We start from the raw sequence: 72,089 nt of genomic DNA, 5'->3' as shown, positions 1-72,089 counted from the left end.
GTATCTCAGATTTTCCAAAAGTGACAAAACTTTGAAGTATGTAGGAGATATCTAGATAGATGTTCCAGTGAGAGGTTAAAAAGCAGAGGAGACAATGGGCATCCCTGTCTGGTGTCTTTTTAAACTGATTCCAGCCCAGCGTATGATATAATGACATAATGACTTTTTATGACAGCGGCCGGTAAGTGGGAGGTCCCCGCTCTGTGTAATCCGCTGCCTCAGCTTGCGGCGTCTGGACGTGGTGCACCCTGTTCACCCACCCAGGATCGACCCTTCCCGGCGCCCTCCAACAATTGCCTTTTTAAAAAATATATTGTCACATTATTTGCACTCTAACATTATCAATAAAACAGAATGGGAGTTTGAAGGTGCAAAAAAATCAATTGAAATTGATTTTACAAAGTTGAAAATGTTATTAAACAAACATTGTTAAAAAGGATTTTTTTTTTTTTAAATACACAAAAGATCCAGAGCTTAAAAAGCCCTCTGGTCATAATGCAAAAGAATAGTTGCCGCTACATGTTTCACCACAATTGTGGCTTCTTCTGGAGTTTTGTAGGACCTATTATATAATATACATATTATATTGCTAAAATAAAACAATAAAATAATACATTTCCGTAAGCCATTATCAGGCCTAAAGTTATTCCATCTATTAGATGGAATAGTAATGTTAAGGTATGGCCGCCGTTCCTACTTCGAGATTCGAAATTTTTACGTCGTTTGCGTAAGTCGTCCGCGAATAGCGATTTACGTCGTTTTCGTCCACGTCGAAATCAATAGGCCCGTGCGGCGTACTTAGCCACAATGCACACTGGGAATTGTAGGCACCCAGCGCATGCGCAGTAAACAAAAAACGTCAAAAACGTAAGGTCAAGCCTTATTAACATAAAACACGCCCCCCCTACACACATTTGAATTCGGCGCCCTTACGCCCGCCCGCTTTAGGCTAGGCAGCCGTAACTTAGCAGGCAAGTACATTGTGAATCATGTACTTGCCTAGCTAACTTACGGCGGCGTAGCCTAAACACGCTAAGCTACGCCGCCGTTAGTGTAGGCACATCTACCTGAATCTACCTAAATACCTCTTCTGCTAAAACACAAAGATATACTAACCTTGCAAAAAGCATTGTTTAAGTTTATATGGCAGGGGAAACAATAAAGAATTGTATTGACAAACTTGTACCTCCCGGAGAGCGTGGATGGATTAGGTATCCCAAACATTAGAGTTTAAAAAATAACTTGTTTGAGAAGACACTCAATGGACTGGAATTCCAATACCTCTAAATACAGTGGGCCATATTCTTATACATTTAAGGCGGCGGAACGTATGTACTTTACGTTACTCCGCCGCAAGTTTAAGTGGCAAGTGCCTGATTCACAAAGCACTTACCTGTAAACTTGCGGCGGCGTCGCGTAAAGTCCACCCGCGCAAGCCATCCTAATTCAAATGATCCTGGCAGGGGGCGTGGATCATTTAAATTAGGCGCGCTCCCGCGCCGATCGTAATGCGCATGCTCCGTCGGGTAAATTACCCGACGTGCATTGCGCTAAATGACGTCTCACGGACGTCATTTGTTTTGACTGTAACGTAAATGGCGTCCAGCGCCATTCACGGACGACTTACGCAAACGGCGTTAAATTTTGAAATTTCGACGCGGGATCGAAGGCCATACTTAACATTGAGTACGCCACCTAGGGGGCATCTTTATCTTTACGCCACGTATCGCTTACGGAAACGACGTTAAAACACTACGGCGGGCAATCGTACGTTAGAGAATCGGCGTGACTAGTCATTTGCATATTCTACGCTGACCGCCACCTAGCGGTCAGCGTAAATATTGCAGCCTAAGATACAACGGCGCAAGCCGTCGTATCTTAGGCATGTTTAAGTGTATCTCAGTTTGAGAATACACTTAAACATAGGAAACGGACTTACGTAGGCGTATCTGCTGATACGCCTACGTAACTTGTTTAAGAATATGGCCCAGTATTCCAGTACTGAGTTGGAAACAGAAATCATTTTATTTGGAAAGATCATTTTAAAAACTCCAGCTCTGCTTTTAGCAGAATGGTATATATTGACGGCTTACATCAGCGGCTCCCATTTCCTGCATACTCTAGATAGTGATTGTCAGATTACCACGACTGATGTTATTTAAATTATAGGTACGTTAAAATGATATTACTCTAATCTCCTGAGTGTATTAGCTGTGATCAATAACTGAATCTTCCTCCTGTGTAAACGTTGTTACCAAGTAATGTTTCTTACTGTACTGTATGTATGGCAACGTGTCTGTTGGATAAAAGTCTTTCGGCTGCAAGATTTAACATAATAAACAAGTTTTAGCTGCTGTGCGCCTGTCTGACTTCATGTAGATAAATATTTTTAGTACATCAATTGTCATGTTTATTGGAGGAGCTTGCCTCTAGGGGTTTGTATAAACACCCCAGATGATAATATTTACAGTCATTCCTGCTGCTCATAAAATATGTATTGTGCAGGCTATAGAAGAATTAGTAACGAAATACCTGCCAAAATCAGCATTGTAGGAAAGAAACACGTCCATATTACACGGATGAGACTGGAGCTTTACTTTTCAAAAATCTTTACCTTTTAGAAAATCACATTTTAATGTAAATTTGCTCCAAACGGATTGTTAAATTCTGGATGAGTGCAACAGATTTAGGGCCAGATCCACGTACCGCAGCGCTTCTTTACGTCCGGCGTAGTGTATCTCAGATACAGGTATCCACAAAGAATTTGCGCCGTAAGTTACGGCGGCGTAGTGTAACTGTGTCGGCGTAAGGGTGCGCAATTCAAATGGATGAGATGGGGGCGTGTTTTATGTTAATACGTCTTTACCCAATGTAAATGAAGTTTTTTCTGAACGGCGCATGCGCCGTCCGTGGGGGTATCCCAGTGCGCATGCTCCAAATTAACCCGCAACAAGCCAATGCTTTCGATGTGAACGTCATTCTACGCAAAGCCCTATTCGCGAAAGTTTTACGCAAACGACGTACACGACGGAAAATTTGACGCTGGCCCGACGTCCATACTTAACATTGGCTACGCCTCATATAGCAGGGGTAAAGTTACGCCGAAAAAAGCCTTACGGAAACAACGTAAAATGCGCCGGCCAGACGTACATTTGTGGATTCGCGTATCTAGCTGATTTGCATACTCGACGCGGAAATCGACGGAAGCGCCACCTAGCGGCCAGCGTAAATATGCACCTTAGATCCGACGGCGTACTAAGACGTACGCCAGTCAGGTCTAGCCCCGCCGGAGCAACCTAGCAGTTACGCGGCGTATCAATAGATACGCCAGCGTAACTGCTTCGTGGATCTGGCCCTTAATGTTTTATTTCTGAATCTGATTGTCTAAAGCCTCATTCACACGGGCACTGAGGCCACCCTAGATCGTGAATAAGTTGCTTGTTTAAGACCAGGCTTTTTCTGGCACTTTTCAAATCCGTTTTTTTGCTAGAAATCTATTTATAAGCCCCAAAGATTATATTTTTTTTTAATCAGAGACCTTAGGGAATAAAATGGCGATCGTTGCAATTTTTTATGTCATGCGGTATTTACGCAGCAGTTTTGGAAACACAATTTTTGAGGGAAAAAATACACTTTAATTAATAAAAAAAAAACAGCAAAGTTAGCACCATTTTTTGGGGATAATGTGAAAGATGATGTTATGCCCAGTAAATAGATACCTAACATGTCAAGCTTTAAAAATGCGAACGCTCGTGGAATGGCGACAAACTTCAGTACTTAAAAATCTCCATAGGCAAAGCTTTAAACGCCTTTACAGGTTTAGAGTTACAGAGGAGGTCTAGCTCTAAAATTATTTCTCTCGTTCTAACGTTTGCACCGATAAATCACATGTGTGGTGCGAATACCGTTTACATACGCGTGCGCAACTTACATATGCTGCGTGCGAGCGCAAAAAGATGGGGGCGCTTTAAAAAAATAAAAGTTTTATTTATTTTACTTTTTTACACTGTCTCTTTCATTTATTTATTTATTTATTAATCACTTTTATTCCTATCACAAGGAATGTAAACATCCCTTGTAATATAAAAAAAAGATGACAGGTCCTCTTTATGGAAAGATCTGGGGTCAAAAAGACCCCAAATCTATTTTTTACCTTTAAAAGCAAAAGAAAAAAAAAATGTTGCTTTAAAAAAAACAGTGTTTACTTCCAGCTTGGACTGAAAGTGACTTCATGGCATTGTTTTGGTCCTCCAAGGACATAGAGGCAATCAAAGCAGATGTATTCTTTGATTACCTGTGTGGCCAGCCTGTGGCAACATTGGACTGTTTCTTGGGCAAAACCTTTAGAAACGGTAAGCCAGAGAAACACTGGAGAGCTGCAGGAGGGGGAATGTCCCCTCCTGACACTTCTGAGAGTGTTCCAGCAGCTCAAGAGCCGCTTGGAACGCTTTCATGAAAAAGCAAGCTGTAAAAAACAATACCAGGGTTTTGGTTGATATCTTCAATCTGCAACATATATATTTGTATTGCGGCTGGCAAGTGGTTAGGCCAGCAGATGCTACATGCAGGCAGCCCATGTACTGTAGGTGTATAATGGGTACAGCGTCTGCATTAAGTCAGCTTCTTGTTATAATTTGACAGGCGTGCAGCTGAGCGCCTGTGAACGCAGACAGTGGGTCCCTGTTTGAAGCAGCGGGACGGTGTTGATACATCCTTGGTGGGCTTGCTGATAGGGTTTTTTCCCCTTGTGAGCCTTAATTCATTTTGGGCTGCATTGATTGGAATTGTATGTCCCTTCCTTACCTAGATGTTTGACGCTGGGAACACATTCATTGTTTTTCATATCTAGGTGATATGCTACAACCCCTCTTTTGGGCATTTCCCTGGATATTGACTTAAGGATTGATCTATTTTTTTCTGGTGCCAACCCTGCGATCTCCATTGTTGGATGTGATGCTCCCCCTTTTATGCTTATATTACTTGATTAACAGGATTCTATTAAATTTGTTTATCACACACATGATGGCTAACATATGCCTCACAGCTCCTGAAGAAGCAATATAGCGAAACATGTTAAGCAAACATTTATATAGCCTCATATGCATAATATTGTTTTCTATTGTGTTGTGACCATTTTATATGTGTTTTTCTGTTCTTTAGAGTTAACATTGTATACTCTTTTTAATATTTAGTATGAATAAAATATTACATTTTATTTAATACATTTTCTGTGTATATTTGTGGCACCATTAAAATCCCCTTCTCCAGCCCTTTTTTATAAGTTGGAAATACTGCTTAACTGCAGAAATGTTTTACTTGGATGCTGAAACGTTAAGTCTACATTTTTGGACATATTTCATGTTAAATGCATATGTAGGGTATAACATGAAGCATAGTTGCATAAACCACTCCAAAAACCCAACACCGCCCCCCCCCCCCTTGCCGGAATGATGGGGTCTTTCTTCATTTGGCTCCACCTGCACAGCTGTATACAGACCTTAGACCAAGGGAAAAACACTGAGGCTGCAGTCACACCTGAGCATAGCGTCTGGTTTTTCCTGCATTTTTTCGCACATTTTAATGCACAATTTGGGGCATTTTTATGCATGTTTCTTACACAGCGTTTTTGAGCTTTAGCGTTTTTTCTATTAACCAATAGAGAAAACTATTATCTGTTGCATCATTTGTTGCTAGGTATTTTCAGCTTTTTTAGCTTTTCCATCAGCTTTTATTTAATTTTTATTTATTATTATTATTCACGTATTATTATTATTTTTTTGTTAGGGTAAGTGGTTAAAGTTAATAGCTTATATGCTTCCTCCTCCCCCTCTGGCGCCACATTTGGCACCTTTTAGGACGGAATGGGGGGACCTGTTTTTGACAGGTCCCCTTCCCCACTTCCGGAAACGGGCCACGGCCCGATCTCCCGCTAGTTCGGCCCCCCCCTGCTCCCTTCTCTGCCTCCGGGCCAATTATAAACAGGCACAATAGGGAACCAGGAGTGAAGCAGAAAGTCTTTACTGCCTGGTTCCCTTATAAGGAATGGCGGCGGCAGCACCCGGGAGTCGATCTGAAGATCAGCTGGGGTGCCGACATCGTAGGCTCCCTGGACAGGTAAGTGCCCTAAAACTAAAAATCAGCAACTACAGTATTTCCCGCCTCTTTAAGGTTAGGTTAAGGTTAGGATTTGGGGTTAATATTTTATTTATCTATTTGTTTTTGTTAGGGTGTTACTACTACTACTACTACTACTACTACTACTACTACTACTAATAATAATAATAATAATAATAATAATAATAAAAAATTAATAAATAAATGTAAAATAAATACACAAATAAATAAAAATATTAATAAATAAATAATAAATAAATACAATAAATGAATACTATGTAATAATAAATAAATAATCAACCTCTAACTTTAACCCTTAAAAAATAAACACCTTAACTCTAACACAAAATAAATACATAAATTATTATTACTATTTGTATTATTATTATTATTATTATTATTATTATTATTATTAATATTAATAATAATAATAATAACACGAACAATAATACTATATTATTATGATTTGTTTTTATTTGGGTTATTTATTATTATTATTGTATTATTATTATTTTGTAATATATATTTTTAAGGTTAGGGGTTAATTATCATTTATTTATTATTACATATTATTCATTTATTTTATTCATTTATTTATGAAGATTTTTTGTTATTTGTGTATAATTTTTTTTTTTACATTAACTCATTCATATATTATTACAATTTAAAAAAAAAAAAACATTTTAGCATTTGAGAAGATAATTCCACAAAAACATGCAACGAAACGCACGACAGACAGTGCACAAAAACACACAACTCTGCCCACTTTGAGCTACTAATAAAGCTCCAGAACTTTTTGACCTTCAGGCGTTTGGCTTCAGGCAACTTGGAGTGGAGATGCGAACCAACTCGATAGTGGATAATTGTTTTTTTCTCCTCCAGCAGATTTTGGAGCTTTGAGTTTCAAGCTACAGAACGCTGAGGTGTGAATGGGGCCTGAAAGAGCTTACGATGCACTGACGGTGGATGCAATGCTCTTCAGACTTCAATATAAAAAGTTTGTAAATGCACATTGATTATTGGATCAGTGTTGCCGCAGTTACTCATTTTTGCAAAAGGTGGTCTAAGCCTTGACCATAATTTGTATTTGCCACCTGGTGGTGAGCCTGTACTGCAGTTCAGCTAGCAGAGGGTGGAATGCCACTCTCTATATCACAGTATGTCTGATGCTAAGACGGCACTGGGAAAGCCAGTAATGTGCACAGAAAACAAGCAGCTGACCATGGGAGGGGAATGGGAAACACCAGTTCTATATAATAAGCATAAAAGTGTTAATGGTTTCTTAGGCAGTACTGCCTGACGAGGCAAGGGTCACTGATGTGGAAGGAAAGCATCTGCTGTTTAGAGCTATTGTACAATGGAACATCGTGCTGCTTTATGCACAATAACCATAATTACCATGTGACTGTTTCAGTTTATCAGTTGCTATGTCTGACAACAAAGATAAATCTTTTCGAGAAGGGTAATTTAATTTTCTTTGAATGAGTCAAGAAAAAAAAAGGTTTGCATGATTACATAGACAAAAATATCACAAACATGTGTTTTCAAACTTCGATGTGGTGGATGCATTTGTTTTCTTTTGGAGTTTAAATGAAACTAACCCCCTTTTGGAAGTTTAGTTCTGCTTTAAAGAATGAATTGCTCCGTGGTGCCTGCAGCTACAGAAGCCAGAATGGGTGGTTTGGGTCATCAGCATCAAAGCGTTTCCGGTTGGCTGTGAGTCACAAAGATTGGTGCAGATTTCCTGCATTTGGGGCATCCATCATTGAACCCATATGGCCCTAAACATGAGTACTGCTTGCTACAGCATCCAGCCCCCAAATATTTCAACCCATCGTAGATCTTCTCAGGCTGCTTAACATGTACCCAAAAATGCCAGGATTTGATGCTGACGGGCAAAGCCATCTGTGTGCATATTGCCGCGTACACACGGTCGTTTTTCGGCATGAAAAATGTTTTAATTTTTCAGCATGTCCAAAAAACAATTAGGTAGATTCAGGTAGGGGCGCGCTAATTTGCGGCGGCGTAGCCTAGCGTGTTTACACTACGCCGCCTTAAGTAAGAGAGGCAAGTACATGATTCTCAAAGCACTTGCCTCCTTACTTGGGGCGGCGTAGTGTAAACGTGGCGGGCGTAAGGGCGCCTAATTCAAATGGGTTGGAGGGGGGCGTGTTTAATGGTAATGAGGCTTGACCTTGACCTTGCGTTTTTGACGTTTTTTGGCTACTGCGCATGTGCCGGGCGACTACATTTCCCAGTGTGCATTGCGGTTACGTACACCGCACGGGCCTATTGATTTCGACGTGGACGTAAACAACATAAATCCCGATTCGCGGACGACTTACGCAAACAACGTTAAAATTTCGAATCTCGCGACGGGAACGGCGGCCATACTTTAACATTGTAATTCCACCTAATAGGTGGAATAACTTTAGGCCTCCTAAGGCCTTACGGAAACGGCGTAAAACGACTGCAGCGGCCGGGCGTACGTTCGTGAATCGGCGTACAAACTGATTTACATAATCTACGCCGACCGCAATGGAAGCGCCACCTAGCGGCCATCCGAAAAATTGCTACCTAAGATAGGACGGCGCAAGCCGTCTTATCTTAGATATGTTTAAGCGTATCTCTGTTTGAGCATACGCCTAAACATACGTCGGCGTAGATTCTGAGTTGGGCCGGCTTATCTACTGATAAGTCGGCCTTACTCTTACTGAATCTACCTAAATGTTTTTCCAACTTCATCATTAAAAACGACGTTGCCCACACACCATCGTTTTGATGAACAAAGCGCGGTGACGTACAACACGTACGACAGCACTCTAAAGGGGAAGTTCTATTCGCCTTTGGGCTGCTTTTAGCTGATTCCGTGTTAGTAAAAGACGATTCACACTTTTTTGTCTGCTACAGCGTGATGAATGTGCTTACTCCATTATGAATGGTAGTTTTACCAGAACGAGCGCTCCCGTCTCATAACTTGCTTCCGGGCATGCGCGGGTTTAAAACGTCATTTTAGCCCACACGCGATCATTTTGTACAACACGAAAAACAACATTTTGAAGCCGAAAAACGATGTGAAGCCCACACACGATCATTTTAAATGACGTTTTAAAAAAAAAAAATTTCATGCTGAAAAACGACTGTGTGTACGCGGCATAAGGCCCGATGGTCCCTTGTTAGTGTCTAGTAAAGAGTAAAAATGGGGGCTGTTTTCTTAGTGAGGTAGCCAACAGAAGGTTCAGTTAGTATATGTAGCGCTACCCCCGCAGGAGCCACTGGTTGTTTGTGGGAACGGCATATTGAGTTACCTTGCAGGGTGTCTAGGGGTGATACTTGTGAGTTGAGGCAATGAGCGAAGGTCCAGTCATCAATTGGATTTTCTTCAATGCTTTATTCCAAGGCCCAACATGGCCAACATCAACATAAGACAAGATAAGAAAAGGTTGATGAAGCATGAGAACAACTTTAGTATCAGGCCTTGGATATGAAAAAGAAGCAGTCCCGCTCTTAGTAATAATGAGATCAGTTCATCGCCACTCTAGCCAGAGTAGGTAAAGTGCCCCCAGACAGACTTCTGCCACAAGCCTGGCAGCCGAAATGTCACTTGCAAATCGCTGGGAGGAACAGACCTCTGCCACAGGCCACCAGTATCGTGGTGACCAGATCCCCGATGGTTCGTTCAGGCCTCCTGGATAACCTCTCTCTGGGTTCTCCCTGAGCCGATTCCCCACCGCACAGCTCTCAGCTTAGGATCCTCTTAGCAAAGGTTGGGACCCAGCAAGTCGCTGGGGCCCCTCTCATCATCAGAATGAAGCTCCGCATGGTGCGCAACTCCGGCCAGGTAGGCCATGGTGGCGGGGTCCATGGATGCGCGCACCCTGAAGGTGGATGCCGCACCTGGAACTCGGACCCCGCGAAAAAGGACTTAGAATCAATGGCGTCTGCCCCAGATATACCCTTCCCCAGCATGCCCAGCGACGGAAAACTCCTCTAATTGGCTGCAGGGGTAAAAGTGACTCTGCCAGAACCCCTCTAGTGCCAACTGCCGCCCAGAGGTGGAAACGCACTCCTGAAACGCAGACTGACCTACAAGACAGTTCTGAAAGGACAGCAGCCCTGCAATTTAACAAATTGTGAATGGGAGCAAAATAACTCTCCCATTCCCCACTAACTTTAGCGTAGTGCCCATACTGAAAGTAAGGGGGCGCTACATATATATGTGATGACACAGCACCACTGTCTGCCTACCTGGACTGTAGTCTTCTTTATTAAGTATATAGGGGGCAGGGCTCTTGTGAATTCCTATCAGGAATGCCAATATGCAGAATGTTTTACATATTCTGCATTGAAGCTTATTCCATTTAAATGGTTTGTATGGTCAAAATGAAAAATCATACTTTAAAAAATAATTATTTTTCAACATAGAAACAACACCAGCACACAGGTGAAGGCCATATATATTGGATTGTCAAAAATAACTATTGTTTGTGTTACTGTTATAATGCTGATAATATAATATATAATATAAGATATAAAATTTAGGATATGTTAAAGCGGGGGTTCACCCTATCGACGGGAAATTTTTTTTTTTTTTTATTTTACCTTAAAATCAGGCATTGTAGCGCGAGCTACAGTATGCCTGTCACAAATTTTTTACCGCCGTACTCACCTTGTAGTCGTCCATCGAAGATTCCGGGGAATGGGCGTGCCTATGGAGACGGAGGATGATTGACGGCCGGCTCTGGCGCGTCACGCTTCTCCGGAAATAGCCGAAATAGGCTCGGTCTTCACGACGCGTGCGCATAGCCTGTGCGCAGGCGCCGTGAAGAGCCGAGACCTACTCCGGCTGTCTTCGGGGAGAGTGACGTGCCAGGGCCGGCCGTCAATCATCCTCCCTCTCCATAGGCACGCCCATTCCCCGCGGGAGCCGGAATCTACGATGGACGACTACAAGGTGAGTACGGGGTTAAAAAAATCGGGACAGGCATACTGTAGCTCGCGCTACAATGCCTGTCTCGATGGTAAAATGTGTCGGGGGGGGGTGAACTACCGCTTTAAGAAAATAAGAGAAAAAACTTGGAGGGGGGATGGCATGCACCACCTGTGTGTGTGTGGGCAAAAACTGGGTGTGACCAGCAAGTGGGCGTGGTCAGCAAGTGGAGGTTTCTTCATGGCGTACAATGATGATCAGTATGTCCTGGCCTCTGTATACCAATACACAACCCTACACGTCCTTTATACAATTCTACAAATGGATAATAAGATCCAGTGCAGAACAACCAATGTATTGTAATATAGTAGTGATGGGGTCACCCTTTCTGCAAAAGGTAAGTAATGTGCAGTGACATGTGATATGGGAACCTGCACAGGAATCCAGCTGGTTTACGCATCCCATATGTGTGAACCCAGCCTAAATCTTCTACACGCAAGTTGTGGCATACAGTTGCAGAGTTTTGTCACAGAAATGCAGAAGCTACGCACCCATAAATCTATATAAGACTTACAAGGAAATAATGAGTTGATAATAGCCAAAATAGTTGCCATTACCAACAATAAAAAACTTGATTATCTTGTAGAGACCTTTGTCCAGTGACTACTTGTTTCATTTGAGTCCCAACATTTAGTTAAAAATATGTAGTTTTATGTAATTATTGGTAAGCTTATCTTGAATAACTGTATTGCTTGTACTAATGCATAAAGATAATTAGGGACAATTTAAAGCACACTGTAATGACAATGTAAATAACAACCGTTTCTCAAAGCTGTTTCTATGAACTGACCTATTTGCAGTTTTTGGAGTCATTGGGGTTGATTTACTAAAGGGAAATTGACTGTGTACTTTACAAAGTGCAGTTCTCCAGAGCATAGTAAATGAGCAGAAGCTCTGCTGACTTCCATCATACCATTCAGTGTAATGGATTTTTTTAAAAAATGTTTTAATTCCTTGCATGTAATTGGGTATTCTTTGCAAAGCAAAGACATATCGTTTGGTGTTGAGCCCAAAAAATTTAATTTTAGTCTCATCTTAAACACACCTTGAAGATTCTGAGGCCACATAGAAAAAAGTATTATGGTCAGATGAGACAAAAATGTTATTATTTGACCTCAACACCAAACGATATGTCTGGTGGAATTCCAATACAGCTCACCATCCAAATAACACCATTCCTACAGTAAAGCATGGAGGTAGTAATGGATGGGGCTAATTATCGTCAAGTTATTGAGGAAAATCTGCTGCCGTCTGCCAAAAAGTTGTCAATGGGAGGAAGGTTTACCTTCCAACCTGACAGTGATCCAAAGCACACAGCGAAAATGATCACAAAGTGGTTGAAAGAGAAAAAGGTGAATGTCCTTGAATGACCTAGTCAGAGCCCAGACTTAAACCCCATGGAAAATCTGTGGAATGACTGCAGTCCACAAACGGTCACCATCAAACTTAACTGAACTTGAGCAGTTCTGCAAAGAAGAGTGGGCAAATATTTGCAAAGACTAGTAGCTAGATTCGCAAAGAGTTAAGCCGGCGTATCAGTAGATACGCCGTCGTAACTCGGAATCTAAGCCGTCGTACATTTAAGTGTATTCTCAAATTGAGTTACACTTAAATGTAGCCAAGATACGACGGCCTGCGCCATCGTATCTTAGCTGTCTAGTTCCGCCGGCCGCTAGGGGCGTGAACGCTGATTTACGCCTAGAATGCGTAAATCAGCGAGATACGCCGATTCACGAACGTACGCTTGCCCGTCGCAGTAAAGATACGCTGTTTACGTAAGGCGTTTTCAGGCGTAACGTTAGTCGAACAAATAGTTGGCCTAGCCAATGTTAAGTATGGACGTCGTTCCCGCGTCGAATTTTGAAAATTTGACGTCGTTTGCGTAAGTCGTCCGTGAATGGGGCTGGACATAATTTACGTTCACGTCGAAACCAATACGTCCTTGCGGCGTACTTTGGAGCAATGCACACTGGGATATGTCCACGGACGACGCATGCTCCGTTCGTTAAAAACGTCAATCACGTCATGTCACAAATCATTTACATAAAACATGCCCCCCTGTTCCTCATTTGAATTAGGCGCGCTTAGGCCGGCCCATTTACGCTACGCCGCAGTAACTTAGGAGGCAAGTGCTTTGTGAATACAGCACTTGCCTCTCTGACTTACGGCGGCGTAGCGTAAATACGATACGCTACGCTGGGTCAAAATTACGCCGCCCTACCTGAATCCAGCTATAGATGTGCAAAGTTAGTAGAGACATATCCTAAGAGACTAAAGGCTGTAATTAAAGCAAAATGTGTTCAACAAAATACTGACATAAGGGGGTGATCCTTTCTCCAACTTAGTGATTCTGTTTTAGATTTTTTATCTTTAGATATATCTTGCACTAGATAAAACAAAAACTGTGTCTATCTTCATTTCAAGCTGCAAAGCAACAAAATGTGATTATTTTAAGGGGGGGGGGGGTTGATTATTTTCTATACCCATGCATGCTTGTTTGCATGGAAATGTGCACAGGCACATTTGTGTGCCCACTGACACACATTCAGTCACACCTGCCATCAAATGCCCTATATAAGGACAGTGGCTGTGGCCAGAGATTGCTGGATGATCTTCAGCTATCAGTACCCTTGCTCCTGTGTATCTTGCATTCATCGGACTTCCTGTTACTGACCCGGCTTGCCTCTGGATTATTCTGCTGCCTGACTCCTGGTTTGACCCTGGCTTGCTCTAAGGACTGTGTCTCTCCTAAGTAACCATGTATGACCCTGGCTTGCTCTAAGGACTGTGTCTCTCCTAAGTAACCATGTATGACCCTGGCTTGCTCTAAGGACTGTGCCTCTCCTAAATAACCATGTATGACCCTGGCTTGCTCTAAAGACTGTGCCTCTCCTAAATAACCATGTATGACCCTGGCTTGCTCTAAGGATGGTGCCTCTCCTGAATAACCATGTATGAGCCTGGCTTGCTCTAAGGATGGTGCCTTCCCTAAAAACCATATATGACCCTGGCTTGCTCTAAGGACTGTGCCTCTCCTGAATAACCATGTATGACCCTGGCTTGCTCTAAGGACTGTGCCTCTCTTGAATAACCATGTATGACCCTGGCTTGCTCTAAGGACTGTGCCTCTCTTGAATAACCATGTATGAGCCTGGCTTGCTCCAAGGACTGTGCCTCTCCTGAATAACCATGTATGAGCCTGGCTTGCTCTAAGGACTGTGCCTCTCCTGAATAACCATGAATGAGCCTGGCTTGCTCTAAGGACGGTGCCTCTCCTAAATAACTATGTATGAAAGTGGCTTGCTCTAAGGTCTGTGCCTCTCCTGAATAACCATGTATGACCTTGGCTTGCTCTAAGGACTGTGTCTCTCCTGAATAACCATATATGACCCTGACTTGCTCTAAGGACTGTGCCTCTCCTGAATAACCATGTATAACCCTGGCTTGCTCTAAGGACTGTGCCTCTCCTGAATAACCATGTTTAACCCTGGCTTGCTCTAAGGACTGTGCCTCTCCTGAATAACCATGTATGAGCCTGGCTTGCTCTAAGGACTAAGTCTCTCCTGAATAACCATATATAACCCTGACTTGCTCTAAGGACTGTGCCTCTCCTGAATAACCACGTATGAGCCTGGCTTGCTCTAAGGACTGTGCCTCTCCTGAATAACCACGTATGAGCCTGGCTTGCTCTAAGGGCTGTGCCTCTCCTGAATAACCATGTATGACCCTGGCTTGCTCCTCTGACTAATCTCCTGCCTGCTCCACATGTGTAGCACCAGATTTTGCACACTCCAGCTTTTGTAAATCAACCCCTATATGCAGTGGATTTCTTTTTTGTAGTGCTTTATAGAATATTGATGTTTTATGTATTTATATACAGTACAATTGCATGTATATTTCTGTGTTTTATTTTTAATATAAATGTTACATTCAGCATGATAGCATCATCGTGCTTGTGACTCCTCCCCTACATATTTTGTCATTTACTGTACCTCCTGTTTTAAATGTATTAAAAGGTTAAACAAATGGCAGGAGCAATAAGCGGGCACCATAAAAGTTCACCATCCTAGAGGAAACTAGATTATGTCATGAAAATTAGTAAACGTAAATGGAAGAAAATACATTCAGGAGCATTCACACGGGGGTGCCAATCCGTTTTTACCCGTACGGAATGCACAGCTGTTCTCTGCATCCAAAGGCAGGCAGTCCCGTTTGCTTCTATTGGGATGCAGCCGTTGCACAAAAGCTGGTCAGCATTAGACAGCTGTGCTGGTGACAGTGCATGTCCTCAAACACAATGTCTGCGTTCGGGGACATGTACCCACACAAGCCTTTCCCTACTAAAGAAAATAATTGTTATTTCTGTCTGTGCTGGCGCGAGCGGGCCGAATTCCAGCAAACATTTGCCCGCCGGGCCTTTTCCCTGTCGTGTGTAGGCGCGAGCGGGCCGAATTCCAGCAAACATTTGCCCGCCGGGCCTTTTCCCAGCAGACAAATATTCCTGGACGTGTTTTAAAACCGTCCGCTGGAATCCTGCCCGCTCGGACATGTACGGTCGTCAGTACAGACCTAACGTACATGTCCAGGCGCCCGCCGTCCCTCGCATGCGTCGAATGACTTTGACGCATGCATGGAAGCCTTTAAATGGCAGGCCCGCCCACGTCTCCGCGTCATCACCGCGTCATCGTCGCGGCGACGACGCGGACACGCCCTGCGTAGTGTTTACGCACGGACTTCTGTACGATGGTTAGTACAACCATCGTACAGAAGCCCTCTGGCAGGCATGTACGGTGAAAACGGTCCGACGGACCGGTTTCATCGTACATGTTTGCCCGTGTGTACCCGGCCTTACACTTAATGATAATTTTGATGAAATTGAGGGTTTCAGAAGTTCCTTGATTCGATCATAGTGTCCACTTCTGTGAAGAAGTGTCCTAAAGAGCAGTGTCAACCTAACAAGACCCTTCCTAACTCTATCCTAAAATAAGAAAGTTTTGGCTGGATACAATGGGCCGGATTCAGGTAGATCGGCGCATTTTTAGGCTGGCGTAAAGCAGAGAGACAAGCACCCAGTTCACAATGCAAATGCTCTCAATGTTGCACCGGCGTAATGTAAATTAGTCGACGTAAGCCCGCCTAATTCAAAGTAGGTGGAAGGTGGGCGTAATCCATTTAAATGAAGCGTGACCCCATGCAAATGATGGTCCGAACGAACGGCGCATGCGTAGAATATACTCCCTAAGATACGATGGCTCAATGCCTACGACGTGAACGTAACCTACGCCGTACGTAAACTACGTAAAATACGACGGCTGTTCCCTGGTCCATACCTTAACATGACTTACACCTGCTTTATGTGGCTTAACTTTACGCCGGACGTACGACTTACGTAAACCACTTATATTAATGCGCCGGGTGCAAGTACGTTCGTAAATCGGCATATCTTACTCATTTGCATATTTGCAATGAGGCGGCCAGTGTAAATATGCGCCCAAGATACGCCGGCGTAGGAAACTTACGTCGGTCGGAGGAAGCCTATTTTCAGGCGTATCTAGTTCTATGGGCACGGCGCATTGATACAACGGCACACATTTACACTTACGCGGCGTATCTGTAGATACGTCGGCGTAAGTGCTACGAGAATCCGGGCCAATGTATTGATAAGGGGGCTAACTATATGTAGTTAGGGCCAAATCCACAAAAGAGATACTCTGGCGTAAGCCGTCGTATCTCTGGTTCTAACTTTGGAACTGATCCTCAGAAGCAGTTTTCCTAAGTTAGGCAGAAGATCCGACATCTGTGAGGCCCCGTACACACGGCCGAGGAACTCGACGTGCCAAGCACATCGAGTTCCTCGTCGAGTTCTGGGATGAAGCCGCCGAGGAGCTCGGCGGGCCGCCTTCTCCCATAGAACAACGAGAAAATAGAGAACTTAGGGCCAGATCCTCAAAAGAGATACTCCGACTTAACTGCTGTTCAGTCTGTGTGTAACTTTGGAAACGATCCTCTAAAGGCTTTTTCCAAAGTTAGACAGAAGATCCGGCATGTGTAATTGAATTACACTGCCTAATTTTAGGATGCAGTACCGCATCCGCCGCTGGGGGCATTTCGAGTCGAAATGCCGTTGCTAGTATGCAAATTAGCACTTAAGGCGATCCACAAAGCTTTCTAGCTTCCTTTTTGCGCCGTAAGTGTTATTTTGCAAGTGTAAAATTAGGGCTCGTTCTACAAAGTGTAAACTAGTTACACCTTGTAAAAGCCCATTCCAGCGACGGCATTTGGTATGCTTTCCCGAGGGAGAACTCCACGGCAATTTGTAAAAAACAAAACCGGCATGGGTTCCCCCCCAGGAGCATACCAGGCCCTTAGGTCTGGTATGGGTTGTAAGGGGACCCCCCCTACGCCGAAAAATTGACGTAGGGGGTCCCCCTACAATCCATACCAGACCCGTATCCAAAGCACGCTACCCGGCCGGCCAGGAAAGGAGTGGGGACGAGCGAGCGCCCCCCCCCCTCCTGAGCCGTGCCAGGCCGCGTGCCCTCAACATGGGGGGGTTGGGTGCTCTGGGGCAGGGGGGCGCACTGCGGGCCCCCCCACCCCAGAGCACCCTGTCCCCATGTTGATGAGGACAGGACCTCTTCCCGACAACCCTTGCCATTGGTTGTCGGGGTCTGCGGGCGGAGGCTTATCGGAATCTGGGAGTCCCCTTTAATAAGGGGGCCCCCAGATACCGGCCCCCCACCCTAAGTGAATGGATATGGGGTACATCGTACCCCTATCCATTCACCTGGAGGCAAAAAGTAAAAGTTAATAAACACACAACACAAGGCTTTTTAAAATATTTTATTATTCTGCTCCGGACGCCCCCCCTGTCTTCGTTATTAGCTCAATTACCAGGGGGGGCTTCTTCTTCCGCTCTCCGGGGGTCTTCTCCGCTCTCCGGGGGGGTTTCTTCTCCGCTCTCCGGGGGGGGCTTCTCCGGACTCCGGGGGGCTTCTTCCATCTTCTCCCCTCTTCCGCTCTTGACTCGGCGAACCCCGGTTCTTCTGCAGCTCTCCGGTGCCTTCTTCTTCAGCGCTGGCTGCCTGCTATGTTTGTGTGTTAGCTCGATTTCAAACAGGCAGCCGGCGCGGTCTTCTGTGGCGTCAGGGTCTTCTGGTCTTCTGTTCTTCCGATGTTGCCTCGTCGCCTGTTGTCGCTGTAATGATGGAAGCGCGCCTTGCATCCCATTTATATAGGCATCACCGTCCCATCATGCTCCGGTAGGTACCCACGTGGTGGGTGCACGTGGGTAGGCACCCACCACGTGGGTACCTGCCGGAGCATGATGGGACGGTGATGCCTATATAAATGGGATGCAAGGCGCGCTTCCATCATTACAGCGACAACAGGCGACGAGGCAACATCAGAAGAACAGAAGACCAGAAGACCCTGACGCCACAGAAGACCGCGCTGGCTGCCTGTTTGAAATCGAGCTAACACACAAACATAGCAGGCAGCCAGCGCTGAAGAAGAAGGCACCGGAGAGCTGCAGAAGAACCGGGGTTCGCCGAGTCAAGAGCGGAAGAGGGGAGAAGATGGAAGAAGCCCCCCGGAGTCCGGAGAAGCCCCCCCCGGAGAGCGGAGAAGAAACCCCCCCCGGAGAGCGGAGAAGACCCCCGGAGAGCGGAAGAAGAAGCCCCCCCTGGTAATTGAGCTAATAACGAAGACAGGGGGGGCGTCCGGAGCAGAATAATAAAATATTTTAAAAAGCCTTGTGTTGTGTGTTTATTAACTTTTACTCTTTGCCTCCAGGTGAATGGATAGGGGTACGATGTACCCCATATCCATTCACTTAGGGTGGGGGGCCGGTATCTGGGGGCCCCCTTATTAAAGGGGACTCCCAGATTCCGATAAGCCTCCGCCCGCAGACCCCGACAACCAATGGCAAGGGTTGTCGGGAAGAGGTCCTGTCCTCATCAACATGGGGACAGGGTGCTCTGGGGTGGGGGGGCCCGCAGTGCGCCCCCCTGCCCCAGAGCACCCAACCCCCCCATGTTGAGGGCACGCGGCCTGGCACGGCTCAGGAGGGGGGGGGCGCTCGCTCGTCCCCACTCCCTTCCTGGCCGGCCGGGTAGCGTGCTTTGGATACGGGTCTGGTATGGATTGTAGGGGGACCCCCTACGTCAATTTTTCGGCGTGGGGGGGTCTCCTTACAACCCATGCCAGACCTAAGGGCCTGGTATGCTCCTGGGGGGGGAACCCATGCCGGTTTTTTCTTTGAAAATTGGCATGGAGTTCTCCCTCAGGAATGCATGCCGCTGTCATTTTTTTTTTCCCCGACGCAACTTTAAGCCGTCGCGATCCTCAAAACTCGGCGTAACGTAACTTCGCGCATGCGCAGTACGGCCGGCGCGGGAGCGCGCCTCATTTAAATGGGACTCGCCCCATTTGAATAGGAACGCCTTGCGCCGGCGGAATTTTAGTTACACAGCCTGAAATTTCTAGATAAGTGCTTTGTGGATCAGGCACTTAGGTAGAAACTTTAAGGCAGTGTAACTTAAATTGAATTTTTTAAGTTACGTCAGGTTTTTGTGGATCTGGCCCATGTTCTCTATTTTCTCGTCGAGCTCCTCGGCGGCTCCATCGAGCCAAAACTGTACAGACGACAGAGTTTCTCGGCAGAATCCGGGTTTTGACCGAGTTTCTCGGTGAATTCTGCCGAGAAACTCTGTCGTGTGTACGGGGCCTAAGGGACTTACACTGCCGGATCTTAGGATGCAGTACCGCATCCGCCACTGGGGGCATTTCGATTCGAAATGCCTCTTCTGGTATGCAAATTAGCACTTAGGGCGATCCTCAAAGCTTTTGTGCTTCGTTTTTTCGCCGTAAGTTTTAGTTTGCCAAGTGTAAAACTAGGGCTGCTTTTACAAAGTGTAAAGTTAGTCACACCTTGTAAAGGCCCATTCAAGCGACGGCATTTGGTATGCATTCCCGAGGGAGAACTCCACGGCAATTTGTAAAATCCAAACCGGCATGGGTTCCCCCCCAGGAGCATACCAGGCCCTTAGGTCTGTTATGGGTTGTAAGGAGACCCCCCCTCCGCCGAAAAATCGACGTAGGGGGTCCCCCTACAATCCATACCAGACCTGTATCCAAAGCACGCTACCCGGCCGGTCAGGAATGGGAGTGGGGACGAGCGAGCGCCCCCCCCTCCTGAGCCGTGCCAGGCCGCATGCCCTCAACATGGGGGGGTTGGGTGCTCTGGGGCAGGGGGGCGCACTGCGGGCCCCCCCACCCCAGAGCACCCTGTCCCCATGTTGATGAGGACAGGACCTCTTCCCGACAACCCTTGCCGTTGGTTGTCGGGGTCTGCGGGCGGGGGCTTATCGGAATCTGGGAGTCCCCTCAAATAAGGGGGCCCCCAGATACCGGCCCCCCACCCTAAGTGAATGGATATGGGGTACATCGTACCCCTATCCATTCACCTGGAGGCAAAAAGTAAAAGTTATTAAACACACAACACAAGGGTTTTTAAAATAATTTATTATTCTGCTCCGGAGGCCCCCCCTGTCTTTATTAGCTCTATTACCAGGGGGGGCTTCTTCTTCCACTCTCCGGGGGTCTTCTTCCACTCTCCGGGGGGAGTTTCTTCTTCCGCTCTCCGGGGGGGGCTTCTCCGGTCTCCGGGGGTCTTCTTCTATCTTCTCCCCTCTTCCGCTGTTGACTCGGCGAACCCCGGTTCTTCTCCAGCTGTCCGGTGCCTTCTTCTTCAGCGCTGGCTGCCTGCTATCTTTGTGTGTTAGCTCAATTAGTAACAGGCAGCCAGCGCGGTCTTCTGTGACGTCAGGTTCTTCTTCTCCCCTCTTCCGATGTTGACTCGTCGCCTCTTGTCGCTGTAATGATGGAAGCGCGCCTTGCATCCCATTTATATAGGCATCACCGTCCCATCATGCTCCGGTAGGTACCCACGTGGTGGGTGCACGTGGGTAGGCACCCACCACGTGGGTACCTGCCGGAGCATGATGGGTCGGTGATGCCTATATAAATGGGATGCAAGGCGCGCTTCCATCATTGCAGTGACAAGAGGCGACGAGGCAACATCGGAAGAGGGGAGAAGAACAGAAGAGAAGAACCTGATGTCACAGAAGACCGCGATGGCTGCCTGCTAGAAATTGAGCTAACACACAAAGATAGCAGGCAGCCAGCGCTGAAGAAGAAGGCACCGGACATCTGCAGAAGAACCGGGGTTCGCCGAGTCAACAGCGGAAGAGGGGAGAAGATAGAAGAAGACCCCCGGAGAGCGGAGAAGCCCCCCCCCCGGAGAGCGGAAGAAGAAACCCCCCCCGGAGAGTGGAAGAAGACCCCCGGAGAGTGGAAGAAGAAGCCCCCCCTGGTAATAGAGCTAATAAAGAAGACAGGGGGGGCATCCGGAGCAGAATAATAAATTATTTTAAAAACCCTTGTGTTGTGTGTTTACTAACTTTTACTTTTTGCCTCCAGGTGAATGGGTAGGGGTACGATGTACCCCATATCCCTTCACTTAGGGTGGGGGGCCGGTATCTGGGGGCCCCCTTATTTGAGGGGACTCCCAGATTCCGATAAGCCCCCGCCCGCAGACCCCGACAACCAACGGCAAGGATTGTCGGGAAGAGGTCCTGTACTCATCAACATGGGGACAGGGTGCTCTGGGGTGGGGGGGCCCGCAGTGCGCCCCCCTGCCCCAGAGCACCCAACCCCCCCATGTTGAGGGCATGCGGCCTGGCACGGCTCAGGAGGGGGGGGGCGCTCGCTCGTCCCCACTCCCTTCCTGACCGGCCGGGTAGCGTGCTTTGGATACGGGTCTGGTATGGATTGTAGGGGGACCCCCTACGTCGAATTTTCGGCGTGGGCGGGTCTCCTTACAACCCATACCAGACCTAAGGGCCTGGTATGCTCCTGGGGGGGGGAACCCATGCCGGTTTTTTCTTTGAAAATTGGCATGGAGTTCTCCCTCTCAGGAATGCATGCTGAGCGACGCTGTCATTTTTTTTTATAATTATTTGTTTTCCCGGCGCGTATATTTTTTTCACCCGTCGCAACTTTAGTGTCCCGTCGCAATCCACAAAGCCGCCCGGCGTCAATTACGTTTGCGCGCTGCACGTCGGGAAAATGACGTCACACGCATGCGCAGTACGGCTGGCGCGGGAGCGCGCCTCATTTAAATTTTAAACGCCCCCCGGAGAGGAGGACCGCCTTACGACGGCGGCACTTAAGTTACACGGCCTGAAATTTCTAGGTAAGTGCTTTGTGGATCAGGCACTTAGGTAGAAACTTTAAGTCAGTGTAACTTAACTGCTGAAAGTTAAGTTACGCCGCCTGGCTGAGGATTTGGCCCTTAGTTTCTATGACAACAAACTAATCTAGCTGGGCAAGTGCATTTGATTTTTTTTTACTTGATAGTTCTTTTTTACTTTATACATGTTTCTATACAGTATATACAGTTGGATGTCATTTTTTTTTCAATACCTACTTGGGCCCGGATTCACGTAGAGCGGCGTATATTTGTGCGGGCGTACGCCGACGTAACATTGAGAGGCAAGAACAGTGGCCCAGATTCAGTAAGCAATTGCGCCTGTGTAACCATAGCAATTGCTAACTTGCGCCGGCGTAACGAGTTCTCCTGATTCAGAGAACTTGTTACGCCGACTGCAGCCTAAAATCTGCGTGGCATGCGGCTCTTATGCCACGCAGATTTTAGGCTGCATTCTTGCGATGACCGCTAGGGGGCGTTCCCATTGTGGTCAGCGTATAGTATGCAAATTGCATACTTACGCCGATTCACAACGTTGCGCGAGCCCTGCGTACGCAAATTACGTAGTTTGCGTACGTCGGGTTTCGCGTAAGGTTGCATATCCTAATAGCAGGCGCAGGCAATGCTATAGGATACCCGCCGTTCCCGCGTCGCGACGTTCGAAATTTACGTGATTTGCGTAAGTGATTCGTGAATGGCGCTGGACGCCATTCACGTTCACTTTGAAGCAAATGACGTCCTTGCGACGTCATTTGCCGCAATGCACGTCGGGAAAGTTTCCCAACGGAGCATGCGCTCTACGCTCGGCGCGGGAGCGCGCCTAATTTAAATTATTCCCGCCCCCTACGCAGGGCAATTTTAAAGAGCGCACACGCAATTTACGTAGCTCCGTGAATCGCGCGCAGCGCAGATAATTTGCGGGGGCGCAGGGAAAAAACGCTGCCCTGTGCCTCCGTAAAAAAGGGGCAAATCGTACCTGAATCTGGGCCACTATTCACAAAGCACTCGCTCCCAAAGTTGCGCCGGCGTAACGTAAATTGTCCGGCGTAAGCCCGCCTAATTCAAAGTAGGAAGGAAGTGGGCGTGATCCATTAAAATGAAGCTTGACCCCATGAAAAGGGCCGAAGGAACGGCGCATGCGCGTGCATGCTCAGAATCACGTCGAATTTACTCCCTAAGATACGATGGCTCAATGCCTACGATGTTAACGTAACCTACGCCCAGCCCCATTCACGTATGACTTACGTAAACGACGTAAAATACGACGGCTGTTCCCTGGTCCATACCCTAACATGACTTACACCTGCTTTATGTGGAATAACTTTACGCAGGACGTACGCCTTACGTAAACGGCGTAGATTACTTACTATCTCGCTCATTTACATATTCGACGCGTAAATCAATGGAAGCGCCCCTTGCGGCCAGCGTAAATATGCGCACAAGATACGACGGCGTAGGAAACTTACGTCGGTCGTATGAAGCCAAAATTCAGGCGTATCTTACTTGCAGAATAAGGCGCATAGATACGACGGCGTATCCGTGCACTTACGCGGCGTATCAGTAGATACATTGGCGTAAGTGCTTTAAGAATCCGGGCCTATGTGTTCATTTAATAGGTAGAAAATACCTGGTGTATAAGATTAAGCTAATATTTGCTAATTATCTCACCCTTGTTTCTGATGTTTTTAGACTATAGTGAAAAACATGTTTTGTTTCCTATGTGTCCTATGACTCTGGGTATATCATACCCTTGACTACTGTACTTCTTCCAAGAACCTATGGCCTGCTATCATCTGTCTATGTACAGTACCCCTCCTACTTATATTATCACATGTCGTAGAATGAATTATACACCAGGGACCTATTTGTTTTCTGTTATCTAAATCACTGAAACTGTTCCTGGCTGCTACTGTCTATGTCTGCCTTATGTGACCTCCTCCTTCATTCGTCAGTAGCAATTCCCATCAGGATACTGATTTGTTTACTGTTCTATAAAAGATCATAACTACATCAAAAGTTTTGTTTTTCTGCTACCTAGCAGCTATCTTTTATTTTTGGAAGCACGTGAGGCATTTCTGTAGGCAGTCATAATCTATGACGTGCATGATTCAAGCTGTTTAGGTTTTGGATACTTAGGAAAAATGATAATCTAAAACTACTGCAGGGAATGGTACCTTTATCACATTTATCGCAAGATGCTAAAAGAAAGGAAGATACATGTGTAGCGCCCACTACCTTTTGGTATGTGTTAAATAGTTATTTTTATTGTTTTAAACTGTCAATGCAGGCAAAATCTAGTCAGGCCTGTGCATTAAGCTAGGCCTGGATGTTTTAATCTGGGACTGGGAGTGTCAGAGTAGCAGTGGGTGTGGCAACCTGTGCTCAGGCTCTGGAATTCCTCCCCTGCTTTCAGAAAGAATGTTCTGGAAGGGGGTGGAGCTGGAAGCTCTGAGTGACAGGCAGCTTGTGTGGCAGCTCTGACCAATCCTCAACTAGGGTTGGCAGGGGGCAGGTCTGCTATAAAAGCTGAGATAACATGCCACTGGGAGGAGTCTTCAGAGGAGTCTTGAGAGAAAGGAGGATGTGGGGAGGAGTGTTGCTGTGAAGAGGCCCCAGCCTGAGGGCCTGGGGCCTACCAGGTGCTGAGTAGAAAGTCCTAATGGAGGACCACTTTTCTTTAACACCTCAGAGGAGGTATTCAATACTAAGAGAAAGGAGCCTGGAACTGTTACTGCTGGACTGTGTGGTTGAACCATGTCTCTTCCATGGACCAGGGACCATGGAACAGGTCAGTGGGTACATGACAAAAAGTGATAGGACAGGAGGAGTCTATTCAAGGAGCTTGGGAATATATGTTGTTGCCCCTAGTAACTGAAAGCCACAAGGGGGTGTCTTAGACAGGATGTTCCACGGTCAGTCCTATACAGCAGGATGTCACAAGGAGAGACTCTAACCTTATCTAATCTCAATACGGAACGCTGTGGCCAGGGAACTCAGCCTTTCTATCACTGGACTATTTGGGCCTAGTAGTCCGTCAGTTATCATTTGCAGTAGAGGGACTGTGGTGTCAGAGGGGGGTGTGTGAGGATACGCATCGGACGCATGGCCAGCATTTGGATAACTGTAATCACCACAGAAAGTCATTCAGAGTGACTTTTCCACAAGAAATCCAAAAGGGGTTTTATTTAGGAATCCCTAAACTAATATTCTGCAGGAATCAGTACAGCATACAAAGGAGCTATAGTCTGCAGTGACGCAGCTCACTAAACTACAATCTTTGTTGTGCCTTATCCTCAGAATCGAATCAACTAAGTACTAATATCTATGGGCATCCCATGTCATCACACCTTTACCCTACTCTACCCAAGAAATCTTTATAATGAAAATCCCGCAAGGTAAAGAAAGTGACTCTTCATTGTGTCTAGAGAGAGAAATGGATAAATGGAGGGTCAGACAACAAGGTCATGTGTGGATCTTTTGAACTTGTACCCAGAGTCCACCGCTACGCATGCATGTATTAAAACACACATGTAAATATGGATGCAAATAAATGGTTTTGGAGTTTTCCAGTCTGGGATTGGGGTTCCGTCTGGCAGTGTTGTCCCTCCTTGCCTGTTGGCACACCTTTTAGTGTTTTTTTATCTTGCTCTTGAGCTGTGACTTCCAGTCCTTGAATCATCAGCACATAGGAATAAACTTGAGAAAAAATTGAAACTGCATAACCTTTTGTCCCTAAAGACCTCAAAATTTTTTGTTGAAACGTTGGAATTTCTTTTGTCCTAAACCGATAGGCAGTTGATCAATTGGTTATTCCTTGCTTTATTTCAATGTTGTCATATGCCATGTTATGTGCTTGTTTTTATTGATCTATTTTATTCGATTTTTCAATTTTTAAACTTTGTAATTTTGATTACACCACTTACTGTTTCTGGTCTATTAAAATCCCAACCTTTGAGTAACCCTTTTTTTTCTATAGTATATCTGCTTTTAAAACCAAAAAAAAACATGGTTTAATAAATCTTTAGAAAAAATTAAACCTGTCAAGGGATCAAAAAAGTTTCGAAGGCACTAACCTGAGAAAAGAAGCAGCACTATACTTTGCCATGACCCTCTCGCACCCTTCAAAGTGTATGCAAATATCATGTCCCCTCGCTGGCTGCTGTGTTTCCTCCCATCAATCCCTACGTTATTGTGCCCTGCAGTAACTTGGGTGGTGTCACGTACCTGGTGGCTGAGCCCGATGTGCAGGGAGCGGCAGCCCTTACTCCTCTGATCCCGGGACCCCTGGTAGAGCAGACAGGGAGTTCGGGAATGCAGAGTTGCACAAGCGCCTGGTGTAACGTTGGTGCTGGAGCTGAGTGAGGCTTCCTTGGTCTCTGGGGATGAGTCAGAGGTACAGGTGCAAACTGGACGGCTTGCAGACTGGAGGCAGAGTCCGCGTGCCGTTACCACGATTGCATGCACCTGTGCGCGCCGATGCGCCGCTACTGCCATCTGGTGGATGGGATTGTTCATGACATTGCCCCCCTCCAATGGGCAGCCTCCGGTTGCCCAACCGGGACAGCTTAAGCGGGTGAGAGTCTTTGAAGGACTGGATCAACCTTTCAGCGTGTATGTTACCCTCAGGTTCCCACGAATTCTCTTCGGGCCCATACCCTTTCCACTTAACCAGGAACTAAACTTGGTTGCGCCTTTTCCTGCAGTCCAGGATGGACTCGACTTCAAATTCCTCTTCACCGTTAACTAGGACTGGTTCAGGAGGACCAGTGCTTCGCTCCATAAAGGGGTCAGGAACATCAGGTTTAAGAAGAGTGACATGAAAGACGGAAGGTTTCTGGTAGCTCTAGTTCGTAGGCCACGTTGTTGATTTTCATCTTGATAGGAAAAGGACCCACAAATTTAGGGCCTAGTTTCTTTGAGGGGCAGGCAAGTCTCAAATTTAGAGTGGACAACCATACTTGATCTACGGGCTCCAGGTTAAGTTCTCCCCTCCTTCTCTTGTCAAAATCGTCTTTATTGTGCTCCTGCGTCTTGGTCATTGTCTCCTGTAAAATCGTATTATTTGTGTTAAAGAAATCCAATGTCTCCTAAATGGCAGGTACCGTACACTCTGGGATGGAATTGGACATGAACAACGGGTGAAAGCCGTAATTTGCGTAGAAGGGAGATTGCTTAGTGGCGGAGTGGACAGAATTATTGTATGCAAACTCAGCCAGAGGCAACAGAGACACCCAGAAAAACAACGTAAGTACTGTTCAAGAGTCTGGTTTATTCTTTCCGTCTGGCCGTTTGACTGTGGATGATAAGCTGAAGAAAATGACAGGCCGATCTTGAGGGCTTCGCAGAGTGCTCTCCAAAACCAGGAAGTAAATTGTACCCCCCTGATCTGATACGATATCCACAGAAATACCGTGGAGCCTCACAACTTCCTTGATGAAAATTTTGGCTGTTTCAGGGGCGACAGGTGTGCCCTTCATGGGCAAAAAGTGTGCCATTTTTTAAAGTCTGTTCACTACCACAAATATAGTGGTGAAACACTCCGACGGGGGAAGCTCCACGATGAAGTCCATGGAGATCATCCTGCATGGTCTTTCCGTTACTGGCAGTGGTTTCAGTAATCCCCAAGGTCTGGACCTGCCCCCCTTACTTCGAATACATGTGGTGCAAGACTCCACATAATTCCTGCAGTCCTTTAAAAGTTGAGGCCACCAAATGGTACGTTGCAAGAGTTCCAAAGTCTTATGTACCCAGAAATGGTCGGCCAGCTCGTGATCATGGCAAGAGCTCAGGACACTGACCCGTAGGCCTTCCGGCACAAAAATGTTGTCTTGGTACCATAGCAGACCATCCTTGGGTTGCAGTTCAAAACCTGATAAAGGGAAAATTCCAGAAGAGGCTTGCCTGATTTGGGATAATAAGTCCCCTTAAAGTAGTAGGAAGTTCCCTGACGACAGGATGGTATCTGGGGGAGTATGGGTCTCCAAACCACCATACATGCGAGAAAGGGCATCAGACTTGGTGTTCTTCGATCCTGGCCTGTACGTGATGTGGAATGAGAATCCGGTGAAAAAAGTGCCCACCTGGCCTGGTGTGGTTTCAATCTCTTGGCAACTTTCAGGTATTCCAGGTTCTTATGATCTGTATAAATCAGGATCGGGTGTACTGCGCCTTCCAAGAGATACCGCCAGTCCTCCAGAGCGGCCTTGATTGCCAACAACTCCCGGTCCCCCACATCGTAATTCCTTTCTGCCTCTGACAGTTTGCGGGAAAAGAAGGCAACAGGATGTAAGAGGGCCTTAGGTCCCTGTCTTTGGGAAAGGACCACCCCAACTGCCGTTTCGGACGCATCCACCTCCAGGATGTAGGGCAGGCTCGCGTCAGGATGTCTAAGGACAGATGCGGAGGTGAACAAGTTTTTAAGAGTTTTGAAAGCCGTTTGGGCTTCTGGTGACCAATGAAACCGGACAGTCTGTTTGGTTAGGTCAGTTATCGTGCAATGATATTAGAGAAGCCTCTGATGAACTTCCTATAAAAGTTTGCGAAACCGACAAAGCGTTGGACGCCCTTCTTGTCCACAGGCGCCGGCCAGTCAAGAATCGCAGTGACTTTCTGGGGATCCATCTCGACGCCCTCCACAGAGATTATGAGTCCCAGGAATTGTATGCTTGGACGTTCAAACTCAAACTTTTCGGGTTTAGCATAGAGTCCGTGCGTTCGAAGTCGTCTGAGCACACTCTTGACGTGTTCCCGATGTTTGTCCAAGGAAGGGGAGAAGATGAGGATGTCATCTAGGTAAATGTTGGAATGTGGCGGGGGCATTGCAGAGCCCAAAGGGCATGACTAAGTATTCAAAGTGCCCGAAACGGGTATGAAAGGCGGTCTTCCACTCATCTCCGTCTCGGATGCGCACCAAGTTGTAGGCCCCATGGAGATCCAGTTTTGTAAAGATAACCGCGGCCCCCAGTCGTTGAAACAGCTCGGGTACCAAGGGAAGAGGGTACCAGTTTTTGATAGTCACTTTGTTAAGTTCTCGATAGTCCACACAGGGGTGGAGAGAATGGTCCTTCTTTTCTACAAAGAAGATCCCTGCTCCTGCTGGTGAAGAAGACGGATGGATAAACCCCTTCCTGAGGCTATCGTCAATGTAGGTCTTTAGAGTTTCAAGTTCAAGTTCCGTCAGGGGGAAGATCCTACCGAAGGGGATTTCGGCTCCGGGAAGGAGCTCAATTGGGCAATCGTAGGATCTGTGCGGAGGAAGGGTCTCAGCTCCCTTCTTGCTGAAGACGTCCAAGAAGTCATGGTATATTTCAGGAACAGATTGACGGGTCTCAACATCAGAGTCCATAAAGAGCAGAGAGGGAGCGGATGGCAGCACTTGCAGGCAGTGTTCCCGGCAGTAAGGAGAGTTGAAACTGATCTCCCCTGTAATCCAATTGATTTGTGGGTTGTGGGCTTGTAGCCACGGCATGCCTAGGATGATGGGAAACAGAGGAGACTCGATAACATCTAGGCACAGTAGTTCATGATGGGTATTGGCAATGGTCCTGGCCAGAGGCTGGGTTTCTTGGGTGACTGGCCCGGATTTTAAGACCGATCCATCCACTAAGTATACAGAAAGTCCAGTAGCTCTAGGGCGTAGCGGGATATGATGTCTGGTGGCAAAAGACCGGTCCAAAAAACAGCTGCAAGCTCCAGAATCAAGTATGGCGTTGGCCTGGATATTCCCTCCTGGGAGCTGAAAGAGAATGGGGATAGCCAGGTGAGTTGAGTTATTTGGAACAACGGGCGTATGAGCAGATGACATGGAAAGGCACTTACGGAGCTTCGCCAGGCAAGTCCTTACGTAGTGTCCGGATTCCCCACAATACAGGCACAAGTTATTAACCCTTCGACGTTGGCGTTCCTCAGGTGTAAGAGAATGACGGAGGAGTCCTAACTGCATGGGCCCAGAAGAAGACGGAATCGTGGGGGTCGGTGGAGCCGAGTTGGAGAAGGAGGGTACCCGCGGCATCATCCAGACTGGGTGAGACGGACCAGTGGCCCGTTCAGACCTGCGTTCTCTTAAGCGCCTATCAATCTGGATTGTCAGGTTGATCAGAGCATCCAGAGTTCCTGGGACACCTACCCAAGCCAGTTCATCCTTAAGTGGCTCCGAGAGCCCTAAGCGGAACTGATAGCAGAGAGCCGCATCATTCCAGTTCGTATCTGAACTCCATCTCTGGAATTCGGACACGTAGTGCTCCGCTGTCCTGCGACCCTGTTGAAGAGCGTGCAAGGCGGCTTCTGTGGTAGCAGCTTGATGAGAATCCTCATACAGCAGAGACATGGCCTGGAAGAAGGTGACTAGGCTATTGAGAGAAACGCCCTTTTGCTCCACGAGACGGTGAGCCCAAGCTTGCGGTTCACCGGACAAGAGCGAGATGACAGAGCCCACCTTGGTGGCTTCCAATGAAAAAGTCTGTGGTTGTAATGCAAAATAAAGTTCACAGGCATTCCAGAAAGCTCTGTATTTACTTAGTTCTCCAGAGAACCTCTCAGGCATGGGGACTCTGGGTTCAGGCGGCAGCATAATCACAGAAGGCGAAGCAGATGTACCAGTCGCAACAGAGGTAGAAGCTGGAGCGGATAAGGCCTGGACACGGTTCTCCAATCGTGTGTAACCCTCTTGCGAGTTCCTGCATAGGATCCACTCTCTGCGCGGGCTCAGACATGGCTGTTCGGTACCGTCTGTCTGCGTTCACCCGATCCGATCCGCAGACGGATGGAAAAATAAGGTTTTCCTCCGTCTGCAGAATCGGAGGATTGCGAACCCGGATGAGATCGGGTGTCAGCGGATGTTAATCCGCTGACACCCGCAATCTCATAGGGATCAATGTATGTCCCTTTTTCATCCATACACGGATGGATGAAAAAGCAGACATACGGTCCGCCCGTGTAAAAGAGCCCTAAAGCAGAATTCTCTGCATCTACTGTATGTCACAGTTTCTTGGACAGATTTTGGACTTAACGCAGTCATCTTTGCGCAGGCCTGAAAAATGGCACACCTGATCTATTACTTCCATTTCTCAACCTGAGTTGGATCTTGATATGCTAGTCGTAGAGGACGCAGACACAGAAAGGAATAAAGAGGATATTAAGGCAGTATTGGAGGAAGATATTTTTTTCCTTCCCAGATTGTCAATATATTTAAGAAGAATAGTTTGAACAGACATGGACTTGTGGGGAAATACGGTAGGTTCAGGGCAAATGTGATGTCAAACACTGTGGGGAACCCGAACGTGTTGGGTTTTTACTTTATACGAGAGGTCATTCTACTGTTGTATGTGAATGCACTTTTATCATTTAAATAAAAGCTTTTTTTCCATTTTCTTTTTACGTATCACCCTATGGTTCTTTGTTCCTAAACTTTTGGTGCTGAGCAAAAGGTTGGATAATAACAATAACAAGCCATAATGAGAGGAGAAGGGTGCCGGCTGTGTTTCGCCCTGCTATTATTAAGAGTTTTTATTACCTTCTCAAGAATAAGAGGCTCTGGTGAGCTTTTTGTATTTACTAGCACTATACCCAGAGGTGGAATCAGGGGCGTACCTAGAGCATTTGGCACCCGGGGCGGATCCAATATCTGGCACCCCCCCCCCACGTTAAAATGTAAAACACCCCACTGTGCCCCCTGCATACCTCTGCATCCTTCAATATCTTTTTGTTACTACTGTGTACCCCTCTCCACAACTGCACCTCTGGACCCCTTTACATTACACAGCCCCCTGCATCACTGGACCCCTTTACATTACACAGCCCCCTGCATCACTGGACCCCTTTAAAATTACACAGCACCCTGTATCACTGGACCCCTTTACATCTCACAGCCCCCTTCACCTCTGGACCCTTTTACATTACACAGCCCCCTGCACCACTGGACCGCTTTACATTACACAGCGGCCTGCACCTCTGCACCCCTTTACATCACATAGCCCCCTGCACCTCTGGACCCTTTTACACTACACAGCCCTCTGCACCCCTTTACATTACACAGCACCCTGCATCTCTGGACCCTTTTACATTACACAGCCACCTGCACCTCTGGACCCCTTTACATTACACAGCACCCTGCATCACTGCACCCCTTTTACATTACACAGCACCCTGCATCACTGGACCCCTTTACATTACACAGCACCCTGCATCACTGCACCCCTTTCACATTACACAGCACCCTGCATCACTGGACCCCTTTACATTACACAGCACCCTGCATCACTGCACCCCTTTTACATTACACAGCCGCCTGCACCTCTGCACCCCTTTACATCACATAGCCCCCTGCACCTCTGGACCCTTTTACACTACACAGCCCTCTGCACCCCTTTACATTACACAGCACCCTGCACCTCTGGACCCTTTTACATTACACAGCCACCTGCACCTCTGGACCCCTTTACATTACACAGCACCCTGCATCACTGCACCCCTTTTACATTACACAGCACCCTGCATCACTGGACCCCTTTACATTACACAGCACTCTGCATCACTGCACCCCTTTTACATTACACAGCCGCCTGCACCTCTGCACCCCTTTACATCACATAGCCCCCTGCACCTCTGGACCCTTTTACACTACACAGCCCTCTGCACCCCTTTACATTACACAGCACCCTGCACCTCTGGCCCCCTTTACATTACACAGCACCCTGCATCACTGGCCCCCTTTACATCTCATAGCCCCCTGCACCTCTGGACCCTTTTACAATACACAACACCCTGCATCACTGCACCCCTTTTACATTACACAGCCACCTGCACCTCTGGTCATGTCAGCTAAAAAAAAAAAAAAAAAAAAAAAAAATTTTTTTTTTTTTTTTTTTTTAAATCGGGATGGTGTCACCCCTCTAGTGGGTGTCACCCGGTGCGGCCCGCACCCCCCGCACCCCCCTAGCAACGCCACTGGGTGGAATACTAAGGGAAGAAGGACAATCTGTATGGTGGACGCAGTAATTGAAGGACAATTTTCCAATTGCCATATTAGGTCAAATATTGTTGGTGTGTGGGGTTTGGCCATGTGTGCTACGATTGACACTATTTGTGGAATTGTGGTGACTTTTATTATTTTACTGTTACACATTTTATTATTTTTAGCACTGTATTGTTCATTGCATAACTGAGTAGATTATTTTCATTGAAATGTAATTAATATTGCTCTTTATTTAGCCTTGTCAAGGGTGTAGCACTGGTGTATTGATATATTCAAAACATTTTATTCATGGGGATATAGGTTTTTCCAGCTGCTTTAGGGGGTAGGTTTTGAACTCAAGTGCAGGTCATTTGTGTATTATATTGTAATTGCAATATCTGTACATCATTTCCACTCCTCCAGAAATTCCCATAGCTGTCTGTACCCCGTCCTGTCCTATTGCTAGGATGCTGTAACTGTTGGACGCTCTCCCCTTGCATTGTTGGAGCAAGCACACTCCCTTATTCAAACGTGCTTGAAAATTGCAGCATTGTTGAGTTCAGTGACCCTCAATACCATTGAACCTAAAAGATTAACAACATCTAATGGCAGAAAGAAATGACTGCAGTGAGCAGCGCTGCAAAGGAGGTGAAGCACAAGTTCTAGTTGACACTTTTCCAATTTGTAGCAAATTTGCGTGGTAAGTCTCTAGCAAGAGCAAAGTTGTAGTGTTGAGTCTACAGCAAGAGCTCTGCAAGTCTACAGCATGAATATTCAGCCACAGTGACCCCTGTGGTGGGATGTCTATTGCACAACATAACTGAACCAGAACTTGTAGCAGACTTGCAAACTTTTGCAAAGAAAGTTGGTCTGTGGTCATGCAATGTGGACTTTATGTAATTGTGCAACAAATCTGTGAAGCCTGGAAAGTCTAGCGATAGTTTAGCAAGTCACTTTCAAACTTGCAGCACAGTTGCTTGCTATCTGGGATAGGATACACACCTAGCCACGCAGAATAAAATTATACAAACAAATATATATATTAGTTAAACCCACAAGTGATTTTTTTTTACCACTACTATTCCTTTATATTGGTCTTTGAAATTTACAAATGCAGCAATTTAGAAATTGGATGAAAGGTTTAGCACTGGGAAACACCATTTGAAAGATAACTAGTGCATTTTATATACAACTATATAGATCAGACCAAAATGAGGGACAAATGAGGAGGAAAGAGGCACAGAGGGAGTTAGTTCCAAACCAGGGACAGTCCCTCAAAATCATAGACACTTGGGAGCTATACATCTACTTTCTTCATGTGTTGATGTTTTCAGTAGGCTTAGGTAAAAGACACATAATTTTGTGAAACTAAATGATAGCCCTAAAATTATTATTAATATTATTATACAGGTTTTATATAGCGCCAACAGTTTGCACAGCACTTTACAACAACATGAGGGCAGACAGTTCATTTACAATACAGGGTGGGCCATTTATATGGATACACCTTAATAAAATGGGAATGGTTGGTGATATTAACTTCCTGTTTGTGGCACATTAGTATATGTGAGGGGGGAAACTTTTCAAGATGGGTGGTGACCATGGCGGCCATTTTGAAGTCTGCCATTTTGAATCCAACTTTTGCTTTTTCAAACGAAAGAGGGTCATGTGACACATCAAACTTATTGGTAATTTCACAAGAAAAACAATGGTGTGCTTGGTTTTAACGTAACTTTATTGTTTTATGAGTTATTTAAAAGTTTCTGACCACTTATAAAATGTGTTCAATGTGCTCTCCAGTGACATGTGGCGAGTGCTACGCTGTGGGCTCTTGCTGAATGAAGCTAGGACAGTCACTGATGTTTCTTCATTGGACCCCTTTCACACTGGATATGCCTATAGCGGAGCGTAAAAATCGTGGTAAAACACAGCTATTTTACAGCGTTTTTACCGCGATTTTAACGCTGGATGGTCACCACCCATCTTGAAAAGTTTCCCCCCTCACATATACTAATGTGCCACAAACAGGAAGTTAATATCACCAACCATTCCCATTTTATTTAGGTGTATCCATATAAATGGCCCATCCTGTACAATTCAATACAGGAGGAATCAGAGGGTCCTGCTCGTTAGAGCATAGAATGTGGCATAGCTTCTACCCTTCAGTGAAATTGGCTGCAATCAATATACTTTAATTAAAGTATGTTTACTTGATCTGGCTGATAAAATTTAAATGATTAAAGCTTTCTGTCAGGGTGAAAGTGAAATGCATGTTAAACGATGGTAATCTTGTGCTCTTATCCACCCTGTACTTGTGTCGTGCACTAAAGGAACAGTAGGCTTCCAACTGTCTTTTGTGTGGATATCAGATTCTGGCCTTTTAAGGAAATTGCAGTTGAATGGGTGACCAAAACTTTCTATTATCATAGGATAAAAATAGATCTGTGTTTGCCTGCTACCAAATCATTTTAATCACTTACAGTACTACTTAGACACGTTCTTTCAATGAAGCATACAGTACATGTGTGTTGAATTTTCAAAGTGCATACTTGCCATTTACAATCATATTTTGTCTCAATGACAATTCTCTTATTATAAACTACAGCGGGATAGTTTTGGAAAATGTTTCTTTATGTTTGCCTCATTTTAGATTTTTTTTTTTTTTAGAAACCACAACGATTGGCACCGTTTATATCAGGTATCAATGGTCTTTTTTACCCCTTGTTGTACATTTACAGTAGATATAATAATTGTTACATACGAACTTGCAATAATCCATGTCATACAGAGGGGTTTTCTCAAAACCATCTAAAGCCAAAAAGTTAATTGGACGGATTAAATTACATGGTGGAGCATTGTTCTGTGCTAATTTTAGTGGTATTTAGTTTTCATTGTGGTGTCAGTCGGTTACTATGGGCAAAGCTATATTGTGATGGTTGAATTGTAAACATAGCATTGACGTTTAGTAAACCATGTTTTCTGTGTGCAATTTTGCTCTGCTTTAAAGCGGTATTAAAAACCCCAAAACAAAAATTTTATATGTTGCAGCTTACCAATCATTAGATTTTTGGCTTTTTTCCCTTTGGTTTTAGCCAGGATTCTGAGGAGACCCGAATTACCTACATGTAAAGCAATAAAGTTAATGATCATTTTACAAAGGTTTTTCTCCAGGTACTCAGATCCCATAGCAGAATGGCTGCATTGGATCAAAGAAACTCCCCCTTCATCATGACTTAAGTTAAAGCAGTAGTAAACTGCCGAAAACATCCCCCCCCCCCCCAAAAAAAAACCTGCAAGTCAATAGCATCATGTGCTAGTATGCATTGCATATTAGCACATTATGAAATAATTACCTTAAAGCAGAGGTCCACACAAAAAGTGAACCTCCGTTTTTCAGAACCCCCCCGGAGTCACGCCCCTTTGCATCACCCCTCGCTGTCTTCTGGGAAACACACTGGTCCCAGGATACAGCGGGACCAGTAATGATGCGCCGCGCGACTCGTGCATGCGCAGTAGGGAACCGGGCAGTGAAGCTGCAACGTTTCACTTCCTGAATCCCTCACCGAGGATGGCGGCGGGGGGCTGCCGAGAGACGAGCGATTGCTCGGTCTCGGCTGCCGACATCGCAGGCACACTGAACAGGTAAGTGTCCATTTTTTAAAAGTCAGCAGCTGCAGTATTTTGGTGGACCTCTGCTTTAAAACAAAGCTCCAGCAGCCCGCCCGGTCGCCGCCAAAGGGGCTGACATGTTCCCCCTGCGTTTCTTCCAGCTGGGCTCTGGCGCTGTAAGTGGCTGGAGCCGCGACGACATCAGGCACAAGCAGCATGAGCCGCCAGACCTTTAGCGCCCATGCGCTGCTGACGTCAGCGGATGCATGAAGCGTGAATATCTCCTAAACTGTGCAGGCTAAGGAGATATTAATTTTACCTACAGAGAATCCCCCGCTGACATCAGTCTGGAGGAGAGGAGGAGAGAGCCGGCCGGTCACGTGAGCGCTGTGCGGCGCTTTGAAATCAGGTATAGATGTCATTTTTTAAATAAAGCATGTACACAGGGGAACCTAGCATTAGAAAACAGAGAAAAATAGTAAAAAAAAAAGTTATTTTAGAAGAAGGAGCGGAGGGGCAGGCACTGTTACAAGCTGACATGCAGGGAGGGGAGGGGGGAGAGGAGCACAGAGGAGGACAGAGGAGAGCTGCGGATGACGGAGACACGTGAACTGACCACAGTGTCAGGGCTCAGCAGCCATGATAAACCGTGGTCGGTTTACAGGGGGGAAAATAGAACCAAACAGGATCAGCCAGGTATTTTAGGTGATACGGGGGGGGGGGGGATTACACAGCACAAGCACTGTGCTGTATAACATGCTTTAAAGAAACAGGATCCAATTATCATTTTTTATGGGGTAACAAATGCTTTAACTCTGAAACTACTACCACTAAAGAAAACCTTGCCCTAAACAACTAATATTCTGAACCCATTGCAGCCTACCACCCATTTCATTAGTTGTATTTGTCCATAGGCAGTTCTGTTCTAAGGATTTAAATCACTTTGATAAACATCCGTGTATTGTATCCATTGATCAGTATATAAGTATGCATTGGATAGAAGTAGGCACCAAAAGACTAAGCATTACATTGAAACTATTAATATATGAAATGCACAAGTTAGGCCCCGTACACACGGTCGGTTTGGTCCGATGAGAATGAACCGAAGTTCATTTTCATCGGACCAAACCGACCGTGTGTATAGGCTATCGGTCTGGTTTCCTTCGGTCCAAAATTTCCAAACATGCTTCAAAACCGAACCGATGGACCGCTGCCCCATCGGACCAAACCGATGGTTAGTACAGAAAAGCATCGGTTCAAAACCCGCGCATGCTCAGAATTAAGTCGACGCATGCTTGGAAGCATTGAACGTCGCTTCGTTTTTTTCAGCACGTCGTGTGTTTTACGTCACAGCGTTCTGACCCGATCGGATTTTGAAATGATGGTGTGTACACACATCAGACCATCAGGCCACTTCAGCGGTGAACCGATGAAAACGGTCCGTCGGACCATTCTCATTGGTTTTGTCCGACCGTGTGTACGGGGTCTAAGACAAAGTTCATTAATTCACTCGTTAATTCACATGTTGTTGCAATCCAACTTACTGTATGTTTGGAAGATATTTATTATAGCATAAAAGCTACACTTTTCCACTTTTGTTTTAGTTTTTTTCTTCTCTTTATGGATTGTATTAAAAAAAATTCCCTTTATGGATTCTTTTATTTCCAAAGCCATATTGGGGCACGAGCAGTTTTGTTGGAGTTTAGATTCCAGATCTACTTTAGGCCACAAATGCTCCTATTTTAGGTACTTTAATTAAAGGAAATATATTACAGAGGTTTTGTATATGTTTGATATGTCATTTTACTAGGGAAAAAATATCAAATGGTTTACTAAAATGCTATTTCTTTTATACTGCTGATTAATTTAAAAGCCTTTTGCTGGAGAAAGGAGGGGCTGTGGGCTTCAGGAACATTTCTTTTGTTTGTCCAATCCATGTTAAGTATGTTAGAAGCACAGGATTGTCTAAATAGATTTCTCCAAACTATACAATTTGCCATTTAATTGTGGCAGGAAAATGGTGAAGTTGATTAAATTAGTACAGTGTTACAGTCATAAATGCCTGTTATTTTGATCTTTTGTTACCATGTTTTTAAAAATGAATAAACATATTGGGAAAAATATATCACAGTATACCTCAATAAGTACAACTTGAGTGTCATCATCTGCTGCCCTCTAGTGGCTGTAAACATATTTGTTTATTCTTGTATATGATTTTATTTTCTCTTTCCAGGGATCAGTATATTGACAAGTGTCACAATGAGGAGAAGCAGGACAATGTCTTTTCTCACCAATGAGGTAGGAAATGATACTGCACATATAAATCACACAGATTGTGGGTGATAGGTGTGAGGCAGCCATGGTTGCCAACTGAAAACATGTTGTTTTCTGAATGAATGGTCTATTATCTACAGAGATACAAACTTTGTATATTAATTAATAGGAGAAAAATGCTTGCTCTGGTTTAAAACAATTCTACTATAGTCTACTAAGTATGTACAGTATTCTTAACTAAAAAAGTACCTTTTGTTGCCCTATGCCTCCTAAATTCCTGTTTTTGTTGCTGTGATCTGGCTTCCTGTTAGAGGGTGGCTACATTGGTTCTCCATGGTCCCGCTGTATGTAGCATAGCCCCCAACTGTCCCTGATTTCGAGGGACTGTATCTAAATTGGAACAATGTCCCTCTGTCCCTCCTCATTTGTCCCTCATTTTGGTCTGATCTACAGTATATAGTTGTATATAAAATGCCCTATTTATCTTTCAAAAAGTGTTTCCCAGAGCTAAACCTTTCATCCAATTTCTAAAAGCCAATATAAAGGAATAGTATTTAAAAAAAAAAAAAAAAAAAAAAAACACTTGTTGGTTTAACTACTTCTTTATTTTATATATATAATTCTTCTTCTTTAAGGAGGAGTGGCAGGGGGTGTGTCCTATGCTAAGGTGACCAGATTTTTTAAATGAAATCCGGGGACATATTTTTTCTTTACTAGTAATGGCAACAATCAGCACTTTCTGCCCGTCGCCGCCCGCCTCACAGCCTCTCAAGTCTTACTCTTCGGGCCCCGGCTACTACTGGTTGGGGAGCGGAGGAAGATCACTCCGCCAGGGAAGGCAATGAGATAGGCAGGTGGCTGGCAAGATGGACTATGAAACATGTACTATGGGGTTTATAGTGTTCTTAGAGCAGCACGAAGGAGAGGCTTGGAAGCCAACGGAGGATGTTATAAGGGTATAAAAAAAAACATTAAGAAGTAAATGTATATGGATTATTTTTGTAGAATAAGGATATCGTTTAGTATCACTTTAAAAAAGTTGTAAACCTCCATGGGGAAGTTGTACCTATAGGTAAGCCTATAATATAGGTAAGCCTATAATAAGGCTTACCTATAGGTACTGTAAATATCTCCTAAACATGTTCCATTCAGGAGATATACTAAACACACAGGCCCGGATTCTCAGAGGACTTACGACGGCGTAGTGCCATGTACGCCGTCGTAAGTCCGAATCCGAGCCGTCGTATCTATGCGCCTGATTCTTAGAATCAGTTCCGCATAGATTTCTATTACAAGTCTCTTACGCCGTCGGAGCCTTACTGCATTTTTACGCTGGCCGCTAGGGGCGTGTAAGCTGCTTTACGCGTCGAAATATGTAAATTAGCTAGATACGCGAATTCCCGAACGTACGCGCGGCCGACGCAGAAAAGATACGCCGTTTACGTTAGGCTTTTCCCAGCGTAATGTTGCCCCTGCTATATGAGGCATAACTGCGGCGTACCAATGTTAAGTATGGCCGTCGTTCCCGCGTTGAAATTTGAAAAAGTTACGTTGTTTGCGCAAGTCGTCCGTGAATGGGGCTGGACGTCATTTACGTTCATGTCGAAACCAATGACGTCAATCACGTCGGGTCACAGTACATTTACATAAAACACGCCCCCCTGATCCAAATTTGAATTAGGCAGGCTTACGCTGGCCAATTTACGCTACGCCACTGCAACTTACGGAGCAAGTGCTTTGAGAATACAGCACTTGCCCGTCTAAGTTGCGGAGGCGTAACGTAAAGCGGATACGTTACGCCCGCACAAAATTACCCTGCTGGACGAAAATCTGGCCCACACTGTTTAATTTACATGGCCCTTTCTATTTCTGTATAAGGATGATGGCACTGTAATTATTTTCATAAAAAAATAAAAAAAATCAAAGTCCCCTTTTCCCAATTGATATACAGCTGTCACATGACCCAGATCTTTCCCAGGCTGTCTGCATGGAAACATTAACAGGAAGAGCTTCTAGTCCTCTGCTGCTGGTCACATGTTCAAAAGAAAAAACTGCTTTTGAAATACAGAGTAATAATAAATAATTAATATCAATAAACTGTTTTAAATTGTCATGCAAATATATATTTGAAATAAAATCTTCATTATTTTATAGCAATAAAATGGTGTGTGCGGATTTCTGCCAGTCACAGGCTATGTCACACCCATCCAGCCTGTCTGATGCCTCGTACACACGACCATTTTTCTCGGCAGGAAAAAAAATAGTTGTTTTTCCCGGGCGTAATTCCTCTCCAGCCTGACCTGCATACACACGTTCATGCAAAAAAACGTCCAACCAAAGCGCGGTGACGTACAACACGTAGGACGGGACTATAAAGGGGAAGTTCCTTTCAAATGGCACCACCCTTTGGGCTGCATATTTGATTCCGAGCATGCACGTTTTTTTCCACTCAGAAAAGCATACACTCGACCGTTTTTCGCGACAAGAAAGAAACTGATGGGAAACACAACGAGAAAAAATAGAGCTGGTTTCAATTTTTTGGCGGGCAGTTTTTTCGTCGAGAAAAATGCTAGGGAGCATACACACGACCGGTTTTCACAACCAATATAAAAAATGGCAGTTTTCTCGTCGTGAAAACAGGTCGTGTGTACAAGGCATTAGAATAAGAGGAAGATGAAGCCTGCATCAATCTACATGTAATATCCCACCCATTGTGTTTAAATGGTTAGTAGACATGGAGAAGGGAGGGAGTGGGCTGTCATTTACCACTGTGTATATGCTCATATGTGTGAGTCTATAGTTACATGGTCTGCTCAAATGTGATTGAAAATCACTGAAAATTCAGCATGCGCAGCGTTACCAACACTGTAATTGGGGACTTGGACAGAAGGTGGAGATAGAGAACAGCACGATCAACCAGTTCTTTTGCAGAATACAGAGAACGATTCTCATAGTGACTGAATGAGTATGAACAGCATGTAATGTACACACGACCGTTTTTCGGGTTGTAAAAAATTACGTTTTTTTTTTTTATGTCATTAAAAACTATCGTGTGTGGGCTCCAGAGCATTTTTCACAACGTAAAAAAATGGCCATTAAAAATTAAGAACATGCTCTAATTTTTCACGTAGTTTTTAACGTCGTAAAAAATGGTCGTGTGTGGGCTTTAACAACGTGAAAAAACGTGCATGCTCAGAAGCAAGTTATGAGACGGTAGCGCTCGTTCTGGTAAAACTAGCGTTCGTAATAGAGTAAGCACATTCATCACGCTGTAACAGACTGAAAAGCGCAAATCGTCTTTTACTAACACAAAATCAGCAAAAGCAGCCCCAAGGGTGGCGCCATCCGAATGGAACTTCCCCTTTATAGTGCCGCCGTACGTGTTGTACGTCACCGTACTTTGCTAGAGCTTTGGCCAGGTTGGACAATCCGTCACCTTCAAGCCTCTGACTGTGCCAGGAGAAATCCTTTGCTCCAGCAACAATAGACAAGTTCTGCTAGCCAACGCAAATCTTATCGTCTCTAGGGGTGGTAATTCCAATTCCAGCAGATGTGATTTTAAGATGAGTACTATTGTTGCTCAGAAGGATGCCTATTTCCAACTCTCAGAGCTGTCTTCTTTGACATGCCTTTGTTTCTACATGGGTCAAGACATTATGCAGCATACATGTGTGCTGGTTGGATTCTCGATCCACTCCTTCTCTAAACAGGGATCCCTGTCAAGAATACAGAGGGAGTTCTCAGAACTCTACAAGAGGTTGGCTAGCCAGTCTTTCAAAAAGGGTCATCGGACACCTGCACAAATCCGTGTGTATCTTTTTATTATTATTATACAGGATATTTATGAGTGAGTGAAAAACTTATATAGCGCAACACATGCGAACTGAATCGCCTCTGGGCGCTCTGTCCATTCCCTGGGTAAAAACCCTTTGACCTCAGAAGAGATGGGTTTTAATCTTTCTCCTGAAGGCCAAGTGGTCCAACTCCAATCGGATAGTGGTTGGTAGCGCGTTCCACAGCCGAGGTCCCTGGACTGCAAATCTTCAATCTCCTTTGGACTTGTATCTGGCTTTGGGTATCTGGAGTAGGTTTTGATTAGTGGATCGCAGAATGCGATTGGGGTTATGGGCTTTTATTTTTTGGCATAGATATTGGGGGGCGTTGCCTTGAATACACTTATGCATTAGGCAGAGTGCCTTGAAAGTTATTCTGTCTTTTACTGGCAACCAATGAAGGGATCTCAGTGAAGGTGATATTGATTCCCATGTTTTTTTGCCGGTCACTAATAGAGCGGCCATATTTTGAACGACTTGCAGACGAGTGATTTGGTATTTGGGGAGTCAAGAGATAGAGGGCATTTGCATAGTCCAGTCTGGAATTGATGATTGTTCCTACCACGACTGCTATGTCCTCTTTCGGGATAAAGGGGGTGAGTCTGCGTAGTAGACGCAGCAGATGGTGCGATCCGCTGACTACTGACCCTATTTGTGCATCCATTGTCATGTTGGTGTCGAAAATGACTCCGAGACTTTTGACTTTGGTGCTAGGCGCCGACAGTTTACGCAGTGCTTATATCTGGGAGCTTAATTCATTATGGTTCAGGATACATTGTTTTTGCCACTGGAGCATACTGGTGGTAGGACGCTGGGTTATCCTGGCTTTTCTTCAACTGTCAGCTTCCCAATGCCTGATGATCCCATTCCTATATTGAGGTGGGCTTAATGGAAAAGACTTTCTGTCCTGAAAGGTTTTTTTTCTCCAACGTTGGTCATGCACCCAGCTATTAAAGCGGGGGTTCACCCTTAGAGGGCACTTTTTCCCCTTAGCTTCCTGCTCGTTTTCTCTAGGGGAATCGGCTATTTGTATTAAAATATGTGCAGTACTTACCCGTTTTCGAGCTGCATCTTCTTCCGTCGCTTCCGGGTATGGGCTTCGGGAATGGGCGTTCCTTCTTGATTGACAGTCTTCCGAGAGGCTTCCGACGGTCGCATCCATCGCGTCACGATTTTCCGAAAGAAGCCGAACGTCGGTGCGCAGGCGCAGTATAGAGCCGCACCGACGTTCGGCTTCTTTCGGCTACGAGTGACGCGATGGATGCGACCGTCGGAAGAATGTCAATCAAGAAGGAACGCCCGCTCCCGAAGACCCATACCCGGAAGCGACGGAAGAAGATGCAGCTCGAAAACGGGTAAGTACGGCTCATATTTTAATACAAATAGCCGATTCCCCTAGACCGAACGAGCAGGAATCTAGGGGAAGAAAATTTTTTTTTTTAGAAATGGGTGAACTCCCGCTTTAATGTCTCGCAAACAGGCAGATGAATCCTTGGCTGCTAGCACAGTAATACATCTTCTGTGCTGCAGAGCTATTGCCAATGGAACTCCCCTTGTTTTTAACTTTCAGATTTTCTGGCCAGTCCTTTTGTGCTCCTTTTGCCTGTTGTCACCTGATAGCAGGCTTTTTAGTCTCCGGTGAGACTGAACCATATCACAGTGGTGTCCTACATCAAGGGGCAGGTCAGAACCTGCAGGGTCAGTCCACTGAGAGAGGTAGAGTTGACTGTGATCTGGGTGGGGGAGAATTTCTCTAACATTTCATTGAGTCTACATTCAGAACTTCTGGGAAGCATCCATATTTTGTGGCCCAATTGGGCAACAAGTGGTTCCTACATCCAGGTTCCTTCAAGTGGATATCATCTCTGGGCAAGATTTCAGATTTAGATCTGGTAGCATCTCCTTACTATTACAAGCCAAAATAATTTTTTCCATAGGGGTCTGGGACAAGCCCTGGGTGCAAATCCTGTGACAGATCAGGAACGGTCTCACAAGCCATATGATTTCCCTTCAGTCCGATTCATATACAGATTTTTGGGGTCTGTTACTAAAGACCCTGGCTATTATTGCAGTAATTCCCCATTAGCCAAACGAGCCTTGGTCCCTCCTTTCAGATACCAAGTTTTCAGATAGAAGCCCTTTCTCTCGGATGAGATCTTCTGTCACAAAGTGCAATACTCCACCCTTGTTTATTTCTTTCAGTTTCTTGTCCTGCGAGTTAGGCCTCGTACACACGGGCAAGAATCTCGTCAGGAAAAACACATTGTTTTTCCCGACGAGATTCTTGGTAAGAATCTCTTGCCGCCCGAGTGTAAACAACCAAAACTAAATCTGCGCTATCGTAATAGTGAGCGGCCACAAACAATCCAGTGAAAAAGGAAAGCAAAAAATGGTGTATACAAAAATTGTAGCGCTAAAAAAATAAGAAATTGCAAATAGACACTAATAGTCTCTATCAAACACTAAATGACAGTGCAATAAATGTAAGTCCATAAATATGTCAGAACTTGATAGAAGAATGGACCATGTGCAGAGAAATAATCCAAACCCACGGTGATTCACAGTAACTGAAGTAAGTGAAAACAGGTGCCCACCACCGGTTAGAGGGGAGGCTTACCAGATACGGTGGACCCAAGTGAGCATACGCTCAAAGGGTCTTCAGAGCTTAAAGCGGAGTTCCGGCCACAATTTCACTTTTTAAATATAAATAACCCTGTAATACACAAGCTTAATGTATTCTAGTAAAGTTAGTCTGTAAACTAAGGTCCGTTTTGTTAGGTTGTTACAGCATTTAGACACTTTATAAAATAGAAATTGACTGGGGCCATCTTAAGTGTGGGCATCATGAAGCCAGACTGTATGACTTCCTGGATTTCAGCCTTGCAGATCTCGCACATGCTCAGTGCTGCACAAGCAGTATAATAGGCTTCAGATCAGGTTTCAGCACCTGTACTGTCCAAGTCACATGATTCTTTGAGACTGGGGAGTGCACAGACTCCTGGAAAGTTACACCCACTACATTCCCAGGAGTCTGTGCGGTGTAGGTTAAGCCCCTAGGTGCAGGAAGAGGGAAGATTAACTATTCTGCCTAGCAACAACACTTTAAAGGCATCTAAAAAAAAAAAAAAAATTCTTAAAGGACTAATGACATTTTTTTAAAACTACTGATGTAATGTTATATTTATGGGTGGAACTCCACTTTAATATATGTAGATAATGGCTGCATCAACAGGAACCGAATATTCAATCGGCAGGATACACTTGTAATCTTCACTGAAGCAAAGCAGGAGAAGGTACCAGACAACTTGGAGATAACTCACAGAAAGCTGTACCCAAAGTGCTTTATAAAGGAATAGGTGAAGGTTGTATCCTGTCCTTCCTCGCCCGAGTGTACACACAGACCTTTCAAAAGAACCGCGGTTCTCTTGAAAGGCAATAACACAGTGACGTCAACGCGTACGACGAGCATGTGCTCGTCACATTCAATGCCGTCACCGCCATCTTGCTTCACCCTACCTATGCCACGGAAGCTACAGCGCATGCGTCAAAGTCATTTCGAGCTTGCGCGGGTTTCCACGGCGACAGGTAAGTATACACGCTCTCGGGTTTCTCGTCGGGAAACAGGCCGACAAGAATCTCAACGAGAAAATAGAGAGCAGGTTCTCTATTTTTCTCGTCGAGATTCTGGCCAGATTTCCAGACGAGAAACCTGAAAGCCTCGTACACACGCACGGTTTACTTGGCAAGAAAGCTCTGCCAGCAGTTTTCTTGCTGGTTCTTGCCAAGTAAACCGTGCGTGCGTACGAGGCTTCAGAGACTGATCAGGCTTGGCTGTTTTTCTCTAAGCTGATATCTAAAAATCCTACAACAGGTTTTGAATAAAGCTATGTGAATTTGGACTGCTTTGTTTTCTTTTGCTTTAGTCCTCAGGTCGGGTACATTCTAGACTTCAACTGCTTTCTTAGAGGGCAGATCTCTGCAGTCCCTGTCTTATCCAGTGTCTCATTGGTGGTACATGTAAGCATTTTAAAAGCTTGATCATTATGTTCTTTGAACTGTAATAGTTCTCAATGTCCTGTCCGCCAGAGAGTTTTTTTTTTCTTTAGTCACTATGGCAACCTGGCAACAGCAAATTATCTAGTCCTGGACTATTGTAAAACTATGGTCATTTTTTTTCCCTTAGATGTTCAGGATTGTAACAGGCAAAAGTAATATATAGTGTTGGCTAGGAATAAATACGCAGAAGGCAACATTTTTGTCACAGCGATAAGAGAGGAAAATCTGGAAATTAAAAAAAAGACAGGCTCTAGTCTCTGCTAGTAGTACTACATTGGGCGTACTTTACAATTTTACTCTCTGAATGATTTCAGTGAAATACAAATTTGCCTCTAGTGGCTGTTCTGTGAATCTGAATATTTGACACAGTAATGTTAATTCAGTATAGGAATCATAAAAATGTATATGTCACATTAATTAGTAGACTTATTTGGTCAGTAATGCGATGTCCTAGGACTCCCTGCCGGCCGCTGACACTTGAAGCGGCCAGCTTCTAGGTACCAAACGCTGACTGCTTCAAGTGGCTGGGTGGGGATAACGTCCCTCCCAAGCATGCGTGGAAGTTTTGTTGGCTCCGGCAATGACAAATTCTACAGTGAGCTGCGTGTGTGCGGTTCACTTTACAGGGGTGGACAGGCAAGTAGGTCAATTTAATGCAGAAGAGACAAAGCATGTCTCTTCTGCATTAAATATCCTGCCTGCTCGCCCATTTTTATGTACTACCTAAAGTTTCAATTTAACATGCACTACATTAAGAAAGTCCTTTCTTGATCGGAATAATCATGATGAGAATAATGACAAGATTGCTCTAAGGCAGCCCATTTCAGACCATAAAACGTGAACCTATTTTACCAGCGTGTATTTCCAGAATGTGGCTGCCACGCATTGCCCACTACTGTATAGTGCGTTGAGGTAATTTTCCTTAGAAGTGTGTTATTCACAGGTTTACCAGGTGATAAAATTAAAACTAATGCAGCCACCTTATCTAAGGACTGGTAAGCTGTACAATGTAACGTTTTTGTTTTTGGGTTTACATATGCTTTGAATTGTTTTGTCATGAGTTAAGAGTGGAGAAAATCTGAAAACCATGGATCTCTAGTTGACAGTTTGGCTTTTGCAGAAAACAGCAGCATGCTCCATAGTTTTCTTCTTATGTTGTTCATTTTTGGTCACTTGATGCTGCTTTCTCTGTTGCTTAAATAAGCAGTTTACGCTTGAGTCCTCTCATCTTTAAAGATTCTAGTCAGGTCAGAGTCACTCAACTGTAGATGTCACTCTAGAACCATGAATGAGTCATTTCTAATCACATCTCATGACAATTTCTCCTAACTATAACACAGTTACTAGCCAAAAAAATGTTATTCCAAAATATCTTAGACACTAAGCAACACTAAGCAGCTGATCTGCACAGTTGGGCATGCAAAGTCTGACCGTCATAATTATGTATAAGTAACTAGGAATTAAGCTGAGCTAATGAAATGGACTTTAGACGGTACAGGTAGGTATAGGAAAAATACTATGGATATATTTATTCATAAAAGTAGAAAATTTACAGAAAAATAAATAATATACAAAATTTCGTGAACATGATAATACAGTATCGGCATATTTATCACAGTACATACTGTGACAGGAAGCCAGGTAAATCTGGGGGTGTTGTCACAGACGGGAGATACATGTCTGCCTTGTTTAGAAAATTCACCAATTACTATCAGGTGTCGGCTGCAGAGGTAGCCAGAAAGGTTTAAGGACAGTTGGCTCAACAAAGAATTTACAATCGTGGGGCCCAGGTCTGTTCCTTTGCACCTGGTGATAGGGTGTTGGTGCTGATCCCCACGGTTCGAAAGCAAATTCCTAGCCAAATGGCAGGGTCCTATGAAGTGTTGGAGAATATGGGGGTGGTGAATTATAAAATTAGCCAACCAGGAAATCGAAAACCTGAGCAACTCTATCACGTGAACTTGTTGAAACCATGGAAGGATAGAGAGTCCTTGGTCGCTAAGACTACCCGATCTTCTGCTCCGTTTAACCTGGCTGGGTCTGAAGTTGGGATAGCGGAGACTCTGTCCAAAACTCAGCAACAGGAGGCTAAAGAGTTTGTGCTCCGAAATAGGGAGAAGTTTTCAGACTTGGCAGGTTGGGTCTCCGGAGTTGAACATGACATTATCACCACACCAGGGGATAAGGTCAAGTTGAAGCCTTATCGAATTCCAGAAGCCCGGCGAGGGGCAATTCGCCAGGAAGTAAAAAAAATGCTTGAGCTAGGGGTGATAGAAGAGTCAAATTGTGATTGGTCCAGTCCCATTGTCTTAGTACCCAAACCAGATGGAAGTTGGCGGTTTTGTAATGATTTTCGCTGCCTGAATAAAATCACTAAGTTTGACACCTATCCTATGCCTCGCATAGATGAACTGATTGATTGCCTAGGCACTGCCCGGTACATGACGACGTTAGACCTGACCAAGGGTTATTGGCAAATTCTTCTCTCGTAGTCGGCCAGGGAAAAAACAGCATTTGTAACTCCAGAAGGATCTTTTCAATATTGGAGGATGCCTTTTGGGTTACAGAATGCTCCCGCCACGTTTCAACGCACCATGGATAAGACCCTTCGGCCTCATCGAGCCTATGCTGCTGCATACCTCGATGATGTGGTCATCCACAGTGAGGATTGGGACTCACACTTACCAAAAGTTCAGGCTGTGTTGGATTCCATCTGGGAAGCCGGGTTTACAGCCAATCCAAAAAAATGTACCCTTGGGTTAGAAGAGGCGAAGTATCTGGGGTATACCATTGGAAGAGGTCTAATCAAGCCCCAGATAAACAAAGTTGAGGCTATTCAGGATTGGCCACCTCCCGCCAATAAGAAACAGGTTCGTGCATTTTTGGGGATCGCTGGTTATTATCGCCGTTTTATCCCCCATTTTGCCTCACAGGCTGCTCCCCTGACCAATTTGACCAAAGGGAAGGAGTCTGTCATGACCAAATGGACTCCCGAAGCAGAAACAGCTTTTCAGGCTTTAAAACAGGCCTTATGTAGTCAGCCAGTTTTAAATTCGCCTGATTTTTCACGGGACTTTGTGGTTCAGACAGATGCATCAAATGTGGGGTTAGGAGCTGTACTGTCCCAGATTATTAAGGGGGAGGAACACCCTGTTCTTTACCTCAGCCGAAAGTTGAAGGCCCATGAGGAGAATTATGCCACCATTGAGAAAGAGTGTTTGGCGGTGAAATGGGCTTTGGATTCTCTCCGGTACTACCTCGTGGGTAGACAGTTTGAACTGGTGACGGATCATGCCCCATTGAAGTGGATGACACAAAACAAGGAGACCAATAGGAGAATAAATAGGTGGTTCCTGGCCCTTCAGGAATTTAGTTTTGTGGTAACACATTGCCTTGGTGTTAAAATGGGGAATGCAGATGGTTTGTCCCGAGTACATGCGTTCCTGGCAACCTGTGTCCCAACCCTAGGGTTGAAACAAGAGGGGGGGTATGTGACAGGAAGCCAGGTAAATCTGGGGGTGTTGTCACAGACGGGAGATACATTTCTGCCTTGTTTAGAAAATTCACCAATTACTATCAGGTGTCGGCTGCAGAGGTAGCCAGAAAGGTTTAAGGACGTTGAATAGCTTCAGCTGTTCAGAATGAGAAAATTAAGGCCTCTATAGGTTGTCCAGAGGATTACTACTGAATGCTGCATCCTGAGGCTTGTTGAGTTAAGGAGAGCAGTGAGCTGAGGAAGACTTCTGAAGGTGAAGTGGTTGTTGATATTTTTGCTGTGTGATAAGAAAATCAAAAAGACTATTGTTTTCTGCTGGAAGACCAGCAGTGTCTGCCCAGCAGTAGGCTGTGCCAGACTCCATAGGTAGGTTCCTGTGTTGTGAAGGTAGACTGCCCAGGTGGCCAGGGTTTATTTTATGTTTTATTTTGTTTATGCTGTTTTGATGCTTGCACTTGTTTCCAGCAATATGGAAGAATAAACCATAACCCTTGTTTTTCAACCACCCACGGCTGCCTCTCTGTATAATTCAGTGTGTAGTGAACCCACTCAGGAGGTCACACACCCCGCTACCAAGCTAACCCCTTACAATACATAGGAGAAATTTCATAAAAGTTAGTACTAGTGCATGTATGCTAATTAAACAAAAACCCATACAGCACCAGAAATTGTATAAAAAACTTTTAGATCCTTAGAACTGGATTGAATATGCAGAGTGATGGAGGTAGCTTTCACTCGCTTTTACTCAACATGTTTCACGTTGAAGAATGCTTCATCATGAGCATAACGGTCTAATGATACATAAAACATGACACGAACAAGGAAACATCAAAAACATATTAATTAATACATGAATTAAAACATATCAGAAAAATAACAAAACAGATGTGTGGAATTAAAAGCTGCTGGAAAATTGTTGGTATTATATGGTAGACCAAGGAACACCTCCCAAAAGAGGGAAAGAGAGCACCCGAGAAGATGATAATAAGGGAGGAAATAGTATGCGGGAGAATGAAGATGATAAAGCAAATAGATAATCACTATGTAGACTTACAAGTAAGATAAATCTCTGCAGGAATGTGTGAAACAAATCATCGAAAATAGTCATATGGCATATACAATGTTGTTGCCTGGCCAGCCTGGTAGGCTAGTAACAGGTTGTTTAAAACATCTGAAAATTAAAAAGAAAAGAAAAACATTGCCCTAATAACATAAGGCTGTTGGGATTGGTAATGTAAAAAAGGAAAAAAGAAGAAAGGAGGAGGGAGGGGGAAGGGGCATCCAAAGGAAAAAGGGGGATTAAAAACAGAGTGGAGTGCCAAGAAAACATGCCCCCAATGGGATAGATTTAAGACAAATAAAAAATATATTTTTGGCTCACCATGGTATATGAATGTAAAAAACTTCGGGCTAGTGCACAAAAATTATATAGGTAGAGAAAAGTTAATGTCAGGCGACAAAATGTACTCCAGATGAGGTCCCAATAGCGAGTCCCAGAGGTGGTAGCCAGCAGGTCTGGATAGCTTGTAGGCTAAGGGGTAATATAAAAAGAAGGACCACATGTAAACAATTTCATGATGATAAAAAGCAAATGTGATGATCCAGCCTAACCCCTGAATTGAAAAAAATAGAGGGGAAGGAAGAGGGAGCCAAAAGGCCCATAGGGTGGTAAAAAAGTAATGAGAACTGCGCAAAAAATCAAGGAACCAAAAATGATCAAAGGGGATCTTACAGATGGTATTCAAAGAGTGTGCATTACCTTAATATCCAGCAGGGCATAAAGATCCGGTCCAAGCGGGAACCAGGAGGAGTATAGGGTTTCCAAGGTCGCACAAGACATGTGCAGCAATAGAACCGTCGCATCAGCCATCTTAAAAAGGCAACGCCAGCGGAAGTCAATCGGCAGGGCCGGAAGTGACGCAATTGCGTCAAACGTGGGATCCCGCGCATGCGCAGAAGGCGCCTAGACGGCGGAGCATGCGCAGGAGGCATGCCTTAATACCGTGTTTTCACAGGAAGTAGGTTAAAGGACGTCATTCAAATCGGAAGAGAACCAGTGCTGGGCCACAGTGGGGGATATTTGCAGCAGTGACAGAGCATGGAAAGAGGAAGTACTGGCTGGTAAAGTTTTCTTTTGTTTTTTTGTTTTTTTTTATAGGAAGGAGAGGTGCATTAAAAATGAAGCTGAAATTAGGCTTTAGGGATTTTTAAATGAAAACATAACTACATGGTGATTTTGTTGTATCTGCCTGAAGTTATGCTTTGAATTAAGAACTACCAAGTAGAAAATATTTTCTTCAATTAAACAGTTCATATATTTATTTTTCTCTCATACAAATTTGGTTTACAATCTATAAAGGATCTTTTTTTCCAGTACTTTGCATGCTGTTCTCATTTAAGTCTGTTTGAGTTCAATAATTAGAGCCCTCTGGAACTATACATGCCTTGAAAAAGTATTCATACCCCTGGAAATGTCACGTCATGTTACAACCAAAAACGTAAATGTATTTTATTGGGATTTTATGTGATAGACCAACACAAAGTAACACATAATTGTGAAGTTGAAGGAAAATGATAAATGTTTTTTACATTTTTTTTTACAAATAAATATGTGAAAAGTGTGGTGTGCATATTCAGCCTCGCTGAGTAAATACTTTGTAGAACCACCTTTCGTTTCAATGACAGCTGCAAGTCTTTTGGGGTATCTCCGTTTCAATGACAGCTGCAAGTCTTTTGGGGTATCTCTCTACCAGTTTTGCACATCTAGAGAGTGACATTTTTGCCCATTCTTCTTTGCAAAATAGATCAAACTCTATGAGATTGGAGGGAGAGCATCTGTGAACAGCAATTTTCAAGTCCTGCCACAGATTCTCAATTGGATTTAGGTCTGAACTTTGACTGGACCATGCTAACACATGAATATGCTTTGATCTAAAGTTACCATTCCATTGTTGCTCTGACTGTATGTTTAGGGTTGTTATGCTGGAAGGTGAACCTCTGCCCCAGTCTCAAGTCTTTTGCAGACTCTAAGGCCCTGTACACACAATCAGTCCAAACTGATGAAAACGGACTGAAGTTCAGTTTCATCGGTTAACCGATGAAGCTGACTAATGGTCTGATGTGCCTACACACCATCAGTTCAAAAACCGATCGAGTCCAACGCAGTGACGTAAAACACAACGACGTGCAGAGAAAAATGAAGTTCAATGCTTCCAAGCATGCGTTGACTTGTTTCTGAGCATGCCCGGGTTTGGAACCGATGCTTTTGCGTACTAACCATCGGTTTTGACCTATCGGTCAGACGTCCATCGGTCCAATTTTAAAGCAAGTTCTCTGTTTCTGGACCGAAGAACAACAGACCGATGGGGCCTACACACGGTCGGTTTGGACCGATGAAACTGAACTTCAGTCCGTTTTCATCAGTTTGGACTGATCGTGTGTACAGGGCCTAACAGGTTTTCTTCTAAAATTACCCTGTATTTAGCTCCATTCATCTTCCCATCAACTCTGACCAGCTTTCCTGTCCGTGCTGAAGAAAAGCATCCTCACAACATGCTGCTGCCACCGCCGTGTTTCACAATGGGGATAGTGTGTTCAGGGTGATGTGCAGTGTTAATTTCCCACCACACATAGCGCTTTGCTTTTAGGCCAAAAAGTTAAATTTTGTTCTCATCTAACCAGAGCACCTTCTTCCACATGGTTTTTGTGTCCCCCAACATGGCTTCTCGCAAACTGCACATGGGACTTCTTATGGCTTTCTTTCAACAAATACTTTCTTCTTGCCAAACTCCCATAATGGCCAGATTTGTGGAGTGCACGACTAATAGTTGTCCAGTGTACAGATTCTCCCACATGAGCTGTGGATCCAGGGCAGATCCTAGGGTCACAGATGCCTGGGTGCAGAAATATTTTGGGCACCCCCACATAGGCATGACCATCTTACTAACTCTTCCCCTTTACACATGTTTCTATGGCAACGCCACAAACACAGAGATGCTCCTCTAAGGACACTTTGTTACCCTGGGATCCTCCCATGATCTCTTTACAATAAAAAAAAGGAGATGGTCAGAGACTGCAAACTTTATACAAGAGATGGTCAGAGACTGCAGACATGATACAAGAAATGGTCAGAGACTGCAAACATACAACAGGAGATGGTCAGAGACTGCAGACGTGATACAAGAGATGGTCAGAGACTGCGGACATGATACAAGAAATGGTCAGATACCTCGGACATAATGCAAAAAATAGTCAGCGACTGCAAACATACAACAGGAGATAGTCAGAGACTGCAGACATGATGTAAGAGATGGTCAGAGACTACAGACATGATACAAGAGATGGTCAGATACTTCAGACATGATAAAAGAAATGGTCAGAGACTGCGGACATGATACAAAAAATGGTCAGAGACTGTAGACATGATACAAGAGATGTCAGAGACTGCGGACATGATACAAGAGATGGTCAGAGACTGCAGACATTATACAAGAGAAGGTAAGAGATTGCGGAAATGATACAAGAGATCAATGCATTAAATGCAGCTTACCAGTGTCCACCAACTGCAGCCTGCCAGTGCCCACCAATGGCAGTTTATCAGTGCCCACCAATTGCAGCCTGCCAGTGCCCACCAATTACAGCCTATCAGTGCCCACCAATTGCAGTTGACCAGTGCCCACCAATTGCAGCCGGCCAGTGGCCACCAATTGCAGCCTACTGGTGCCCCAGGATCTCCTACTGCCACGGAGCTTTGATTTGAATCACCCAGCGGCTGCTGTAACAAAGTCCCGCCTCCTAGACCGTCTTGTGGCTCTTATGATACACGTCACACTGCATTGGATCAATGTTCTCTCTATATCACAGGAGCTAGTCTAGGAGTCCGGACTTTGTTACAGCTCCGCTGTTCATGTCAGACCAAAGATTGTGTGGTGTGTGCAGGCCCAGACTGGGACAAAAATTAGGCCCAGGCATTTTTGATTGAGCAATCTTTTTTCCCAGGAACCAGGGAGGGGGGGGGGACAGGGTTGTTGGTCGGACGTTTGTGGGGACGGCTGGTGATGGGATAGTGCAGAGTCGGTCCTCCGCACTGTAATCTAAAGGGGGACTGTGATATAAAGGGGACTGCACTCTTAGGCCCCGTACACACGACCAAACATGTATGCTGAAACTGGTCCGCGGGCCAGTTTCAGCATACATGTTTGGTCGTGTGTAGGCGCGAGCGGGCCGAATTCCAGCAAACATTTGCCCGCCGGGCCTTTTCCCAGCGGGCAAATATTCCTGGACGTGTTTTAAAACCGTCCGCTGGAATCCTGCCCGCTCGGACATGTACGGTCGTCAGTACAGACCTACCGTACATGTCCGAGCGCCCGCCGTCCCTCGCATTCGTCGAATGACTTCGACGCATGCGTGGAAGCCTTTAAATGGCAGGCCCGCCCACGTCGCCGCGTCATCGCGGCGACGACGTGGACACGCCCCGCGTAGTGTTTACGTGCGGACTTCTGTACGATGGTTAGTACAACCATCGTACAGAAGCCCTCTGGCAGGCATGTACGGTGAAAACGGTCCGACGGACCGGTTTCACCGTACATGTTTGCTCGTGAGTACCCGGCCTAATGATTACATGTCCCTTTATAGTGCAGTGCCCTTTATATTACAGTTCCCCTTGCAATCACAACCCCCCCATCACAGTGCCCATTGCTGTCTCGCCCCTCCCCTTTTATCTCTATAATCATTGGATGACCATGTGTGTCCCCTCTCCCTCCTTCTCTCCGTACATTTGGACACTGACATCTCCAGCACCCTCTGTCCTCCTCTGTCATCACCAACTTAGGGTGACGTTGCTGGTGGGGCAGAAGAGCAGACACAGTCCGGGCCAGTGTGTGACACACACAAGGAGAGTGAGGAGGGAAGGGAGCATTCTGGCACTTTGGCACCCTCACCCCTGTAGCGCTGGGGTGCTGTGCACCCCGCGCACCCACCCAGGATCGGCCCTGTGTGGATCTCTGCAGCATTCTGGAAACCAGCATCTGACCTGCACCTGATCAGGGCTGGCAGCCAATGGCTGCCAGCCCTGATCAGTATTTTCTGGGGAGGGGGGAGACCTGTCAGAACACAGCGGGGGCAGATCGCCGGACTGACATTGCTTGTGTTCGTTCAGCCCACTGGGTTGGTAGTGTTTACCAAGATTAAAGGGTCACTAAAGGAATTTATTTTTTTAGCTAAATAGCTTCCTTTACCTTACTGCAGTCCTGGTTTCATGTCCTCATTGTTCGTTTTGTCTTTGATGTTGCTGTAAATCCTCTGTTCTGGACACTTCCTGGTTGTCTCTTTTCTGATCACCACAGTACTGGGAGATTTCTCACGGTGGTCACTAATCAAGGAGGTGTGATTACTGTGTGTAAAACGAAACTGGATTGGTGCTGAGCAGTTTTAGACAAAGTATCACTGCTCTCTATTGGCTGACTGCCCTCTAGTGGCTCTCTGTACATCAGACAACCAGCAAACAACAGCAACAACTAAACTAAACTACAGGCACATTATATGATTGGTTTTTATGTATTTTTAATAATTTTTAAAAGGAATCAGTTAAATATTATGTCTCTATACCCTGTAAACAGTCATTTCAGCTAAAAAAAATGTTTCCTTTAGTGACCCTTTAACCAGTAGCGTTGATCAACAGCAGAAGAGTCCATGCTGTCAAAATACAATAATGCAATGGGGAGGGTTCCTCCATCCACCTCACTTGTGGGATGAGGGAGTCAGATTTTTTATTTATTTTTAACAACCCAATAGCGAAATCGATCGAAAAAACTATCCATCTACAGGCAGCTTAAATCTGTTATTTTTCAACAGAACAAGCTGTCCTGCAGATGTAGCAGTAAGTGGATTGAGACAAACCATTTACCACTGATACCACTGATAGGGGTGCTTATAATAATCAGCTTTTATTGGTTTATGTAAAACCTTTAACTTTGCTTATAAAGTGTTAGCTGGCTTCAGTTTGTTAGGGTATTTAAATCTACTAGTGCATCTAACACTCCCCTCTTCTCAGACCGACAGTACTGCGGTCCAAAGCTGTCTCTGTGGTTCTTCATTCAGATTGGCATTGAAAACAGAACTGCACCCAGTAGTTTTGTATACAGCAGGGAAGACTAAAAATTAGGGCTGCTACCTTTTCTTCACGCCAAACCCAAACACTTTAGCCACCTGGGACACCATTGGGTGCCCCAAGGAGAGTAGTGATGCAGTGCACATAGCGTGCTGCAACAAATTGTGGGTGTGGCCAAATGCCTTTTGCTGACATCATGACCCTGCCCCCCAGTAATGCCGATCCTGCCCCCAGACAGCTGCCCGCAGCTCCCTGACAGCAACAGATTTGTGTGTGACTATCTTGGTTACTTTGGGAACCACAGCCTGGTCTGAATAATGTGTGCGGCATTCAGTCCGCCTGAAACCCGGACGCATGATTAAAAACTAAAATAGAAAAAGTGCAGCGCAAAACTCAAATATATAAATGATACTGGTATACTCAAACACCAATACCATAAGTGTGAATATGAATATGCAGAAAAAATGAAAAAAAAAAAAAAAATATTAAAAATTAAATACAATTCAAACAAACAGTCCAAAGGTCTATAAGTGTCAGAAGATGAGTGAATTAAACGAAAATAAATCTCCACCACGTGACAATCCACCAAAATTTTGAAGTGATCCCTCCACCGTTGTAGATGGCTACTCTCACCTTCATATATGGACCACTGAGTTAACAGATGGTCAATAAAGCAAATCAAATAGGCAGGTCATGAACAGGAACCAGGCTGATGTATTAGATCCTCATAAGACAACCAAACCGCAAAGGACAGGTGCATGTAAAGAGATAATCACAGACTAAGTGCTCACTGTTGCAATGTGTGGATTTATTCTTTAAAAGAAGCAAAAGTCAGGCTACTCACATTTGGCCAGACAAAAAACGGCATGAAGTAACAATCTTTAGGAATGAACAGCAGATGAGCGACGTGATGTTTCAGGCTCCTAAACCACCATGATTAAAAACCCAGACTGTCCGGGTGAATCCCGGACAGGTGGCAAACCTACTAGAAAGACTTTTATGTTGTTGTTGCTGTTTGTGTTCACATTTGGGAAATTCACTCTCATTTTTTTTTTTGTCGCTTGCCCCTTGTCTCTGGGGCAAGAAAGGGTTGGGAATCTGATCTTTTATAGCTGTAGCCAGGAAGGCTGGTGATGGGAAATATCGCAGTGGGGTATTAGTTTCAGTGACAACTGTCAAATGTGTTTTTTCTCTCATTTGTGGAAGATATCCTTTGCATGAAACCATAACTGATATCCCTTAAGAATAAAAACAGCCCCTGCCTACCTCGGTGGAACTCTATGCTAGGATCAACGATGTGGAACTTATGGAATCTCTTTCAGCACGTCTTTCTGACAGATTGGAGGGTCATAGGGTGGTTTGGGAGCTTTGGCACCTATGGGAGGATTCCCCTTGGTAGTCCCAATGCCTCTGATTTTTCTAGCCCCTTAGTCAGCATCCCATGTCCTTGGGAGTGGAGAGCCTGGAACTTACCTTTTCTCTGTTTCTTTTCTTTTCTTGTCTTTGTTGTTTTCTCCTTATGTTTATGGTAGGAAGCTTGATAGGACCTGCTGAAACTACCTGCTCTTGATTTTAAAACGGAAACCTATGTCTTTTGCCGCGTACACACGATCGGAAATTCCAACAAGAAAAGTCTGATGTGAGCTTTTGGTTGAAAATTCCAACCGTGTGAAGGCTCCATTGGAATTTTTCTGTCGGAATTTCTGCCAAGAAAAATTTGAGAGCTGGCTCTCAAATTTTCCGACAAGAAAAGTTCTTGGAGGAAATTCTGATCGCCTGTATGCAATTCCGACGTGCAAAAATCCTACGCATGCTCGGGAATCAATTTGACGCATGCTCGGAAGCATTGAACTTATTTATTCTCTGCTCGTCGTAGTGTTGTACGTCACCACGTTCTTGACGGTTGGAATTTGGTGTGACCGTGTGTATGCAAGTCAAGTTTGAGCCAAGATTGTGTCGGAAAAAAATCCACGGTTTTCTTGACGGATTTTTAGATCGTGTGTACGCGGCATTACAGTATGTTTCTCCTTTTTGTTAGAGATAATTTTGTAGCGATTCCTCTTGAAGGTGTTTATGTAGTTTGATTATTTAATGCCCTGATATACTCTTGTGACACTTAAATGTGAGTCTGCTATTACTATGATGATTAATTTACTCGAGTACCCTTGATTTTCTGTTTGCTGTTTAATTGTATGCTAATAGCCGTGTGTACTGCCTACCGTCTGTTACTTTTGTTTTTCTTTCTTTTATGAAAAATTGAAAAATGTATAAAATTGACTTAAAAATAAAATTAACTGTATGCATAACATGTGTAATGTGTGCTGCTTTTACATTACTATCTGGCTGTTTTTTCTCCCAGCTTTTCAGGAAGAAGAAACAGCCAGATTGCTGTTTCTATGTATACAGAGTTCTGTGATTTTGTATGTGTGTCCAATCACACACAGCCTATCAGTTGACTAGAGCCAAAATGATTGGCTGAAATCATCTCCTAAACTCATGCTGTGTCCGATCACAGTGCAGGTCGGTAGAGGGCGCGCTTGCAGTATAGGTACTGTAAGTGGTTGGCGGGTGATTAATTATGTTTTGACTTTGGCCAAGTTTAGCAGTACTGATCCAGACGCGAGAAGACATTTTTAAATCTCTAAAACCATTTTCCACACATTTAACACTATATTAAACTGGAATTTTCTTATGGGTGAACTGCCGAATGTACAAAGAAACGAACTGGCACAAGAGACCTAATTGCTAAGAAGGCTTCTATGTTATTAACTGGACAAATGATTGAACCTAGAAATATGTAGTAGTAAAGAAGTATTAAATCCCATACTAAAAATGTAATATATTGCTATTAACCAATCATTAGATGTGATGGTTGTATTAATTTTCTTTTATAGGCCTTTTCCCTCTCCAAAATGGCTCCTAAACAAAATTGACATCCTTTTTTTCCCACAAATAGAGCTTTCTTTTGGTGGTATGTGATCACCTCTGCGGTTTTTATTTTTTGCGCTATAAACAAAAACAGAGCGACAATTTTGAAAAAACAAAAAAGCAATATTTTTTACTTTTTGCTATAATAAATATCCCCCAAAAAATATAAAAAACAATTGTTTTGCTCAGTTTAGGCCGATACGTATTCTACTACATATTTTTGGTAAAAAAAAATCGCAATAAGCGTTTATTGATTGGTTTGCGCAAAAGTTATAGCGTCTACCAAATAGGTGATAGTTTTATGGCATTTTTATTAATATTTTATTTTTTTACTAGTAATGGCGGCGATCAGCAATTTTTATGGTGACTACGACATTATGGCGGACACATCGGACACTTTTCGCACATTTTTGGGACCAATGTCATTTTTACAGCGATCAGTGCTATAAATATGCACTGATTACTGTGAAAATGACACTGGCAGTGAAGTGTTTAACCACTAGGGGGCGCTGAAGGGGTTAAGTGTGACCTAGGGAGTGATTCTTACTGTTGGGGGGCGTGGCTACATGTGACACATTACTGATCGCTGTTCCCGATCTGCAACTCTGTGACCCGATCACGGGATACTGGCAGACATCGAGTCCGCGGGTCCGCGGAGCATGTGCCGCCGGCGGTGCATGCATGCTCGGCACGGTGGGAATTTCAAAGTGACGGAAATATACGTTTCTTTGCCCAGCTGTGTCATTGTACCGACGCAAATTTACAGGAGCCGGTCGGGAACCGGTTAACTGATACATCTGGAAGAGAGCTTGTTCTTTGGAAAACAACAGACTTACTGTGAAAAACAGACTTACTGGCCAGATCACCAGATGAAAATAGAAGAAAGAAGGCTTAAAAAAGAAAACATTTGCAGCCATCACATCAAACAATTGGGAAGCTGCAATATATTACAAGTTTGCTTCTGGGCTTAACCCCCTTAGCGGTATACCCGAGCGTGACTCGGGGTTGTTTTTCTATGCCAAGATCGGTATCCCAGAGTCACGCTCGGGGTAGATGTGCAGAGCGTGCAGCGGCGCAGCTTACCTTTCGCAGCATTCACAGACAAGTTACTCACCTTGTCCCTGGATCCTGCGATGCATCCCCGCTGTGTGAGCGAGCGGGACCTCGCTCGATTCACAGTGTCCCCGTGTGCCGCCGATCTCCGTTCCCTGCGACGTTACGACGCACACACCCCCCTTGTCCCTAGTGGTCTGCCCAGTGTTCTGCATGTACTTTTATATAATAAAAACTGTTCTTTCTGCCTGGAAACTGGAGATTGTCCATAGCAACCAAAAGTGTCCCTTTATGTCAAAAATGGTTTTAGAGCAGCTAGAAAACAGCGATAATAAATTATAATCACTTGCAGAATTGTGCGATAGCGATTTGTGGGGAAATTCGTCATAAAAAAATAAAAGTAATGACAGCGACAATTCTGCAACTGAGCAAATTTCAGTGATTTTGAGTTGATTACATTATTGAATCATTTTTATTATAATTATATTATTATTTGTTATAATTATTTATAATTATTTATTATATTATAATTTATAATTTTTTTTTTTTTTTAATTCATACTCAGGATGCCTACTAGACTCTTGTTTGGTCAGATTTAAATGAGTTATTCCTAAGAATTGCAGGCCTACAATATAAAACGCCAAATTTCCTTGCAAAATAATTGTACCGCTTTTGGTATGTAATTCCAGACAGAATCATACGGCCAGGGAGGTTAATACTGCTATAAATGAACCCATGTTCCTTTTCTTCTGGATGTGTGCAAAATGACTTTGGGCTTTCAGGCCAGAAATGCACATAGGTAGAAAAAAAAACGCTAAAACAAATGCAGCTTGAAATAGAACTACCTCATAACTAGAACAATGCATGCTGCTTCATAAAGCTTTGTTAGAATATACTGTATAATAGGTCTTCTACCATGGGTTTGACTGTTGCCTTTTTGTAACCCTTCAGCATCCCTTTCACAGCAAAGTAACTATTGCAAGACCAGCTACCCTAAAGCCCAAAAAAGTATTCATGGGCTGGGGTTTTCACAATTGAGAATTGGAATAAGCCCTTTCTTTCAGTAGGCATTAAAATAATAAGACCAATGCTTTGGATCACTAGATAGGCTTAATACCTGTGTTATTTCAAAATTAAAGGAGTTGTAAAGGAAAAAAAAAATTTGCCTAAAATTAATGTCTGCAAGGTCGACAGACAGAATAGTGTAATGATTTTGTTAAAAAAACAAGTAAATATCTATTAAATTCCTTCATCTATATCACCTCCAGAGTTCTAGTTTATTTTCTCTCATTCACTTCCTGGTTTGCATCGTTCGTTCATGTAAGAACTACATTTCCCAGTATGCATTGCGGCACGCCCAGTAATTCACACCTCCTTGAAGTCTCTAACACGTAGAGAGCATCCTGCCACACAGATGTAGTTCTCAGGAGGGGGTGAGCACGTTACTGACCACCGCAGTAAAGCCTCCCTTCACGGTGGTGAGTAACAATCAGACAAGCAGGAAGTGAACAGAACAGAGAAGAAATAGAGCAACTTCTGAGCAAAAACGAACAATGAGGAAGTGAAAAGAGGAATGTCTGCAGGTAAAGGATGCTTAATATGAAAAAAAAAATTTCCTTTACAACCCCTTTAACACCATTCCCTCCAAGCAACTGTGTTCCCAGTGATATGGATGTTTTAATATTTCATGCTATAATGCCTACATCAAATCACAAAGGTAATCTAGGCAGTGAACGTTGGCCAGGTCCACATCAGGCTCCAGCTTCCCGGACAGATCCATCTGTAAATATGACAGAGCATCTGCTGTAACATTTGATTTTCCTGGCACATACCTAGCCTTTAGCTAAATGTTCTTTTTAAGATATAGTAAGACCAGATGTTGCAATAGATTAATGACAAACGGGGATTTAGAGAATAAGAAGGATAAGCAGATAACTGCAAATATCGCTCCCTTGAAATGATTCTCATGTTACTATAGAAATTGCCACACAACAATCAATATCCATTCCAAAGGAAGGCGTAGCCAATGGAGTTGGTGGCACCCATGAAAAAATAAAAAAAGCTAATCTCCCACAAAACTCTTCTGCCATACCGACCTACGGTTAGGGGAACTTTAACAGACAGATCATCCTTTAGTTTCCTATTCATACTGACATGTGAGAAGAAGGATTTAAAGCCTGTCATAATGAGATATGAGGGGTTATTTACGAAAGGCAAATCCACTTTGCACTACAAGTGAAAACTACAAGTGCAAAGTGCACTTGAAATTGCACCGAAAGTGCACTTGGAAGTGCAGTCGCTGTAAATCCGAGGCGTAGATCTGAAGTAAGGGGAAGCTCTGCTGATTTTATCATCCAATCATGTGCAAGCTAAAATGCTGTTTTTATTTTCCTTGCATGTCCCCCTCGGATCTACAGCGACTGCACTTCCAAGTGCACTTTTAGTGCAATTTCAAGAGCACTTTGCACTTGTAGTTTTCACTTGTAGTACAAGTGGATTTGCCTTTCATAAATAACCCCCATAGTTTCTGTGAGAAAACTCTGCTCATTGGCAGGATGCTTGGGGCAAAGACTGAGGCCTCGTACACACAACCGAGGAACTCGTCGTAAATTAAACATCGTTTTCCTCGACGAGTTCCTTGTTAGGCTTGTGGAGAAACTTGACAAGCTTTCTTTGCGTACACACTGTCAAGACCAAATCTCCTCGTTCTCAAACGCGGTGACGTAGAACACATACAACGGCAGGGGAAGTTCGATTCCACTGGCACAACCCTTGGGGCTGCTTTTGCTAATCTCATGTTACTGCGTGTTAAGTAAAGGTTTGGTAAGAGACGATTTGCACTTTTCAGTCTGTTACAGCGTGACGAATGTGCTATCTCCATTACAAACGCTACTTTTACCAAAGGTGCGCTCCCGTCTCATACTTTATTCTGAGCATGCGAGGGTTTCTTAGCATACACACGAACGTGTTTCTCGTCGAAAACCAACACAACAAGGAAATTGAGACTCCCGTCGAGGAAAAAGAGAACTTGTTCTCTTTTTTTCTCGTCGAGTTCCTCGACAGTTTCCTTGATGAAAAACATACACACGACCGTTTTCCTCGGCAAAAAAGCTCTGCCACCAAGTTTCTTGATGGATTCTGTCGAGGAAAGCGGTCGTGTGTACGAGGCCTGAGGACCATAACAAAGATAGTAGTTTTCTTAGCAATATCTTCTTTCTGCTTAAAAAGAACTGCAGTTTGAATTGAATTATTCTATTAACCACTTAAGGACCGGACCAATATGCTGCTAAATGACCCAAGGTTTACAATTCGGCACTGCGTCGCTTTAACAGACAATTGCGCGGTCGTGCGACGTGGCTCCAAAACAAAATTGGCGTCCTTTTTTCCCCACAAATAGAGCGTTCTTTTGGTGGTATTTGATCACCTCTGCGGTTTTTATTTTTTGCGCTATAAACAAAAATAGAGCGTCAATTTTGAAAAAAATGCAATATTTTTTACTTTTTGCTATAATAAATATCTCCCAAAAACATATATAAAAAAAATTGTTTTCCTCAGTTTAGGCCGATACGTATTCTTCTTATTTTTGGTAAAAAAAATCGCAATAAGCGTTTATCGATTGGTTTGCGCAAAATTTATAGCGTTTACAAAATAGGGGATAGTTTTATTTTTTATTTTTATTTTTTTACTACTAATGGCGGCGATCAGTGATTTTTTTCGTGACTGCGACATTATGGCGGACACTTCGGACAATTTTGACACATTTTTGGGACCATTGTCATTTTCACAGCAAAAAATGCATTTAAATTGCATTGTTTATTGTGAAAATGACAGTTGCAGTTTGGGAGTTAACCACAGGGGGCGCTGTAGGAGTTAGGGTTCACCTAGTGTGTGTTTACAACTGTAGGGGGGTGTGGCTGTAGGACTGACGTCATCGATCGAGTCTCCCTATAAAAGGGATCACTCGATCGATGCAGCCGCCACAGTGAAGCACGGGGAAGCCGTGTTTACATACAGCTCTCCCCGTTCTTCAGCTCCAGGGTATCGATCGCGATGGGGCGGCTATAAACAAATAGCCGAGCCGTCGTCCCGGATCGCTCCCCGTGGAATCCGACCGCCGCATGTAGCGGGGGGGGTCCCGATCGGACCCCTGACCCACGTCTAGGCAGGTACGCCAATATGCCTGTACGTGCCATTCTGCCAACGTACATATACATGCGGCGGTCTGGAAGTGGTTCAAATTATAAATTTAATTTTGATCGTATCTCTGTTGATACCAAGGAACTGTAAACAGGTAGTCAAGAAATTGGTTTTCTCAGGAGCTAAAGGGACATTGAATTTTTCACATATGTTAGTAAATAAATTCAACAAACAGCGAAAATTGTCATCAAGAAACTCGATGACTGGTCTAAGACCAGGTTCAAAGCGAATAACTCTCTATAAAAATGAGGAGAGGGCCTCAAAAATAAAACAAGAAAAGAACAGCCGTAGGAAGAAACTTATCATAGAAGTAATAAACATCAAATTGAAAACCTAGAAAGTTTTAAGCCTGGGCAAACTAGCAAAAGTCTGAGGCTAGGTTCACACTAATGCAGGTCAGGAACACATGCATAATCGCGCGCATTTTTGACCGGCACAGAAATGAATGTGCTGCCGTGTCTGCGACGGACGTACTTGTAGATGCAATTATGCAGAAGCATTGTCAAATAATGCATAATTTACAGATGTCAGCTGGTCACCTATATCATCAACTGAAAAACCCTCAATTATTAGCTTTGCCATCTGCTGATCTTTGTAAATCAGTACCCAAAGAAACATGTTTTCTAGGTTCACTGGTGATTAGACCCTTAAAGTGGATGTAAACCCTCTATACACCCAGTGAAGTAAACAGCCTCCGATGATACACAGAGATGAACCAAATCTCCCTACATAGGTTTTATATGTATATCTGCTAAGATAGTTAAAATTGCTGATTGGAGGAAAGGCACACACCCCCTCTCATCATAGGCAGAGACTCTCAGAGGTGTTTTGTAACAGGGCCAGCTCCCTGCTAATCTATTTTAGCAACCTCCCCTGACAGAAATTTCAGACTGATTTTATCTGATGGGTCAGAGAATTTGTCAGGAGTTATCAGGCTGTCAGAGGAACTGTTCAGGCGAGAGCTATGGGACTTAGCTATTTGAAGAGAGATAACAAAATACAGCAGATATATGTGCCCAGCTCAAATTTCATGAATTGGGTTTACATCCACTTTAAGAAAAAGCTCTTTCACAGCAGGTTGGCCTAACATGTTCATGTTCTTAAAACAAAGACAGACAAGGTGGAGGAAACCATTGCAAAAAAAAAAGGCCATCTGCATTGGTTCTCAGCAAAGCATACACCTTTCCTAAAAGTAGTACTGGGGGCTTGGTTAGCTGCTGGTTTTAGTGGAGGTTTAAAGGTAAAATCCTTGTCAGAGGAGAATAGTGACAAAATGTCTATATCGCTGTTCTTCCAGATTGTCGGTTTAAAGCTGACTGGCAGAAAATTAAATAATGGAGACAGATCACAGGCCATAGCTGTAATACATTTTTGGAACACTTTGATACAGTAGGTATTGATTTAAGCCTTGTACACATGATCAGATTTTAGGACGGGAATTGTGTGATGACAGGCTGTTGGTGGAAAATCCAACCGTTTGTATTCTCCATCGGACAATTGTTGTCGGATTTTATGCGGACAAATGTTGTATGGCAGGCTTTAAAATTTTCCGTGGACAATGGTCTGTTTGCTGGATTTTCCGATCGTGTGTACACAAGTCCGTCGGACAAAAGTCCAAAGTACAAACACGCATTCTCCCAATCAGTGCTTACCAAACACGACATTAGCAGAAGGTGCCCAAAGGGTGGCGCTAAAGAGCTGAAAAATCACGTAGTACGTAACTATGTTTGTGTTTGTTGGCCGACAATTGTGTGCCGTTTGTACGCAAGACAAGTTCATGGCCAACGCCCTTCGGCCAAAAGTCAGTGGAAAATCTGATCGTGTGTACAAGGCTTAAGTCACTGCTGGAGAGGAAATTAACACGTTCCCTACCAAGTCATTGTAAAATGACGTCAGCGGGAACCCTTTCTCCTTCAGAGTGGACGTCATATGAAGTCCTTGCATTCCTGGGCGGCTAGGGGGTGCGCGCCCGCCCCCGCCGCTTTGCTTAGGACCCGGTGCGCATTCCCGACGGCCGCGATGTCCGCCGGGCACCCGCGATTGCCCGCAATCACTGCAGGACCATGGATCTGTGTGTGTAAACACACAGATCCATGTCCTGTCAGCGGTGAGGAGACCGATGTGTGTTCCCAGTACAGAGAAACACACATTGGTCTCCTCCCCTTGTGAGTCCCCCTCCCCCTACAGTTAGAACACACTTTAGGGAAAATATTAACCCCTTCCTCGCCCCTAGTGTTAACCCCTTCCCTGCCAATCACATTTACACAGTAATCAGTGCAGTTTTATAGCACTAATCGCTGTATAAATGTGAATGGTCCCAAAAATGTGTCAAAAGTGTCCGAAACGCACGCCGCAATGTAACGGTCACAATAAAAAAAATTAAAATGCCATAATTCTATTCCCTATTTTGTAGATGCTAGAACTTTTTGCGCAAACCGATCAAATACACTTATTGCGATTTTTTTTACCAAAAATATGTAGAAGAATACGTATCGGTCTAAAAGTATTTTTTTTTTAAAATGATGATATTTATTAAATAAAGTAAAAGATATAGGCCCGGATTCACAAAGCACTTACGCCGACGTATCTCGAGATACGCTGCGTAAGTGTAAATATGCGCCGTCGTATCTATGCGCCGTGCCCACAAAACTAGATACGCCTGAAAATAGGTTTCATCCGACCGACATAACTTGTCTACGCCGGCGTATCGTGGGCGCATATTTACGCTGGACACATGTGGCGCTCCCATTGATTTTGTATTCAAATGAGGGAGATATGGCGATTCACGAACGTACGTGCGCCCGGCGCAGGCTACGCGCGGTGCGCGTAAGTTCTACGTCCGGCCTAAAGTTATTCCCCATAAAGCAGGTGTAACTCAGCACCAGACGTGCACAGGTCAGCTGGAGAGAAGCTGCAGCATCACCGTTACGGACGAGCTGAGCAACCACACTTGCAGGACAACACATCTGTATGCCAACATGCCAGGAATTATGGGGCCCCTTACACAGCTTCAGGCATGGGCCTGGGGGGGGGGGGGGTGCTGCCGGAAATTGAGAAAGACGAAATAAAGAAAAATATATATATAAAAGGAACTAAAAAGAATAAAAAAAGAAATAAAAAAGTATCAAAAACATTTTTTTTTCTAAAAAATAAAAAAAAGGGCACTTGCCATCTGGGGTCCTGTGCTTACACATACCACATCTACTTCACATTGGTTTAGCCCAAGTCCACCATGCAGGACTTGGGACTTGGGAGCAGCAACGCCACGCCAAGGCCCCAATGGTGTTGCTGTCCATTCATACCACATTCACACGGTCGTGGGGATAACCTCTCCCTAACGACCAAAGGTGACACGCCTTGCTGGCAGGAATGTCACCCACACATTCACACACCAGTCACACTGTAGCCTGCACTACTGACCGTGTGCAGTGACTACAAAAAAAATAAAAGGGATCATGCAATTGGCCGACATGGCATGCCCTTACTGGAGGACGGCACATACATCTATGCACGACACTCCAAAAAAAAATAACGCTCATACTCTGAGCTGCCAACATCCAGAGAGTCATTTGCCCTCTCGTGGGCCAGGGCTCGTGCCTAGGGTCCGGCTCCTCAATAGCCGTGGGGACGACTGGGGTGGGGGTGGTGGGGCATCCCGAGGAGGGTCATCCCCTGGCCTGTTGCTCCTGGCGCCTGTATGCCCTCCAATGCCAAGGCAATGCGTGCTAGCACGCTATTAGTCTCCGCCTGCACACGCAGCTGCCTGCCGCTGGTCTAGTGCTGTAGGCACCTGGTCAAGCGACTCTCCATCTGTATTGCGGAAGTATTGGCTTGTACAAACTCCCCCAGCAAGGATCCCTGTGGCAGTGGCCTGCAGCTAACCCATAGCCGCGGAGTGCCGGTCCAGGGTGGCCTGAACGTTCCCAGATCCCTGGTCGCCAGATGGAGAGGGACCCCCTGCTACCATCTGGTGATGTATAGCATTGACGGACTGGGTTTGGTTGCACAAACATGTAACCATGGCTGCGCAGTTGGCATTTACCTCCTGCATGCAGTCCGAAAGAGCCACGGTATGGGCAGCCTGTTGGCTGAGGCACTGCTGCATAGTGGCTGCGGTGCCCTGCACAGCCACTGTGCATTCAGCCTGGGTCTTGGCCGAGGACCCAACAAAGGCGGCCAGGCTGTCAGCCACACGATGGAGGTCGCTGGAAATGTCTCCCATGTGTTGGGTCCGGCGGGCCTGGTCTCTCGCAAGCCCTTCTTGTAGGGATTCGGGTACACCCCTTGTCTTCCGCAAAGCCTTCCTGGGGGCTGGAGAGGCTTGTTCCTGTCTGTACGGGGAGGCCCTTGAGGGGCTTACCCTGATAGGGCTGGCCCTTGAGGGGCTGGCCCTTGAGGGGCTTCCCCTGATGGGGCTGGCCCTTGAGGGGCTTCCCCTGATGGGGGTGGAGGTCTCGGAGGTTCCAGGCAGGATGCTATCATCCTCGAGGTAGAGACATTCCTCCAGATCACCATGCTTCTCCTCAACTTCCTCTAGAGGAGAGGTGTGGGCACACTCCTCCGGGGATGGCGTGGGTCATCCAGCAGCAGACGATGGCCCCGCTCCCTCCAGCACATCTGTGGATGACACAAAGCATTCACATGTTGGTGGACCCACACACTTGTCACATGTTCCCTTGCACCCCCTCACATGCTAAACACTGGATGGGGGATAAAAAACACTTACCTGTCCTCAAGGCCTGTTCACCGGAGTCAAAGCCCTCCAGGCCCTCCACCTGATCCCGCTCCAGACATCTGGCGATCACCTCCTCATCGACAGTCAGCCTGACAGTACTGGCTGGTCCGCCTCCCGTGCCCCTGGCGTGCCTCTTCACCTTGGCCAGCTTATCTCTGACCTGACGACGCAGGTCATTGATTTTCTTTGAGATATCCTTGGAGGTCCTTCTCTCATGACCAATGGCATTGACCTCCAGGGTGACCTCCTGGAGGATCTCTTCCTTCCTGAGCTTACTGGTCATGCCACTCTGAGTGCCATGGAGGTACACATCGTACCTTGAGATGGCAGAGATCAGGATCGCCCTCTCCTCAGGCGAAATTTTTTTTTCTCCTCTCCCTCTCAGTCATAGGAGCAGACATCACTCAGAATGCAAAAGTACCTGCACCACGGAAGATAAGCTGCTGGTGTACTTTTGCACTCGACGGGCGCATGTCTGGGCGTATTTATGCTCTGGGCCGGCGTGTCTTAGGGGTTACGCCGGGCGTAGTTGTGAGCATGCGCAGAGGGGTACGGGACATACGTCCATGTCACGGCGCATGCGCTGTTTGCGATACGCCGGGCGTAAACCACTGCGCCATGCTCGGACCATCATTTGCATGGGGTCACGCCCACTTACACTTACGCTGGCCTGCGCCTTCAAAAATACGCTACACTGGCTCATCTTGGTGAACAATGGCTTGCTACGGCGGCATTTTTTTTTTTTTTTCAAAATTGTCGCTCTTCTTTTGTTTATAGCGCAAAAAATAAAAACCGCAGAGGTGATCAAATACCACCAATAGAAAGCTCTATTTGTGGGAAAAAAGGGCGTCAATTTTGTTTGGGAGCCACGTCGCACAACCGTGCAATTGTCATTCAAAGTGCGACAGCGCTGAAAACTAAAAATTGGTCTGGAGGGTGAAAATGCCCTGTATTGACCCCCTGGCAGGAAGGGGCTGAAAATGCCCTGTATTGAAGTGGTTAAGCTATTAGAAGAAACCAAGGGATGGACCATAGCTGGGGAGGAGGTTAAACTGCTAGAGAGGCAGGTGAGAGGACAGCAGCTAGAGAGGATACTCAGCTAATAGATGGAGGTAGAGTAGCAGGGTTCTCAGCAGAAACCCAAATTATTGCAGCAGATGAGCCTGTTGTTAAAAGGAAACTTGTTTTTTCCTTGTAGCTCTACATTCAGCTTATTTAAAAAAAAGTATGATATAGTGGGGAAAAATAAAATTGTGACTGAGTGCTGATTCGAACAACGCAGCAGCAGTAAGAGAAGCTGGCTCCACACATGGTGCCAAGGCCAGCGATTGCACAGCCATGCTGTATGCCTGATGCACAGAACCAAACTTGCTTTTTCCAGCTGCTAATGATGTTGGCATCCGGCTATTACCTGCCTGCTATTTCGGGCTTCTTGTGGCTCTGCTCATTGCTTAGTGTGGTGGCCATCAATCT

The sequence above is a fragment of the Rana temporaria genome, chromosome 1 (genome assembly GCF_905171775.1).
Source record: "Rana temporaria chromosome 1, aRanTem1.1, whole genome shotgun sequence".
Lineage (NCBI taxonomy): Eukaryota > Metazoa > Chordata > Amphibia > Anura > Ranidae > Rana > Rana temporaria.
Note: the sequence above shows the minus strand (reverse complement) of the source record.